At 49.5% G+C, this 63,040-nt stretch overlaps 1 protein-coding gene across 1 annotated transcript; it reads right to left on the bottom strand.

Annotated features, from left to right (window-relative positions):
• Nucleotides 1-2,446: 2,446 nt before the first annotated feature.
• On the bottom strand, nt 2,447-57,601 carry fgf11a (fibroblast growth factor 11a). Its single transcript, XM_072259466.1, is given in 6 exon segments — nt 2,447-2,568; nt 3,924-4,122; nt 8,385-8,488; nt 12,368-12,395; nt 12,398-12,480; nt 57,409-57,601. Coding segments are annotated over 6 exon segments (729 nt in total).
• Between the last annotated feature and the right edge of the window lie 5,439 nt (nt 57,602-63,040).

The following is a 63,040-nucleotide window of genomic DNA, read 5'->3' as shown; positions in this document are numbered from 1 at the left end:
CGCCCCCCCACCCAAAACCCCTGCCAAATCACGATGATGGGGCACAGAGTCTGATACCCACATCAGAGGGCCAGTAAACACTGACACACTTTCACCAGGGAGCCAGAGATGGGCCGAGCCTCCGGGCCACGGGCTGCATACTGTGGGGTCCAGGCGCAGAGAACCGACTCCGAGAGCAATGTGAGAACAGGAGAGGTGTCCCACTGAAACAGAGAGGTTTTCAGCGGATTGTGGAGCAAAGGGGTGGGCCTGTCTGGGACTACTTCAATGAGCCAGCCTATCCACGATGGGCTGAACAGGCCACTGCGCTTTGGAAAATCTTTCAAGCATTGGAAAATTGGGACTGAAACAGGCAGAGGTGGATAATCACACAGGGAGATAGGGAGTGTGTGGAGACAAAACTTCCTGTGGCTCAGGGGTTAGTGATGAGGTGATCGCTAACCTAACTTCATGGCATATGGGATTAGTTTGGTAACTAATACAGGACTGTGGGGAGAGAGTGGGACAGTGGGATTAGTTTGGGGACTGATACAGGTCTGTGGGGAGAGAGTGGGACAGTGGGATTAGTTTAGGGACTGATACAGGACTGTGGGGAGAGAGTGGGACAGTGGGATTAGTTTGGGGACTGATACAGGTCTGTGGGGAGAGAGTGGGACAGTGGGATTAGTTTGGGGACTGATACAGGACTGTGGGGAGAGAGTGGGACAGTGGGATTAGTTTAGGGACTGATACAGGACTGTGGGGAGAGAGTAGGACAGTGGGATTAGTTTGGGACTGATACAGGTCTGTGGGGAGAGAGTGGGACAGTGGGATTAGTTTGGGGACTGATACAGGACTGTGGGGAGAGAGTGGGACAGTGGGATTAGTTTAGGGACTGATACAGGACTGTGGGGAGAGAGTGGGACAGTGAGATTAGTTTGGGGACTGATACCAGTCTGGGGAGAGGGTGGGACAGTGGGATTAGTTTGGGGACTGATACAGGTCTGTTGGAGAGAGTGGGGCAGTGGGATTAGTTTGGGGACTGATACAGGTCTGTTGGGAGAGAGTGGGGCAGTGGGATTAGTTTGGGGACTGATACAGGACTGTGGGGAGAGAGTGGGAAAGTGGGATTAGTGTTTGGGGACTGATACAGGTCTGTTGGGAGAGAGTGGGACAGTGGGATTAGTTTGGGGACTGATACAGGTCTGTTGGAGAGAGTGGGACAGTGGGATTAGTTTGGGGACTGATACAGGGTTGTGGGGAGACAGTGGACAGTGGGATTAGTTTGGGGACTGATACAGGTCTGTGGGGAGAGAGTGGGACAGTGGGATTAGTTTGGAGACTGATACAGGTCTGTGGGGAGAGAGTGGGACAGTGGGATTAGTTTGGGGACTGATACAGGTCTGTGGGGAGAGAGTGGGACAGTGGGATTAGTCTGGGGACTGATACAGGTCTGTAGGGAGAGGGTGGACAGTGGGATTAATTTGGGGACTGATGCAGGTCTGTTGGGGAGAGAGTGGGACAGTGGGATTAGTTTGGGGACTGATGCAGGACTGTGGGGAGAGAGTGGGGCAGTGGGATTAGTTTGGGGACTGTTACAGGTCTGTGGGGAGAGAGTGGGACAGTGGGATTAGTTTGGGGACTGATACAGGTCTGTTGGGAGAGAGTGGGACAGTGGGATTAGTTTGGGGACTGATACAGGTCTGTGAGGAGAGAGTGGGAACAGTGGATTAGTTTGGGGACTGATACAGGTCTGTGGGGAGAGATTGGGACAGTGGGAATAGTTTGGGGGCTGATCCAGGACTGTGGGGAGAGAGTGAACAGTGGTATTAGTTTGGGGACTGATACAGGGCTGTGGGGAGAGAGTGGGGCAGTGGGATTAATTTGGGGACTGATACAGGGCTGTGGGGAGAGAGTGGGGCAGTGGGATTAATTTGGGGACTGACACAGGGCTGTGGGGAGAGAGTGGGGGCAGTGGGATTAATTTGGGGACTGATACAGGGCTGTGGGATGGTTGGGGTCTTCACTGTTAGTGCATCTAGCTGTCGCTGGGAACACTGCCTTCGGCGCAGTGTTCTGCAAGGGAGAACCAATCTTTGCAACTCCAGGTGCCCAAAATTTCACTGATAGTATGGGGTTAGGAATGGGTCACCCCCTCTTCCTCATACCACTGTTCTTTGCCCCCACCCTAGCACCCCTGGCCGATGTCTGCTGTCTGTCAAGAAGCCAATTGTAGACAATTTGGCACCCAAGTGTGATGGCGGAAAGTTCACTTAGACCTGGGTTTGTACAGTGGTTGATTGATTCCTCTTCTTGAAAGGAGTGTGGGGTGTGTGGAGTGACTAATGTGGCCAGGATTTGGCAGGAGCCGTAACGGACAAATGCCTTCCCCTCCCCACCTACAGCCTTCCCCTTGCCCGCCAGCAACAGTGTTGCCTCGTCACCCTCCAGGAGGGTGGGAGGAGGGCTACACCTCCGGCTTCAGTTTGGCCCCCTTCCCGCCGTTCATGGCTGCTGTCTTGACTCCCTTCTTTGCCTCCAGCTGATCCTCGCTCAGCTCATGTAGGGAGGGCTCCTGGTAGAGGGCAGCTGGAAGAGATGGGGTTAGGGAGGAGAAGTCTGTGAGAAATCTATTAGGACACTGCTCAACCATGCCACATCACAACAACGGCCAGATATCGCTGGCGCCCTGCCCCTTCCTGCGACCCAAGCACTGAGCTGGGCAGGTTGGGACGTTACTCACTGGAGAATCTGGTTTAATGTCATCGGCGAGTGTCACGGATAGGACACTAGTTCATGTTATGGTGTGTTTCTGCCTTCTAGATTCTTTTTTGCTGCTATTTTATGCAATTTTGATCGGGGAAGACTTGCACTGTGACCTGCAGTTAACGAGAGACATGGTGGCAGGTTGAACTGAACTGAGCTGAACCGCGTATGCCGGGCCTCTTTCGATGTCTCTGCGATTAGGTGTTTTGTATTCTGTATTTCCTGCTCATTTGTTTTCTTGGTGTTTGTGAGCTTTGTTCCTTTTTTACCTTGAATGTCTGGAGCTTTGAAATTTGTTGATTTGGAGAGAATTACATGAGGTATGAAGGGGTGTAGATAGGGTGAATGCACCCAGTCATCTTCCCAGGGGTCAAGGAATCAGGGCGGCAGGTTTATGGTGGGAGGGAAGAGATTTAAAAAGAATCTGAGTGGCAAAGAGCAGAGCCCAGCAGGTTACTGGGCGTTATTGATCGGTCAGTAAGGTGGGCAAAGCTGTGGCGGGTTACACAGTGTTATTGATCAATTGGTAAGATGGACAGAGCGGTGGCAGATTACAGGATGTCATCGATCAGTTGGAAAGATAGGCAGAGTGGCAGCAGGTTACAGGGTGTTATAATATATAGAGAGTAAATGCAAACACCCCTTTTCCACTGAGGTTGGGTGGGACTGCAACTAGAGGTCATGGGTTAAGGGTGAAATGTGAAAAATTTAAGAGGAACATGAGGGGAAACTTCTTCACTCAGAGGGTGGTGAGAGTGTGGAACGAGCTGCCAGAGCAAGTGGTGCATGTGAGCTCAATTTCAATGCTTAAGCCAAGTTTGATAGGTACGGAGGGTACGGTGACGGTGCAGGTTGATGGGAGTAGGTGGTTTAAATGGTTCGGCATGGACTAGATGGGCTGAAGGGCCTGTTTCTGTGCTGTACTTTTTGATGACTCTATGAATCTGAATGGGGAAACCAGAATGAGGTGTCAAACTCTGTCTGAGGGTCGGATCTTTCAGAACGCGACTGGTAGCTCTTGGAAAAACGGTGGCCGCCTGGAAAGGGAAGGGTGAAGGGGAAAGGGAAGGGTGAAGGGGAAGGGGAAGGGGAAGGGGAAGGGGAAGGGGAAGGGGGAAGGGGAAGGGAAGGGAAGGGAAGGGAAGGGAAGGGGAAGGGAAGGTCCCCCTGCACCGTACCTTCGACGAGCTTGGGCAGGAAATGTGCTGCTCTCTTGGTCTTCTTCACCCGGTTGCCCTTCATGGCCTGGCCGTCCTTGTTGATGCCGAGGTACCAGGAGCGCCCGGAGCCCTGCTGTCGGTACAGCATCGAGGAGTAGGTCACATAGTAGTTCTCGAAAACACACTCCTTGAACTTGCACTCTGGGGTGAAGTGTTCCTGTCGAGGGGGGTGGGGGGTGGCGAGAGTCACACAAAGTCCAGCAGCCTCCTGCCCCATCCCGGAATTCTGTGCCACAGCTCGATCCGGATGGGAGTCCTCCTCCCGATGGTGGGGTATTCCCTCAGTCCCTACCCTCCTCCATCGCTCCCACAGACTCCACTCTCTCCATTCACTCCCATAGTCCCTACCCTCCACCATCACCCACACCCTCCCCCATTACCCCACCCTCCTCCGTCACCCCCACAATCCCCACCATCACCACATTCCCCACCCTCCCCGTCACCTCCACAGTCCCCACCTTCCCCATCACCCCCCAGTCTCCCACCCTCCCCATCACCCCCTACTGTCCCCACCCTCCCAGTCACCCTCACCCACCCCCGATAGCCCCACAGTCCCCACCCTCCCCTGTCACCCCTCACCCACCCCGTCACGCCCACTGTCCCCACCCTCCCCGTTCACCCTCACCCACCCCGTCACACCCACCGTCCCCACCCTCCCCGTCACCCTCACCCTCTCCATCACCCCCACTGTCCCCACCCTCCCCGTCACCCTCACCCACCCCGTCATGCCCACCGAACCCACCCCTCCCTGTCACCCTCACCGTCCCCACCTTCCACCGTCACCCCCACCCTCCCCATCACCCCCACCGTCCCCACCCTCCTCCATCACCCCACAGTCTCCACCCTCACCGTCACCCCCACAGTCCCCCATCACCCTCCCCGACACCCCCCACAGTCCTCACCCTCCCCATCACCCCCACAGTCCCCACCCTCCCTCATCACCCCACTGTCCCCACCCTCCCCCGTCGCCCTCCACCGTCCCCGCCTTCCACTATCAGCCCCCACTGTCCCCACCCTCCCATATCACCCCCCATGGTCCCCACCCTCCCCCGTCACCCTCACCATCCCCACCTTCCACCGTCAGCCCCACCGTCCCTACCCTCCCCTGTCACCCTCACCGTCCCCACCTTCCACTGTCACCCTCCCCTGTCACCCACACCCTCCCCATCACCCTCCCCGTCACCCCCACAGTCCCCACCCTCTCCTGTCACCTCCACAGTCCCCACCCTCCCCATCACCCCATCACCTCCACAGTCCTCACCCTCCCCATCACCCCCACCCTCCCCGTCACTCCCAGTCTCCTACCTTTTGTCAACACTCCCACAATCCCCACCTATACTGTCACTCCCACACTCTGCAAAGACCCTCACTCCTGTACTTCCCACACAAAACTACCATGCGCACAGTCCCCCAACCTACACCATCAGTCCCACAATCCCCATACACCACTATCACTCCCACTCCCCTCATTGTCCACCATCACTACACACCCCTCGCCGTCACGCCTAAGCTCCCATCCCTCTCCGTAACTAACACACTCCCCGCCTCTAACTGTCCCCTCCCTCCACTGTCACTCCCATGTCTCTTCCCCCTACCACCTCTCCTACAGTCCCCACCCACACCATGACTCCCACATGCGCTGCCATTCTCCATCACTTACCCACCCATCTCCACCACCAAGTAGAAGGGTGGGGTTAGTAAGTTTGCAGATGATACAAAAGGTGAGGGTGTTGTGGGCAGTGTTGAACTGTTGTAGGTTACAATGAGACATTGATGAGATGCAGAGCTGGGCTGAGAAGCGGCAGATGGAGTTTAACCCAGTGAAGTGTGAAGTGATTCATTTTGGAAGGTTCAGTTTGAAGGCAGAGTACAGGGTTGCTAACAGTGTGGAGGAACAGAGGTCCATGCCCATAGTTCCCTCAAAATGGCTGTGCAAGCTGATAAGGTGGTTAAGATTATAAAACCATAAGACATAGGAGCAGAATTGGTCAGTTGGCCTATCAAGTCTGCTCCGCCATTGAACCAAGGCTAATTCTTTTCTCCCCTCCTCAACTCCATTCCCTGGCCTTCTCCCTGTAACCTTTGAAGCCGTGGCAATCAAGAACCTTTCAATCTCTGCCTTAAGTACACCCAATGACCTTGCCTCCACTGCCGCTTGTGGCAACAAATTCCATAAATTCACCACCCTCTGACTAAAGAAATTTCCCAGCATCCCTGTTTTAAATGGACACTCCTCTATTCTGAGGCTGTGCCCTCTTGTCCTAGACTCCCCCACCATGGAAACATCCTTTCCACACCTACTCTGTCTAGGCCTTTCAACATTGAAAAGGTTTCAATGAGAACCTCTCTCGTCCATCTAAATTCCAGCGAGTACAGACCCAGAACTATCAAGTGCTCCTCGTATGATAACCCTTTCATTCCCAGAATCATCCTTGTGAATTGCCTCTGGACCCTCTCCAATGCCAGCACAATTTTTCTTAGATGAGGAGCCCAAAACTGTTCACAATACTCAAGGTGAGGCTTCATCAGTATCTTATAAAGTCTCAGCATCACATCCTCGCTCTTGTATTCCAGACCTCTTGAAATGAATGCTAACATGGCATTTGCCTTCCTCACCACTGACTCCACCTGCAAGTTAATCTTTAAGGTGTTGTGTATGAGGACTCCCAAGCCCTTTGCTCTCAGATTTTTGGATTTTCTCTGCATTTAGGAAAATAGCCCACACATTTATTTCTACTACCAAAGTGCATCACCATGCATTTTCCAACATTGTATTTCATTTGATTATTTCTTGTCCATTCTCCTAATCTGTCTAAGTCCTTCTGCATCCTTCCTGTTTCCTCAACCACTTCCTGCTCCTCCACCAATCTTCGTATCATCTGCAAACTTGGCAACAAAGCCCCATCTATTCCATCATCTAAATCTTTGATATACAGCATAAAAAGAAAGTGGTCCCAACACTGACCCCTGCGGAACACCACTAGTCACTGGCAGCCAATCAGAAAAGGATCCTTTTATTCCTACTTGCTGTCTCCTACCAATCAGCCAATTCTCTAACCATATTAGTAACTTTCCTGTAATACCGTGGGCTCTTACCTTAGTATGCAGCCTCATGTGTGTCACCTTGTTAAAAGCCTTCTGAAAGTCCAACTAAACAACATCCACTACAATCCCTATGTCATCCTATTTGTAATCTCAAAGAATTCCGACAGGTTTGTCAGGCAAGATTTTCCCTTAAGGAAATCACGTTGACTTTGTCCTACCTTGTTCTGTGTCACCAAGTACTCCATCACCTCATCCTTAACAATTGACTCCAACATCTTCCCAACCACTGAGGTCAGGCTAACTGATCTATAATTTCCTTTTTGCTGCCTTCCTCCTTTCTTAAAGAGTGGAGTGACATTTACAATTTCCAGTCCTTTGGCACCAAGCCAGAGTCCAATGATTTTTTGAAAGATCGTTACTAATGCCTCCACAATCTCCACCGCTACCTCTTTCAGAACCCCAGGGTGTGGTTCATCTGGTCCATGTGACTTATGTACCCTTGGTCTTCAGCTTTTTAGCACCTTCTCCCTTGTAATAGTAACTGCATTCACTTCTTTTCCCTCACACCCTTCAACATCTGTCGCTCTGCTAGTGTCTTGCACAGTGAAGAAGGTATAAGTGTGTTAGCTTTCATTAGTTGGAGATTGAGCCCAAGAACTGTGAGGTAATGTTGCAGCTCCATAAGACTCTGGTTGCACCTCACTTGCAATATTGTCTTCACTTCTGGTCACCTCATTAAAGGAAGGATGTGGAAGCTTTAGAGAGGGTGCAGAGGAGGACTTACCTGGACGCCTGCCTGGATTCGAGAGCATGTCTTATGAGGATAGGCCTGAGTAAGCTGGGGCTTTTCTCTTCTGCAGCGAAGCAGGATGAGAGGAGATTTGATAGAGGTGTAAGAAACATCAATCAAATGGACGGCCAGAGACTTTTTCCCAGGGCAGATGAGAGGACATAATTTTAAGGTGATTGGAGGACAGTATAGGAGGGTTGTCAGAGGTAGGTGTTTGACACAAAGTGGTGGGAATATGAAACGCACTGCCAGGGTGGTGGTAGAGGCAGATACACAAAAGACTCTTAGTTAGGCACATGGAGGGAAGTAGGAGTGAAGCAAGTTTAAGGGTTGGCATAACATTGTGGGCTGAAGGGCCTACAATGTGCTGTAGAGTTCTGTGTTCTGTGTCTAGTCCTGCATCAACCCGAAGGTTTGGATGGGGTTAGACACATTACGAAGGCCCCCCTGCACCGTTCCAATGGGTTAGTAGAGCACAGCAAGGCACAGGTTTGCCATCTCTACGAGTACTGTGCCCAGTGTCTTCAGACGGGGACAGAGTGGAGAACCCCTTACCCCCACCCCCACCCCGCTGGGTCACCCACCGACGTGTAGAGGTATCCGTTGCAGTTCATGGCGATGTAGAGGCCGGTTTTCACTCCCTGGATCGCCACCACCCTCAGACCCACGGGAATGAGATTGAAGAGCGCTGCGGGAAAGGAACGGCGGAGAAGAAAGTGAGCGATTAGCTGCCCCCAGCTGTCAAGATTCCCCCTCACCCCTCCATCCGACGCTAATCATGCCCCCCACCATATACCACCCCCCCCCACTCTACGGCAGCTGAGTTATCGATTTCTACAGCACAGAAATAGGCCCATCGGCCCATCAGGTCAATGCTGACCACGATGGTGGCTCCAATGTGCAGGATCAAAAAAGGCACATTTACAGAAATCTTAGGCACATATGTATGTAGCCAGGATGCCTAAGGCTTTAGCACAGAGCTGTATTTGTCAATGTGGAGCCGGAGAGCGAGTTTGTAAATCTTGTGGGAGCACAGGATGTTGGGAATGTTGAGGGTGGAGTGCCACTGGTGGGGTGTGGGGCAGGTGGCAGGGAAGCAGTGCCAGAGGTGGGATGTGTGGTGAGGGGACAGACACACCCAGCCCTGAGACACCAGGCAAGGTAATTTGATTCTAAACTATTGACTTATTGATTGTTATAGAATGTACCTCTGTTCCCTCCCCGTCCCTTCCCGTTTTCCCAACCACGATTCCCCTCTCCCTGCCTCCCTGCCCACTCTCAGTCTGCAATAGAGACCCCTATCAGAACCAGGTTTATCATCACAAATGTCATGAAATTTGGTTTTGTTTTTGTCGCAGCAGAACAGCGCAATACATAAAATTACTTACAATACAAAAAGGCTTGGAATCCCTAGCTATATATATGTGCCAAAGGCTTTTGCACAGTATTGTAAATCAGTGACAGTAAACCAGATTCTGTTTCTGATGCCTGTCAAAGCCGATTTCATCTGACTGCGTTCGGCCAATATCCCTCTGAACCAGGGGTTCTGCAAGCTTCTTCAATGCCATGGACCAATACCATTAACCAAAGTTGGGAACCGCTGCTTTAAAGCTTTCGTTTCATGCACCAGTCCAACTGCTTTCTAAAGTATTGTTCATGTACCTGCCCCAATCACTTCCTCGGGCAGCTCGTTCTGTATGCGGACAAACGTCTGGGTGACAAAGTTCCTATTAAATCTCTCCCCCCCCCCCACCAAACTTTAAACCTGTGCCCCCCCTGTCTTGATTCCGCGACCTGGGGAAGTACTGAGTGGATTCAGCCTGTCTCTGTAAGGTCACCCCAAGGCCTCCTGTGGTCCAGTGAATAAAGCCCCAGCCTATCCAACTCCCCCTATGGGTCAGGCCCTCCAGTCCTGGCAATATTCTTGTCAATCTCTGCACTCTTTCCAGCTTAATTACTTCTTCTGGAGATGCACTCAGCATTTAACACCCTCATTCCCCACAATCCTGATTGAGAAGTTGCAGAACCTGGGCCTCTGTACCTCCCTCTGCAGTTGGATCCTCGACTTCCTAACCAGAAGACCACAGTCTGTGCGGATTGGTGATAACATCTCCTCCTCGCTGACGGTCAACACTGGTGCACCTCAGGGGTGTGTGCTTAACCCACTGCTCTACTCTCTGTATACACATGACTGTGTGATTGGGCATAGCTCAAATACCATTTGTAAATTCGCTGATGATACAACCATTGTCGGTAGAATCTCAGTGGTGACAAGAGGGCGTACAGGAGTGAGATATGCCAACTAGTGGAGTGGTGTCGCAGCAACAACCTGGCACTCAACGTCAGTAAGACGAAAGAGCTGATTGTGGACTTCAGGAAGGGTAAGACGAAGGAACACGTACCAATCCTCATAGAGAGATCAGAAGTGGATAGGGTGAGCCACTTCAAGTTCCTGGGTGTCAAGATCCCCTGAGGAACCTAACTTGGTCCCAACATATCGATGCAGTTATAAAGAAGGCAAGACAGCAGCAATACTTTATTAGGAGTTTGAAGAGATTTGGTATGTCAACAAATACACTCAAAAACTTCTATAGTTGCACTGTGAAGAGCATTCTGACAGGCTGCACCCATGTCTGGTATGGAGGGACTACTGCACCGGACCGAAAGAAGCTGCAGAAGGTTGTAAACCTAGTCAGCTCCATCTTGGTACTAGCCTACAAAGTACCCAGGACATCTTCAGGGAGTGATGTCTCAGAAAGGTAGCGTCCATTATTAAGGACCTCCAGCACCCAGGGCATGCCCTTTTCTCACTGTTACCATCAGGTAGGAGGTACAGAAGCCTAAAGGCACACACTCAGTGATTCAGGAACAGCTTCTTCCCCTCTGCCATCCAATTCCTAAATGGACATTGAACTCTTGGACACTACCTCACCTTTTTTTAATGTACAGTATTTCTGTTTTTGTATGTTTTTTTAAATCTATTCAATATATATATTGATTTACTTGTTTATTTATTACTATTTTAATTTTATTCTATTATTACATTTTTTCTCTTCTATATTATGTATTGCATTGTACTTCTGCTTCTAGGTTAATAAATTTCACGTCACATTCCGGTGATAATAAACTTGATTCTGATTCTAAGCATTCTAAGTTGTTTTTTTCTGCCATATTAATTGAGTTTAGTAGTTTAGAGTTAATTTCTATCTTTACTTTTCCTGGTGCCACAAAACAATATACTTCATGAAGAATGTCAGTGGTTATAGAGTCATAGAGCACCAGAGCCAGAAAGAGGCCCTTTGGCCCATCTAGTCTGTGATAGCCCCAGTATTCTGCCTAGCCTCACCTACCTGTACCTAGACCATAGCCCTTCGTACCTCTTGCCCACGTGCCTATCTAAATTTCTCTCAAAATTTACAATCGAAACCTTGTCCACCATCTCCACTGGCAGCTGGTTCCACACTCGCACTGCCCTCGAAGTGGAAAAGATTCCCCCCTCAGATCTTTCACCTTTCGCCTCTTTCACCCTAAACCTCTAGTTCTCGTCTCAGCAATCTGAGTGGAAAAAGCCTGCATGCACACTCACCCTATCTATCATCACCAGTATTATGCATCGTGTTATATGACGTGGGTGATCGTGGTCTTCTTTGAACCATGATTGTTCTTGGCAAATTTTTCTGCAGAAGTGGTTTGTCATTGCCTTCTTCTGGACAGTGTCTTTACAAAATGGGTGACCCCAGCCATTATCAATACTCTTCAGAGATTGTCTGCCTGTCGTCAGTGGATGCATAACCAGTACTTGTGATATGCACCGGCTGTTCATACAACCATCCACCACTTGATCCCATGGCTTCACATGACCCTGATCGAAGGGGTGAGGGGGCTGGTTAAAGAAGGGTGCTACACATTGCCCAACAAGCTAGTGGAGGGATGAAGCACCTTCCATCTCCTTTGGTAGAGATACATCTCCACACCTCCATCTATACCCCTTATAATTCTGTATACCTCTACAGTATAAGATTTCCCCTCATTCTCTGGCACTCCAGGGATAAGGTCCTAACATACTCCACCTTTCCCTATAACTTGGGGTCCTCAATCCTGGCAAAATCCTTGTAAATTTTCTCTGCCCTCTTTCAATCATATTGCTATCTCTATATTGACCAGAACTGCACACAATGCTCCAAATTCGGCCTCACCAACGTCTTATACAACTTCACCATAACATCCCATCTCCTGTACTCAGTGCCCTAAATAAATCTGATTCTGTCTGTTTGAAAATGTTCACGGTTCTTCTGATTGCATACCTGCCCTGTACTTGGTATATCTGACTGTACACACAACTATACAAAACAATTACGTATACAATCTTGGTGTCTGGGTAATATCCTCCCACGTTTCCCTTCCTTACTGCTCATACATTGCGACGGAGACACAACATAAACACTTTTACTCCCTCATGTTGTGAGATGGATGTAAGAAATAAGATAAATTGTAATTTTAACTCTGATTCTAATTCTTGACGTGGGGATGATATCGCTCCCCCGACCAGAGGCATTCCCTGACTTACCGTACATACTCATCTCATCCTCCGTCCCCATCCAGTGTCCCCCGCTGGCGTCAGGCGCAGGTAGTAACCAAGCTGGCAGAAGAGTTGGCTAACAATCCCCTTCAACAGGCCGTCTGGAAGGGCAGAGAGAAACAACGTTTGCTATGCTACGCTCCACGGGAGTCCTGTGCATTGACGCAAACACAAGGAGGACTCGTCAGCCTCTCAGAACGTTAAGGCGGTTCGGCTTATCACCGAGCACCCGGCCAAACTTCTACAGGTTGTACTGTTGCAAGTATCCTGACTGGTTGCCTCATGGTCTGCTATGCAATTCTAACGTAAGAAGTTGCAGATCTTCACGGTAGCATAGTGGTTAGCACAAATGCTTTACAGTGCAGGAGACCCGGGTTCATTCTTGTCACTGCTTGGAAGGAGTTTGTATGTTCTCCCCATGACTGTGTGGGTTTCCTCTGGGTACTCCAGTTTCCTCCCAAGGTCCAAGACCTACCAGTTGGTAGGTGAATTAGTCATTGTAAATTGTCGATTAAACCAGGGGTCTCTGGGTGGCATGACTCGAAGGCTGGAAGGGCCTATTCTGCCACTGTATCTTAATATTAAATAAATATTAGTGGACTTAGCCCAATACAGCACAGACACATCACCCCCCCCCCCCCCGCTCCCCCCCCCCCGGTAGTATCACAGAAGTGGTTTGCCATTTTCTTCTTCTGGGCAGTGTCTTTACAAGACGGGTGACCCCAGCCATTATCAATACTCTTCAGAGCTTGTCTGCCTGGTGTCAGTGGTCACGTAACCAGGACCTGTGACATGTACCGGCTGCTCGTACGACCATCCACCACCTGCTCCCATGTGACCCTGATCCGGGGGTGAGGGGTGCTAAGCAGGTGCGACACCTTGCCCGAGGGGTGACCTGCAGGCTAGCGGAGGGACGAAGCACCACTTTGGTAGAAATGTATCTCCACCCCGCCATCTCTTAATGATAGAGGAGTCAAGGGATATGGGGGAGAAGGCAGGAACGGGGTACTGATTGTGGATGATCAGCCATGATCACAGTGAATGGTGGTGCTGGCTTGAGGGGCTGAATGGCCTACTCCTGCACCTATTGCCTATTGTCTATTTGCACCACTTTGGTAGAGATGTATCTCCACCCACCATCTATACTCCTGACAATTCTGTATACTTGAATAAACATTGACTGTTTATTCATTTCCACAGATGTTGCCTGACCTGCTGAGTTCCTTCTATTTTCCCAAAACTACAAAAAGTTCACTTACACTGAAATAGACAAAATACAAACATCAAGCACTTGCAAGACAGTGAACAAATTCAAAATTAAAATATGATTCTTAATGTCTCTAAAAACAGTCAATTCCCTGGGGGGGGCTACTGTTGCAAAAATTCCCCACTGTACCCATGGTGACCGCATGCTCCCTCCCCAGGGACACACGTGCATGAGCAGGGCAGGCGGTCAGACCTGTCGGAGCCCTCGGCTGCCCCTGAATGACTATCCTGGTCAGGCACAGGAGCATGCCCCACCAGTAGATCCCCCGACTGACACCTCCACCCCCTCCACCGTACGGGTGCCCACATATTAGGTGCTCGTGGCTGAAGGACAGGCAAAAGCTGTGGGACATCCCCTTCAGATCCTATGCAACACACGCATAGTGATGGAGGAACTCAGCGGGTCAGGCCCCACCTGTGGAAAAGAGTACGCAGTCGGCATTTTGGCTGAGACACTTCTTCAGGGCTGCTGAGTCTCACCAGCATTTTGTGTGTGTGGCTCTGGATTTCCAGTGTCTGCAGACTTGCTCGTGTTTATCCAATACCAAAGATCCCCAGTATCTCGGCCATGCCTCAGCCACCATCGGGAAAGAAGTTCAGAAACCTGAAGTTCCATTCAAGAACAGTTAATCTGGTTAACTTCAGCCATTCGGTTCCTGAACCAACCAGCACAACTCTAATCACTACCGCAGCACAGCAACACTGTGACCACTTTGAACTACAATGAACTTCATTTGGTTTTAATTATGCTCCCTTTGTAAAAAATGTGAACAATCTTCTATAATTTCTGTTTCCTTTGTTGTTTTAGAACATAGAACAGCATAGGAACAGGCCATTCGGCCCACAGTGTTGTGCTGTACCAGCAAACACCCAAAACACTAAACCCTCCTACCTACACCATGTCAATATTCCTCCATCTTCCTCACATCCATGTGCTTGTCCAAACGTCTCTTAAAAACCTCTGATGTATTTGCCTCTCCCACCATACCAGGCAGCGCATTCCAGGCATACATCACTCTGAGTAAAAACTTACCCCTCATAAACCCTTTGAACCTACCCCCTCTCACTTTGAATGCATGCCCACTGGTATTAGACATTTCTACCCTGGGAAACAGATATCTCTGTCTACTCTCTCGACTCCTCTAATAATCTTGTAAACCTCTATCAGATCTTCACTCAGCCTCTGCCACTCCAAAAGAAACAACCCAAGTTTATCCAGCCTGTCATGACACACATGTCCTCTAATCCAGCCGGCATCCCGGTAAACCTCTTCTGCACCCTCTCCAAAGCCTCAAGTAGGGTGACCAGAAATGTATGCAATACTCCAGATGCGGCCGAACCAGAGTTTTATAAAGTTGCAACACAACCTCTTGGCTTTTGAACTCGATGCCTCAACTAATAAAAGGAAGCATTCCATCAGCTTTCTTCACCACCTGATCGACCACGTAGCCACTGTCAAGGAGCATTCTTGTGAATGTTGTGCCTCTGAAGCTCTGTGATTGTGATGCTACTGTAAGGAAGATTTTCATTGCACCTGTGCACACATGGACTTGTTTAAATGACCACAAACTCGACCTTGACTTTGACATTGACCCCCGGCCAATATATGGAAGGGTTCGCAGCTGCCTCAGTTCCTTGAAACTTTTCACAGCAGGAAGATGGCGCCAGCGGATAATGCGCCCAAGGGTGACGCCCCTACTGACGTTTCATGAAACTGCTTCCTTCACTTCATTTACACCTTCTTTTTCTTTCAAATGTTGTTCTGCTACTGCTGGAGCCTGTGATCTACATCTTGGTGGAGTGTTTTCGGCCAACTGAGCGATCTGGCGCTTTGCTGTCTTTGAGGGAGTTTGGTGAGGTTTCGAGTGAAGTGGGTGGGACTCGAGGCCAGGAAGCCTGGAGAGGAAGTGCCAGCCCACGATTGACTCCATTTCTCACTGATGTCATCAATTAAAGTGTCGAGGAAGATTGAAATCATCGAAGATGAGAACGGAAGGCAGGCTGGTGTTCAGCGCTGTTTACCTGCATGTATCCGGTCTCTCTCTCTCTCTCTCTCGCCTGCTGCTCGCGGAGGAAGGTTCCTGCATTTGAATGGTCTCTCTCTCCCTTTCTCTTGATGCTGCCAGAGGATGGTGCTGGAGTCCTGGGTCTCAGGCGAGGTTTAATCGGCACAGCTTGTGGATTGGACTCTGTGGTACATGTTATGATGTGTTTCTGGTTTCTGGTCACTCCTTTTTTGATCGGGGTAGACTGGCGCCGCGTGCTGAAGATAACGTTCGACTCAGCCCCAGATTGAACAGATCTGAGCTGAACTGGATATGCCTGGACCCCCTTGATGACTTTGTGGTTTGGTGTTTTATATTGTGTGTTTCTCTCTCATTCTTTGCTGTTTGCATGTTTTGTTTTTTTTTGCACGTGGGTGAGGTGGGGGAGAGTTGGTGACGATTTTTCTTTGAACGGGTTCTGTGGTGTTTCTTTGTTTCGTGGCTGTCTGTGGGAAGACAGATCTTAAGTCTGCACACACACTTTGATAATAAATGTACTTTGGATCTTTGGAAGATTGTGATGCAGAGACAGAACAGACACTGGAATCTGAAGCAGCAGTCTGTAGAAAACTCAGTGGGCTGAGCAGCCTCTCTGGTGGAAGGAATAGTCCTTGGCCAGGTCGAGATCCTGCATCCAGTGGCACTGAAGTCAAAGAGCAGCCACGGAGTGGAGACTGAATGGCTTCCAATCACCTCGTGTGTCGTTAGAACAGCAGAGAAGCTCCCAGCGCAGATCAGTCATACTGGTGGTGAAGCACAGGACAGGGTAGAGGGGCCGAGTGACCTACCCCCTCTCCTGTTCCTGGTCCCACTGCCATTCTACCCTGTCTCTGATAGCCAACCCTTTGCTAACAAAGGCCAGCACCTTACTCCCGACTGGCGTCTTACAGCTCTCCGCCCTCAGCACTGAGTTCAAGAAGCTACAGAGAGCCGTGAACACAGTTCGGGGGCATCACAGGAACCAGCCTCCCCTCCAGTCTACACTTCCTGCTTGCCTCGATAAAGCAGCCAGCATAACTAAAGACCCCCCCCCCCACCCCAAACCCGGACATCCTCTCCTCCTATCGGGCAGAAGACATGAAAGTCAGAAAGCACGTACCACCAGGCTCAAGACAGCTTCTATCTCACTGTTATAAGACTGAAAGGTCCCCTAAGATCACAAGATGAACTCTTGACCAAGAGCTACCTTGTTATGACCCTGCTCCTTGTTGTCTTCCTGTGCTGGACTTTCCCTGTAACTGTAACGCTTTATTCTGCGATCTGTTATTGTTCTACCTCAATGCACTGTGTAATGATCTGATCTGTATGAACAGTTGGCAAGACGAGCTTTCACTGTATCTCAGTACACGTGAAAATAATAAACCAATTTGCTGAAGGCAGGGGGAGGTGTCTTTTCTGCTTGAGTCCAAATTTAACAAATCTCTAATGTTTGCTCAATTGTTTTCCCTCCTCACCTGCTATGTTTCTGGATTTTATTTCAGGTTTCCAGCATCTGCAGGGTTAACTTACCCACGGTAATGCAGTGGTTAGCCCAATCACTTTATAGCAGCAGCTGTAAGGTCGAAGTTCGACTTCTGCTGCTGTCAGTATCCAACTCGTCATCCTCCGCAACCTCTGCCATCTTCAAAGGGATCCTTACTTACTGTCCACTACGCCGCTGGCGTTTAGGGCAGCAATGAAGGTCCTCCATCTCTGGTGGTGTTCAGGGCTTCCTTCATCATGCCAGTAGCTTCCTCCCAGTTCTCATAGAAACATAGAAAACCTACAGCACAATACAGGCCCTTCAGCCCACAAAGCTACGTCGAACATTCTGCCATCATATTTGACCTACCAAATTGAAGCACCTCACTCACACTTAACTGGATTGAACTCCAGCTGCCACTTCTCAGCCCAGTTTTGTATCCTATTGATGTCCCGCTGTAACCTCTGGCAGCCCTCCACACTATCCACAACACCTCCAACCTTTGTGTCATCAACAAATTTACTAACCCATCCCTCCACATCCTGGTTATTTATAAAAAATCACAAACAGATCCCTCAGACACACCACTGGTCACCGACCTCCATGCAGAATATGACCCATCTACAACCACTCTTTGCCTTCTGTGGGCAAGCCAGTTCTGGATCCACAAAGCAATGTCCCCTTGGATCCCATGCCTCCTTACCTTCTCAATAAGCCTTGCATGGGATACCTTATCAAATGTCTTGCTGAAATCCATATACACTACATCTACGGCTCTACCTTCATCAATGTGTTTAGTCACATACTCATTCTCAGTCATCTAAGTCCCAGGTGGAGACTCAGGAATACCATCACATGCAGAGGTAGAAGGAATTTTTATTGCTGTTTCCGTAACAATTTTGTTTTACCAGGCAGGATTGTTAGCCCTGAGCTGAACCCCCGAACCTGGAGGACTGGTGGACCACAATTAGTCTGGCCTCTACTCTTTGACCTGTTTGGCATGGGTGACCCTACCAAGAGCCAAAGCATAAAGCCCTGACTCCAGCCAACATAGTTCTCCAGGTAACTGAGGCACACCAAACCTATCTTTACCTCTTCTCCCCTCTGTCTGCTTTTTGCAGAGATTACTCCCTGTTTGATTCCATTGTCCATTTGTCTCTCCCCACTGATCTCCCTCCAGGAACTTATGACTGCACGTAGGTAAAGTTCCCATTCATCTCCTCCCTCACCTCCATTCGGGGCCCCAAACAGTCCTTCCAGGTGAGGCGACACTTCACCTACGAATCTTCTGGGGCCGTCTCCTCTACATTTGGGGGGACCGGTCGTAAATTGGTGGGGGGGGGCACTTCTTCGAGCACCTCCGCTGCATCTGCCACAAGTGGAACTTGCTGGCAGCCAAATGTTTTAATTCTGATTCCCATTCCCTTTCCCACATGTCAATCCATGGCCTCCTCTTGTGGTGTAAATCCTGAGGCTCCTGTACCCGTACCACCCTCAGGAAGCAGGAGCAACACCTTATATTCCGTCTGGGTAGCCTGCAACCTGATGGCATGAATATCGATTTCTCCTTCCGGTAAAAAAAATTGCCTCCCCCTCCCTTCTTCTTCTATTCCACACTCTGGCCTCTTATCTCTTCTCACCTGCCTATCACCTCCCTCTGGGTCTCCTTCTTCCCTTTCTCCTATGGTCCACTCTCCTCTCCTATCAGATTCCTTCCTCTCCAGCCCTTGACCTTTCCCACTCACCTGGCTTCACCTGTCACCTTCCAGCCAGCCTCTTCCCCTAACCCCCTCCTGTTTATTCTGGCGTCCTCTCCCTTCCTTTCTAATCCCGAAATGTTGACTGTTTATCCATCTCCATAGATGCTGCCTGACCTGTTGCGTTCCTCCAGCATTTTGTGTGCTACTCTGGATTTACAGCACCCACAGACTTTCTCGTGCTCTGCGTGAGAAGTTTGTACGTTGATCGCACGGGTTCCCTGCGGCTGCTCTGGTTTCCTCCCCCAGACCAAAAACGTACCGTTTAGGGTTAGAGTAAGTTGTGGGCGTGCAGTGATGGTGCCGGAAACATGGCGACTCGCGGGTTGCTCCCAGCACAATCCCCGCTGATTTCATTTGACGCAAATGACGCATCTCACTGTATGATTCATTGTACATGCGGCAAACAAAACTAATCTTTATCTTTTCTTTCACTCCCTTGAGGCTACATCCCCTAGTCTAGTCTCACCTTCTATAGATGTGTGGTGGAGAGTATATTGACTGGCTGGAGATGAAGGATTAACCACAGGGGTTGAAGCCAGGATTTACTTGTCAGGGTGCTGCCAGTTCCCAGAGGCACGAGTCGTTTCGAGGAAAGCTTTTACAGGAGCATGCAGGGTGTGATTCATGGGCATTCCTGACAGGTCAGTTCATCAACTGATGGTTGGCAAAACCTTAACTACCTCGTTATTTATCAGCTGCTGACAACTACGGTCAGCACTTTGGAGCCATAACTTTCCTGTTTATCCGAGGAGCCGACAGGGAGGGGGAGGGTTGGGGGAGTAAAGGGGAGGGTGGGGTGGGGTCAGATTCTGAGTATCAGGCTCAGTACCCCTTATCAGTCTCCTCCACTCCCTCTCCCTCTATTCCCCACTCTCTTTCCCTCTATTTCCCCTCTATCTCTCTCATTCTTTCTCTCTCACTCTCTTTCTCCATTTCATTCCCTTTATCCCTCTCTTGTTCTTCCTGCTTCCTCTCTTTTTCCCTCTCTCCTTCTCACTCTTGCTCCTTCTTTCTCCCTGCGTCCTCTTCTCCTTCTCTCTCCCTCTCATTTCCCCTCCTTCTTCTTCTTCCTGCCTCCTCTCTCTCCTCTCTATCTCTCACTCACTCTATCTTCCTTCTCACCTTTTCTTTCTCCCTCTGACTCACTTTCACTTGCTCTTTCTCTCTGCCTCATCTCTCTCCTGGTTCCTGAAGGTTGTTATAGCCGGGAGTGGTAATGGGGACAAGCTCCCACTGCCTATTAAATGTTCCCAATGGCGTGTAACTCAGATAGCCTCTGACAACCAAGATCAGCTCCTTCACGAGTGGCTTAGCTACCAAGCCCTGCGGAACCATTTCTACTGACAGGAGAAGGGGCAAAGGTGGGATACTGGCACCATAAAACCAGTTGCTTCGAGCAGATGGGGCTCGTCGGCCGTGGTTGGCAGCTCAACTAGAAAAAAAAACTCTGATCTCAAACTTCAGCTGCCTTGTGGCTATACCTATTCATGGGGAAGGCTTTGGAAGTAAACCCTGATGGAAAAATCTGGAGCCAGGTCCCTAAGGCAGTCCTACATTGAGTTCAACGCTGACTGGCAACTCCACTGGTACCAAACTGTATTGGTCTCTGCTGTTCCTTTGGGCTCATCAGATGTGTGGAGATGGGGAGCTTGCTACATGAGCAACAGCTTGCTCTCCATATTGTACTGCCCAGGCTTGAGAATCAAAACAGTTAAGACCCAACATCTATGGTTGACCCTGACCGACAGAGGTCCTCTCTCATTTCTCTCTTCTCTTTTATTCCCTCTCTCTTTCACTCTCTCCTCTCACCTTCTCTTCCCCCCACAACAGAGATTCAGCAACAACTCAAGAGGTTATAACGCTGCCTGGTTTAGAGGGCATGTGCTATCACGAGAGGCTGGATAAACTTGGGTTGTTTTTACTGGTGCGCCGGTGGCTGAGGGGAGACCTGATAGAGGTTTACACGATTATGAGAGGCACAGAGTAGACAGGGAGTAACTGGTTGGAATGTCTAATACCAGGGGCCATGCATTGGAGGTGAGAGGGGGTAAGTTCAAAAGGGATGTGATGGGGGAGTTTTTCACTCAGAATGGTGGATGCCCGGACTGCGTGCCTGGTACGGTGGTTTTTGGAGTACATTGGAGGCTTTAGATAGGCATATGGATGTGAGGAAGATGGAAGGATATGGACATGGTGTAGGTAGGAGGGATTAGTGTTAGCTGGTTCGGTAAAACATTGTGGGCCAAATGGCCCATTCCTGAGCTGTACTCTTCTATGTTCTTAGCTGTGTACAACCAGAACACCCTCCTGGTCACAGTGTTACAGGAAAGATGTGATCTACCCCCACCCCATTCCTTTAATCTCCGCAGTGATCCAGCCTCCACCACCCTCCAGAGCAGAGGGTTTCTGAGATCCCCCACCCTCACAGCTCAGTTTTAAATGACAGCCCCTCCTTAACCTTACAACTAAGCAGGAGAGTGTTGTCAAGCAAAGTCTACCTCGTTATGGTCTTGTGTCTTATTGTCTGGTGTGGGTGGTGGGGGTGGTGTGGGGGGGGGCTACTGCACAGAGTCAAATGAAATAAGCTGCAGAGGGTTGTAAACTCAGCTCCATCATGAGCACTACCCTCCCCAGCATCCAGGACATAGAGGAGTGATGCCTCAAAAAGGCGGCATCCATCATTAAGGACCCCCATCACCCAGGACATGCCCTGTTCTCATTGCTACCATCAGGAAGGAGGTACAGGAGCCTGAAGACACACACTCGATGATTCAGGAACAGCTTCTTCCCCTCTGACATCCGATTTCTGAATGGACATTGAACCCATGAACACTTTTGTTGAACACTTTCAACATTTTCAGCTTTTCACTGCTACGGGTGGAAGTTCCCACTTGCTTCAAAAAGGCAACAATTGTACCAGTGCCTAAGAAGAATAATGTGGGCTGCCTTAATGACTGTTGCCCGGTAGCACTCACATCAACAGTGATGAAATGGTTTGAGAGGTTTGTCATGACTAGACTGAGAACCTGGACCCATTGCAATTTGCCTATCACCACAATAGGTCAATGGCAGATGCAATTTCAATGGCTCTCCACACGGCTTTAGACCACCTGGACAACGCAAACACCTATGTCAGGATGCTGTTCATCGACTATAGCTCAGCATTTAATACCATCATTCCCACAATCCTGACTGAGGAGTTGCAGACCCTGGGCTTCTGTACCTCCCTCTGCAATTGGATTCTTGACTTCCTAAACGGAAGACCACAATCTGTGCAGATTGGTGATAACAAATCCCCCTCACTGACGATCAACACTGGCGCACCTCAGGGGTGTGTGTGCTTAGCCCACTGCTCTACTCTCTGTATACACATGACTGTGTGGCTAGGCATAGCTCAAATACCATCTATAAATTTGCTGATGATACAACCATTGTTGTTAGAATCTCAGGTGGTGACAAGAGGGTGTACAGGAGTGAGATATGCCAACTAGTGGAATGGTGCCGCAGCAACAACCTGGCACTCAACGTCAGTAAGACGAAAGAGCTGATTGTGGACTTCAGGAAGAGTAAGACGAAGGAACACATATCAATGCTCATAGAGGAATCAGAAGTGGAGAGAGTGAGCGACTTCAAGTTCCTGGGTGTCAAGATCTCTGAGGATCTAACCTGGTCCTAACATACTGATGTAGTTATAAAGAAGGCAAGACAGCGGCTATACTTCATTAGAAGTTTGAAGAGATTTGTCATGTCAACAAATACACTCAAAAACTTCTATAGATGTACTGTGGAGAGCATTCTGACAGTCTGCATCACTGTCTGGTATGGAGGGGCTGCTGCACAGGACCGAAAGAAGCTGCTGAAGGTTGTAAATTTAGTCAGCTCCATCTTGGGTACTAGCCTACAAAGTACCCAGGACACCTTCAGGGAGAGATGTCTCAGAAAGGCAGCGTCCTTTATTAAGGACCTCCAGTACCCAGGGCATGCCCAATTCTCGCTGTTACCATCAGGAAGGAGGTACAGGAGCCTGAAGGCACACCACTCAGCGATTCAGGAACAGCTTCTTCCCCTCTGCCATCCGATTCCTAAATGGACATTGAAGCTTTGGACACTACCTCACTTTTTTAAATACACAGTATTTCTGTTTTTTGCACATTTTTAAATCTATTCAATATATGCATATTGTAATTAATTGATTGATTTATCCCTCTGCTAGATTATGTATTGCATTGAACTGCTGCTGCTAAGTTAACAGATTTCACGTCACATGCTGTTGATAATAAACCTGATTCTGATTCTGATTCTACCTCACTACATTTTTTTCACTTCTTATTTAATTTAACTATTTAATATATGTACTTACTGTAATTCTTAGTTTTTGTGCTGATATCTTGCAATGTACTGCTGCCACATAAATAACAGATTTCGTGACATATGCCAATGATATTAAACCTGATTCTGATTTTCCTCCAAGAGGACCACAACCTTGTCGTAGGGTTTGGAGTGCTTGTGTGCCTCAATAACTCAGAGAGCGATGTTGGCTGAGTCAGGGGGTTATGCTTTGGCTCTTGGTAGAGTCACCCATGCCAAGCAGGTCAAAGGGTAGAGGCCAGACTAAGAGTGGTCCTCCAGTCCTCCAGGTTCGGGGTTTCAGCTCAAGGTTAACCCTGACTGGTCAAACAAAATTGTTATGGAAACAGCAATGAAGAATCCTTCTACATCTGAGTGTGACGGTATTCCTGAGTCTCCACCCGGGACTTGTGTGACTGACAGTAGTGAAAACTGAGAGGAAGCTACAGACACGATGAAGGAAGCCCTGAGCACCACCAGAGATGGAGGACCTTCCTTACTGTCCTAAACACCAGCGGTGTAATGGGCAGCAAGTAAATAAGTGATTCTGATTCTGACCTGCACTGCACTCTAAAGCTTTATTCTGCATTCTGTCATTGCTTTTCCCGTAACGTACTGATATGATGACACGATTTGTATGCACGGCAAGCAAAACAGAGCTTTGTATCGTACAACGGTACACGCGGGAAGAAAATCAATAACCAATTACCAAAACCAATCGGACTTTCCCTGCCTCTGGATCCAAACTGGTCCTTGTTATATCTTGTGACTTCAAGACATTAAACTCATTCAAAAGAAGATATGGGAGTCTGAAAAGTGGGTCTAATTTAGTGTTTACTTTAAGCCAGACGTGCACATATCATGTGGTAGCGTGATGACACGTACTTTTACATATAACCTGTAATGAAATATTTAAAGGAACAAGAATGTTTAACTAACATATATACAGGTTTACTCAAGTTATAGAGTCATAGAAAAGTACAGCACAGAAACAGGCCCTTTGGCCCATCTAGTCCATGTGGAACCATTTAGACTGCCTACTCTCATCGACCTGCACCAGGACCATCGCCCTCCATGTACCTATTGAAACTTCTCTTAAACATTGAAATCGAGCTCGCATGCACCACTTGCCCTGGCAGCTCGTTCCACACTCTCACCACCCTCTGAGTAAAGAAGTTTCCCCTCATGTTCCCCTTAAACTTTTCACCTTTCACCCTTAACCCATGACGTATGATTGTCAGCCCACTCAACGTCAGTGGTAAAAGCCTGCTTGCATTAGCCCTACTTAGACCCCTTCACAATTTTGTATACATCTATTGAATCTCTGCTCAGTCACCTACATTCCTAATGACTCAGGACCTCCAGCCTTTCCCTATGACTCAGGTCCTCCAGCCTCGGCAACATGCTTGTAAATTTTCTTTGTACTCTTTCAACCTTATTTACATCTTGCCTGTAGGTAGGTGACCAAAACTGCACACATTACTCCAAAGTATCATTGAAATATCAAACGCACGATGCTTCTTGCCGTCTGACCTGCGGCCAGAGCCTCCCTGGGTGGCCCTCATTTGTGAGACTGGCTCCGTCGGACCCTGGGAGAGTGCAGTGCATAAAATACGTCAAGCTTATCGTCACCTGCACGAGCGCATGTATGTGCAGGGGCAATGAAACCTTACTTGCAGCAGCCTCGCAGGCACGTAGTGTCAGAGACACAACATTCGCAAGAAAAAGGTGATTCAAACATAAATTATGGACGCAATGGTTCCTTAATGTTGTTATAGCCAGGGGTGGTGATGAAGCCAAGCTCCCTCTACTTATTAAATGCTCCCAATGACGTGCATCACAAACCAAGGACATTCACAGGGACGTTGATAGATAATTGGAGGGGGCAGCTCAGATACATTAGAGGCCCATTCGGCACAGAACTTCAGATGCCTCCACACCCCACCATGCCTGAGCAGCCTCCATCAAGAGATTACTGTGCAGAACCTGGGTAGATTTCTATCACTTCAGAGGAGAGATGCTTCTAAGTGCGCTGCTCCTGGCGTGATGAATTGCCAATTACCTCATAAAAGCACGCATTCAATTAGTTAGTAGTCATTACCTGACTATGCTGGCAGTGACCCAGTGATCAATGGTGCAGGGTGTGGAGAAGTTTCCGGAATGATCCGTCGGTGTCACATGGCATCTGAGGCGTAAGACAGAGTGAAGCTCCCTCTACACTGTCCTGTCACACACTCCCAGGGTCAGACACAGAGTGAAGCTCCCTCTACACTGACCTGTCACACACTCCCAGGGTCAGACACAGAGTGAAGCTCCCTCTACACTGTCCCATCACACACTCCCAGGGTCAGACACAGAGTGGAGCTCCCTCTACACTGTCCTGTCACACACTCCCAGGGTCAGACACAGAGTGAAGCTCCCTCTGCACTGACCCGTCACACACTCCCAGGGTCAGACACAGAGTGAAGCTCCCTCTACACTGTCCCATCACACACTCCCAGGGTCAGACACAGAGTGAAGCTCCCTCTACACTGTCCCATCACACACTCCCAGGGTCAGACACAGAGTGAGGCTCCCTCTACACTGTCCCATCACACACTCCCAGGGTCAGACACAGAGTGAAGCTCCCTCTACACTGTCCCATCACACACTCCCAGGGTCAGACACAGAGTGAAGCTCCCTCTACACTGTCCCATTAGACACTCCCAGGGTCAGACACAGAGTGAAGCTCCCTCTTGTACTATGGACATGTGGTCGATGTTTAGAGATCTCTTGCGGGATGTTAGGGATAAATTTGTCCCAGTGAGGAAGATAAAGAATGGTAGGGTAAAGGAACCATGGGTGACAAGTGAGGTGGAGAATCTAGTCAGGTGGAAGAAGGCAACATACATGAGGTTTAGGAAGCAAGGATCAGATGAGTATATAGAGGAATATAGGGAAGCAAGAAAGGAGCTTAAGAAGGGGCTGAGAAGAGCAAGAAGGGGGCATGAGAGGGCCTTGGCGAGTAGGGTAAAGGAAAACCCCAAGGCATTCTTCAATTATGTGAAGAAAAAAAGGATGACAGGAGTGAAGGTAGGACCCATTAGAGATAAAGGTGGGAAGATGTGCCTGGAGGCTGTGGAAGTGAACGAGGTCCTCAATAAATACTTTTCTTCGGTATTCACCAATGAGAGGGAACTTGGTGATGGTGAGGACAATATGAGTGAGGTTGATGTTCGGGAGCATGTTGATATTAAGGGAGAGGAGGTGTTGGAGTTGTTAAAATACATTAGGATGGGTAAATCCCCGGGGCCTGATGGAATATTCCCCAGGCTGCTCCATGAGGCGAGGGAAGAGATTGCTGAGCCTCTGGCTAGGATCTTTATGTCCTCATTGTCCACGGGAATGGTACCCGAGGATTGGAGGGAGGCGAATGTTGTCCCCTTGTTCAAAAAAGGTAGTAGGGATAGTCCGAGTAATTATAGACCAGTGAGCCTTACGTCTGTGGTGGGAAAACTGTTGGAAAAGATTCTTAGAGATAGGATCTCTGGGCATTTAGAGAATTATGATCTGATCAGGAACAGTCAGCATGGCTTTGTGAAGGGCAGATCATGTCTAACAAGCCCGATAGAGTTCTTTGAGGAGGTGACCAGGCATATAGATGAGGGTAGTGCAGTGGATGTGATCTATATGGATTTTAGTAGGGCATTTGACAAGGTTCCACACGGTAGGTTTATTCAGAAAGTCAGAAGGCATGGGATCCAGGGAAGTTTGGCCAGGTGGATTCAGAATTGGCTTGCCTGCAGAAGGCAGAGGGTGGTGGTGGAGGGAATACATTCAGATTGGAGGATTGTGACTAGTGGTGTCCCACAAGGATCTGTTCTGGGACCTCTACTTTTCCTGATTTTTATTAACGACCTGGATGTTGGGGTAGAAGGGTGGGTTGGCAAGTTTGCAGACGACACAAAGGTTGGTGGTGTTGTAAATAGTGTAGAGGATTGTCAAAGATTGCAGAGAGACATTGATAGGATGCAGAAGTGGGCTGAGAAGTGGCAGATGGAGTTCAACCCAGAGAAGTGTGAGGTGGTACACTTTGGAAGGACAAACTCCAAGGCAGAGTACAAAGTAAATGGCAGGATACTTGGTAGCGTGGGGGAGCAGAGGGATCTGGGGGTGCATGTCCACAGATCCCTGAAAGTTGCCTCGCAGGTGGATAGGATAGTTAAGAAAGCTTATGGAGTGTTAGCTTTCATAAGCTGAGGGATAGAGTTTAAGAGTTGTGATGTAATGATGCAGCTCTATAAAACTCTGGTTAGGCCACACTTGGAGTACTGTGTCCAGTTCTAGTCGCCTCACTATAGGAAGGATGTGGAAGCATTGGAAAGGGTACAGAGGAGATTTACCAGGATGCTGCCTGGTTTAGAAAGTATGCATTATGATCAGAGATTAAGGGAGCTAGGGCTTTACTCTTTGGAGAGAAGGAGGATGAGAGGAGACATGATAGAGGTGTACAAGATAATAAGAGGAATAGATAGAGTGGATAGCCAGCGCCTCTTCCCCAGGGCACCACTGCTCAATACAAGAGGACATGGCTTTAAGGTAAGGGGTGGGAAGTGCAAGGGGGATATTAGAGGAAGGATTTTTACTCAGAGAGTGGTTGGTGCGTGGAATACACTGCCTGAGTCAGTGGTGGAGGCAGATACACTAGTGAAGTTTAAGAGACTACTAGACAGGTATATGGAGGAATTTAAGTTGGGGGCTTATATGGGAGTCAGGGTTTGAGGGTCGGCACAACATTGTGGGCTGAAGGGCCTGTACGGTGCTGTACTTTTCTATGTTCTATGTTCTATGTTTTACACTGTCCCATCAGACACTCCCAGGGTCAGACACAGACCGAAACTCCCTCTTCACTGTCCCATCAGACACAAAGAGTGAAGCTCCCTCTACACTGTCCCATCACACACTCCCGGGGTCAGACACAGAGTGAAGCTCCCTCTACACTGTCCCATCACACACTCCCAGGGTCAGACACAGAGTGAACTTCTCTGTAGCGTCATAGCTCCCTGAATCCATGCACAGTTTTAGAATGTGACTTTGGGTAGAGGGACTGTGGTGTTCACTGGGATGGGTGAGGTGAGCTACCGGCCTGATCAGGCACATTGGATGAGGTCAGCTGTGCGTTCAGTGGATGGGACAGAGTGTGGCTGTAAAGGTGGAGGCATTCCCCTGCCCTGCTGCCCCGCTGCCCTTGTCCTGTTCTGGTGGCAGAGCCGATGCGTTTGGGAGTGGCTATCAGTGCAGCCTGGTTGAGGGACAGTGCTGAGTTTTGCAGGTGCCATGCTGGAGGGTGGGAGTGTTTCAGAGGTGGATGGGGTGCCGATCGAGGTGAGTGCTTTGTTCTGGGTGGTGCTGAGTATTTTATTTATTTATTGAGATACAGCGTGGAATAGACCCTTCTGGCCCTTCGAGCTGCTCCGACCAGCAACCCAGCCTCATCACGGGACAATTTACAATCACCAACACACAGGTCTTTGGACTGTGGGAGGAAACCGGAGCACCCGGAGGAAACCCACACGCACACGGGAAGGAACGTACAAACTTGCTTTCAGAGGACTTCGCGGTTGAACTCTGAACTCTGACGCCCCGGGCTGTGAGAGCATCGCTCAGTTTCTCGAGTGTTGTTGGAGTTGCACTCACTCAGTGGAGAGTCACACTCCTGACTCGTGTCTTGTAGATGGGGGAGAGGCCTCGGGGCGTCAGGAGGAGAGTCACCCACCACAGGAAGCACTTTTACTTCTCACACGTACGTGTTACAGAAACAGCAAAGAAGAATCCTTCTACATTGCAGAAGAGGTTTACCAGGAGGGCACGAGAGGCTGGATAAACTCGGGTTGTTTATACTGGAGTGCCGGAGGCTGAGGGGAGATCTGACAGAGGTTTACAAGATTATGAGAGGCACAGATAAAGTGGACAGAGAGTGTCTGTTTCCCAGGGTTGAAATGTCTAATACCAGAGGGCATTGAAGGTGAGAGGGGGGGTAGGTTCAAAGGGGATGTGAGGGGTAAGTTTTTTTACTCAGAGAGGGGTGGATGCCTGGAAAGTGCAGCCTGGTATGGTGGTAGAGGGCAAATACATTAGAGGCTTTTAAGAGACTTTTGGATAGGCACATGGATGTGAGGAAGATGGAGGGATATGGACAATGTGTAGGTAGAAGGGTTTAATGTTTGGGTGTTTTTGACTTGCTTTTTAGCTGGTTCGGTACAACATTATGGGCCGAATGGCCTGCTCCCGTGTGGAACTCTTCTCTGTTCTATGTTCTCTCTCAGTGAGTCTCCATCTGGGACTTGTGTGACTGACAGTAGTGAAAACTGAGAGGAAGCTGCTGACATGATGAAGGAAGCCACCAGAGATGGAGAATCTCCATTGCTGCCCTAAACACCAGTGGTGTAACGGGCAATAAGTAAGAGATTGAAATGTACAGTGAAACACATCATTTGTGTTAACATCCGACACAACATAAAGCTGTGCTGGGGGCAGCCCACAAGTGTTGCCTCACTTTCTGGCTCCACAACACAAAACAAAACCACCGAACCAACCCCCTTTGCCCACGCTTTACCTACACCCACTCTCTCACCCGCACCCACTCTCCCCCCGACACCCAGTCTCCCCACCACACCCACTCTCCCCCCACACCCACTCTCCCCACCACACCCACTCTCCCCCCACACCCACTCTCTCCACCACACCCACTCTCTCACCCGCACCCACTCTCCCACCCACACCCACTCTCCCCCCACACCCACTCTCCCCATCACACCCACTCTCCCCACCACACCCACTCTCCCCCCACACCCACTCTCCCCACCACACCCACTCTCCCCACCCTCACCCACTCTCCCACCCACACCCACTCTCCCCACCACACCCACTCTCCCCCGACACCCACTCTCCCCCTGACACCCACTCTCCCCCGACACCCACTCTCCCCCTGACACCCACTCTCCCCCCACACCCACTCTCCCCACCACACCCACTCTCCCACCCACACCCACTCTCCCCACCACACCCACTCTCCCCCGACACCCACTCTCCCCCTGACACCCACTCTCCCCCGACACCCACTCTCCCCCTGACACCCACTCTCCCCCCACACCCACTCTCCCCCCACACCCACTCTCCCCACCACACCCACTCTCCCCACCCTCACCCACTCTCCCACCCACACCCACTCTCCCCACCACACCCACTCTCCCCCGACACCCACTCTCCCCCTGACACCCACTGTCCCCCCGACACCCACTCTCCCCACCACACCCACTCTCCCCACCCTCACCCACTCTCCCACCCACACCCACTCTCCCCACCACACCCACTCTCCCACCCACACCCACTCTCCCCCGACACCCACTCTCCCCACCACACCCACTCTCCCCCCACACCCACTCTCCCCCCGACACCCACTCTCCCCATCACACCCACTCTCCCCACCACACCCACTCTCCTCCCACACCCACTCTCCCACCCACACCCACTCTCCCTCCACACCCACTCTCCCACCCACACCCACTCTCCCCACCCTCACCCGCTCTCCCACCCACACCCACTCTCCCCACCACACCCACTCTCCCTCTGACACCCACTCTCCCCCCACACCCACTCTCCCCACCACACCCACTCTCCCCACCCTCACCCACTCTCCCACCCACACCCACTCTCCCCACCACACCCACTCTCCCCCGACACCCACTCTCCCCCTGACACCCACTGTCCCCCCGACACCCACTCTCCCCACCACACCCACTCTCCCCCTGACACCCACTCTCCCCACACTCACTCTCCCCACCCTCACTCACTCTCCCCTGACACCCACTCTCCCCCCACACTCACTCTCCCCCTGACACCCACTCTCCCCCCACACTCACTCTCCCCCACACCCACTCTCCCCCCACACCCACTCCCACCCACACCCACTCTCCCCACCACAGCCACTCTCCCCCCACACCCACTCTCCCCATCACACCCACTCTCCCCACCACACCCACTCTCCCCCCACACCCACTCTCCCACCCACACCCACTCTCCCCCCACACCCACTCTCCCCCCGACACCCACTCTCCCCACCACACCCACTCTCCCCCGACACTCACTCTCCCCATCCTCACTCACTCTCCCCTGACACCCACTCTCCCCCCACACTCACTCTCCCCCTGACACCCACTCTCCCCCCACACTCACTCTCCCCCACACCCACTCTCCCCCCACACCCACTCCCACCCACACCCACTCTCCCCACCACAGCCACTCTCCCCCCACACCCACTCTCCCCCACACCCAATCTCCCACCCACACCCACTCTCCCCCCACACCCACTCTCCCCCCGACACCCACTCTCCCCATCACACCCACTCTCCCCACCACACCCACTCTCCCCCGACACCCACTCTCCCCACCACACCCACTCTCCCCCGACACCCACTCTCCCCCCGACACCCACTCTCCCCACCACACCCACTCTCCCACCCACACCCACTCTCCCCCCACACCCACTCTCCCCCCGACACCCACTCTCCCCATCACACCCACTCTCCCCCCACACCCACTCTCCCCCCACACCCACTCTCCCACCCACACCCACTCTCCCCACCACACCCACTCTCCCCACCCTCACCCACTCTCCCACCCACACCCACTCTCCCCATCACACCCACTCTCCCCCGACACCCACTCTCCCCCTGACACCCACTCTCCCCCGACACCCACTCTCCCCCTGACACCCACTCTCCCCCCACACCCACTCTCCCCCCACACCCACTCTCCCCACCACACCCACTCTCCCCACCCTCACCCACTCTCCCACCCACACCCACTCTCCCCACCACACCCACTCTCCCCCGACACCCACTCTCCCCCTGACACCCACAGTCCCCCCGACACCCACTCTCCCACCCACACCCACTCTCCCACCCACACCCACTCTCCCCACACTCACTCTCCCCACCCTCACTCACTCTCCCCTGACACCCACTCTCCCCCCACACTCATTCTCCCCCTGACACCCACTCTCCCACCCACACCCACTCTCCCCCCACACTCACTCTCCCCACCCTCACTCACTTTCCCCTGACACCCACTCTCCCCCCACACTCACTCTCCCCCTGACACCCACTCTCCCACCCACACCCACTCTCCCCCACACTCACTCTCCCCACCCTCACTCACTCTCCCCTGACACCCACTCTCCCCCCACACTCACTCTCCCCCCCTCTCCCCCCACACCCACTCCCACCCACACCCACTCTCCCCACCACAGCCACTCTCCCCCCACACCCACTCTCCCCCACACCCACTCTCCCACCCACACCCACTCTCCCCCCACACCCACTCTCCCCACCACACCCACTCTCCCCCGACACCCACTCTCCCCATCACACCCACTCTCCCCACCACACCCACTCTCCCCCTGACACCCACTCTCCCCCGACACCCACTCTCCCCACCACACCCACTCTCCCCCCACACCCACTCTCCCCACCACACCCTCTCCCCACCCTCACCCACTCTCCCACCCACACCCACTCTCCCCACCACACCCACTCTCCCCCGACACCCACTCTCCCCCTGACACCCACTGTCCCCCCGACACCTACTCTCCCCACCACACCCACTCTCCCCCTGACACCCACTCTCCCACCCACACCCACTCTCCCCACACTCACTCTCCCCTGACACCCACTCTCCCCCCACACTCACTCTCCCCCTGACACCCACTCTCCCACCCACACCCACTCTCCCCCACACCCACTCTCTCCCCACACCCACTCCCACCCACACCCACTCTCCCCACCACAGCCACTCTCCCCCCACACCCACTCTCCCCCACACCCACTCTCCCCACCACACCCACTCTCCCCGACACCCACTCTCCCCCTGACACCCACTCTCCCCCGACACCCACTCTCCCCCTGACACCCACTTTCCCCATCACACCCACTCTCCCCACCACACCCACTCTCCCCACACTCACTCTCCCCACCCTCACTCACTCTCCCCTGACACCCACTCTCCCCCCACACTCACTCTCCCCCACACCCACTCTCCCCCCGACACACACTCCCACCCACACCCACTCTCCCCACCACACCCACTCTCCCCCGACACCCACTCTCCCCCGACACCCACTCTCCCCATCACACCCACTCTCCCCCCACACCCACTCTCCCACCCACACCCACTCTCCCCCCACACTCACTCTCCCGCACACCCACTCTCCCCCCACACCCACTCCCACCCACACCCACTCTCCCCACCACAGCCACTCTCCCCCCACACCCACTCTCCCCCACACCCTCCCCACCCTGGGACCTGATCTTCTAGCCACTGTGCTGGGCTGAGCTTCTGCTTGCCGATGTCTGTGGAGCTCAGTGACCTGGAACATCGACCGTTTACTCTTTTCCATGGATGCTGCCTGAGCGGCTGAGTTCCCTGCGGCATTTTGTGTGTGTTTGTCTTACTCTGCATTTCCAGCATCAGCAGAGTCTCTGTGCAAGGAGCATAGTTCCAGAGCAACACACACAAAATGCTGGAGGAAACCAGCTGGTCAGGTATGGTCGATGGAGGGGAATAAACGGTCAACGTTTCGGCCGAGACCCTTCCTCAGGAAAGGAAGGGGGGAGATGCCAGAATAAAAAAGGTGGTGGTGGGGGGGAAGGAGAACGAGCTAGAAGGTGAAAGGTGAAGCCAGGTGGGTGGGAAAGGGGGGCATAAAGTAAGAAGCTGGGAGGTGATGGGTGGAAAAGGCAAAGGGCTGAAGAAGAAAGAATCTGATAGGAGTGGAGAGCGGACCATGGGAGAAAGGGAAGGAGGGGAGGCACCGGGGGAGGTGATAGGCAGGTGAGGATTCAGAGGGAAGGGGAGGGAAAAAACTGCCAGAAGGAAAAATTGATACTCATTCCATCAGATTGGAGAGCTGGGTGGGGGTGGGGGAGGGGGTCACTTCAGAAACAGAACAGGAACAGGCCCATTAGCCCATGATGTTGTGCTGATGTAGTTCAAATTCAAAGACTCAAAGTACATTTACTTTATCAAAGTACATATCCAGTATCCATCACTGAGATCTGTCTTCCCACAGACAGCCATGAATCAAAGAAACACCATGGAGTCTGTTCAAAGAAAATATCAAACATCCAACGCACAAAAAAAGAACAACTCACACAAAAAGGCAAAAAACGAACAAAAAACACAGAGTATAAAAGATGAAACCACAGGGTCACTGAGGCAGTCCAAGGATGTTCAGTAGTTCAATTTAACGCCGTGTTGTTCATTGACTGCAGGCCCCAGAGCTGGTGCCCCGATCAAAATCACACAAAACAGCAGTGGAAACAGGAGTGATCAGAAACCAGAAACACATTGTAACATGTACAGAGTCCAGTTCACAAACTGCACAATCAAACCTTGCCAACTAAAAGAGCCTAACTAAAACTAATCCCTTCTGCCAACACAATGCCCATAACCCTTCCATTCTCTGCACACTCACGTGCTTATCTAAAAAACTCTATCATATTTGCCTCCACTACTCTGCCACAGTCCAAGTATCCGTCACTCTCTGTGTAAAAAAAATCTCCTTTGAACTTACCCCTTCTCACCTTAAATGCTTGCCCATTACTACTAGTCATTTCAACCTTGGCCATCTACCCTATCTAGTGAAGCCTCCATTGGTCAGGGTCAACCATGAATGTTGGATCCTCGCTGTCTGGATACGCAAGCCTGGGCGGTACAATATGGAGAGCAAGCTGTTGCCCATGTAGCAAGCTCCCCCTCTCCACCCAGCTGATGAATCCAAAGGAACGGCAGAGGCCGATACAGTTTGGCACCAGGAGCATCACAAGAGTTGCCAGTCAATGTTGAACTCAGTGTAGGACTGCTTTGGGGATGCCAGCTCCAGATTTTTCCCTCGGGGTTTACTCCTGAAGCCTTCCCCATGAGTGCGTATAGCGGAGGTTTGGGAAGTTTTCCTTCTCTTGCATGAGTGGCCAACCGCAGCTGCTGTGCCCCATCTGCCCAAAGCGGCTGGTTTTAAGGCCCCAGTAACCTGCCTTTGCCCCTTCTCTAGTCAATATGAAAGGTTCCGCTGGAATTGGTTGTCTGAGGCTATTTGAGTTGCACACCACATTTAATAGATAGTGGGAGCTTGTCCCCATTACCACCCCCAGCTGTAACAGCGTTAAGGAACCCCACAATATCTATGCCTCTCATAATCTTATAAGCCTCCTTCACATCTCCCCTCAGTCTCTGATGTTCCAGATCAAACAACCTAACGCCCTCTAATCCAGTGACCATCCTGGTGAACCTCTTCTGCATGCTCTCCAAAGCTAGAGTGTCCACGCACCCTCAGAGATCTTCTGTGCTGAGGGATCTCCGTCAGGGACCCTTGGAATTGAGGGGAGGCCCTGCGCCAGGGAGTCTGCTCCATCAGGGATCCTTGACGTTAGGGATGGCCCCATCATGACTGGAACTGAAAGCAATATTCCACATGCAGCCTACCCAAACTTTTTTATCCAACTTAAACACAACTTCCCAACTCTTGAACTCGAAAGCAGCTGACCTGATGATATGCCATAGTTGATGGATGGTAGCTGATGGGAGCTGATGGATGTGTCATAGTCTCAGACAGCACTGAAACCAGGCCCTTCGGCCCTCCCAATCTGTGCTGACCCCCAGTCACTCACATTCCCATCAATTCCCCCCCCCCCCCAGATTCTACCCCTCACTCATACACGAGGGGGCAATTTACAGTGGCTGATTAGCATCACCCCCCCCCCCAACCTCACATATCACTGGATATGGGAGGAAATGGGAGCACCCAGGGGGAATCCACGTGGTCAGAGAGGGAAGCTGCTCGCCCGAGAGGTTTAAATCTCCTCTGTGCGCCTTGCGTTTTCATCACCAGGCCTTCCTGATAAGGCAGTGGCACTGCTGGCTGATCTGTAACCTCTCTGCAGGACAATTGCCGCCCTGGCCTCCGCCACAGCTCCGAGCTCTCACCACGATCGGGAGGTGTGGACGTTACCGAGTCTGTCCTTTGTCCCAGCCTCGCATCACCCAGCACAGAAACAGGTCCTTCGGACCGCGGACTGCATCACCACCCAGTGGACAGTGACCCCCTTTTATTGTGTTATAGTGGGGGCACAGTGGGGTAGAGGCATTGTCTCTCAGCTCCAATTTCATCCTGCTCTCGGGTGTGTGTGTGTGTGTGTGTGTGTGTGTGTAAGAGAAAGAGAGAGTGGGTGTGAGAGAGAGTGTGAGTGTGAGAGAGTGTGTTTGTGTAAGAGAGTGTGTGTGCTCGAGAGAAAGAGTGCATGTACGTGAGATTGTGTGTGTTAGAGAGAGAAAGTGTGTGTGTGTGTGTGTGTGTGTGTGTGTGTGTGTTTGTGTGTGTGTGTGTGTGTGTGTGTGTGTGTGTGTGTGTGTGTGTTTGTGTGAGAGTGTGTGTGTGTCTGTGTGAGATGTGTGTGTGTAGTGAGAGGGTGTTAACAGCTGCTGTGTGTCCACTGGGTGTTTTGGGAGTGTGGTCTTTCCGGTCACCCTAACGCCACCTGCAGGCCGACGGACTGTGGAAGCCTCCACACCACCGTGGAATGGGGGGGTGGTGAGGCTCAGCATCACCTCACAGACATCACCCCCCCCAACCCCGACAGCAGGAGACTGAGGGATCTGCAGAGTGGCCCTGTGACAAGGGGTCTGCTTGGTCAGGGATCCTGGGTACTGAGGGATGGTCCTGCAATGAGGGATCCATGGGCCACCATGGTAGTGCAGCAGTTAGCGTTCAGAGTTCAATCCTGGCGTCCTCTGAAATCCTTGTGGAATGCATGGGTTTCCTCCGGGTGCTCTGGTGTCCTCCAACAATCCAAAGACATACCAGTTAGTAGGTTAATTGGTCAGCGTAAATTGTCCTGTGATTGGGCAGAAAATTGGGGGATTGCTGGGGTGGTGTAGCTATTCCACCCTGAGATAGATTGATAGACAGTGAGATCGATAGATTGATAGATCAGTAGATAAATAAATAAACCTGCTCCCTCAAGGACTGAGTACGGAGGGAAGCCTACTCTACCAGGTTCAGGAGTGGCTCCTTCCCATCAATCATTCGGTTCTTGAGCTGACCTGCACAACCCTAATCCCAAGCTCACGAATGCTACAGACCACCTCTTGCACTGCTAGGGACTTGTGTCTATGCCATTTTTTGCACCAGTGTTGTGTTTTGCACAGTCTTTTTTTTCTTGAGTGTCTTGTACACCTTTTGTGTAAGTTATGTGTTCTCTGTATATACAGTATTGAGCAAAAATCTTAGACACGTATTTATAGCCAGGGTGCCAGGGTGCCTAAGACTTTTGCACAGTACTGTACTTGTCAACGTGAAGCGGAGAGCCAGTTTGTAAATCAGGTGGGACTGGTGAGGGTGGAGCACTGCGGGAGGGGTGTGGGACTGGTGGCAGAGAAGGAGTGCCAAGGGTGGGGGTGGGGGGGTAGTGGCATGGGTGCAGACACCCCCCAGCCCTGGGACACCAGGCAAGGTCACTGGATTCCAAACAACTGGTTTATTGATCATTACAGAATATCTCTCCGGTGCTTCCTGCTCCCTCCCCTCTCTCTTCCTCTCTTTCCAACTATGATCCCCTTCTCCCTGCAAAAAATGAATCTCAGGGTGGAAGATGGTGACATGCTCCCAATGGCTACACCTCAGATAGCCTCTGACAACTAAGTCCAGCTCCTGGCGTTCACGCGTGGTTTACCTCCTAGGCCTGGCGGAACCGTTTCTACTGACAGGAGACGAGGCAAGGGCAGGTTATAGGCACCTTAAAACCAATCACTTCGGGCAGTTGCTCATCAGCTGAGGTTGGCAGCTCATCCAGGAGAAGCAAAACTCTGATTTCAAACCTCCACTGCCTTGCAGCTAGACCCACTCATGGGGAAGGTTTGGGGTGTAAACCCCGAGGGAAAAATCCAGAATTGCAGTCCCTAAGGTAGAACTACATTGAATTCAAAGCTGAATGGCAACTCATATGACAGAGCTGGTGCCAAATTTTATCAGTCCCTACTGTTCCTTTGGATTCGTCTGTTGCGTGGAGAGAGGGAGCCTGCTACATGGGCAAAAGCTTGCACTCAATATCATGCTGCCCTGGTTTGCGTGTCATGTGGACAGTTAGGATCAACGTTCCAACTAATCTTTCTCACAGCTGCACAGACCAACCAGTGCTCTGAGTAGGGAATTTTTACGCAGCCTGAAAGCATTGTGGCACATTGATAAAATGTTATATTATAAAATTCCAGTTGCGTGGCAACGAAGGCTATGTGCATGGGAGCATTTCAGTTACTGTGCGGCCGCGCACTAAGCTTAGAGGGGATAGTGGCTAGGACACAATATCCGTGGTCAACCCTTGATATGCACTTTGATAGTAAGTTTACTGTGATTTTGCCTTGGAAGGGTGCATTTCTCTGCTGTTGGTGAGGGTTCAGGAACCCTTTCTGCTCTCCGGCACTGGGGCCAGAGATGGATTACCGTGACCGATGGCCCTTGAGGCAACCATGGATATACGAGAGACGGCATGGAGCTGGCAGCACACACAATCTCCTGGAGGAATTCAGCCGCTTGAGCAGCATCCGTGGGGGTGGGAGGGACGGGTGGGGATCGCGATTGCTGATGTTTCGGGTTGGAACCCCACATCGCTATTCTGCTCGAATGGCAGGTTGGTGGAGGTAACTCTAACTTAGTCAGCCTCCCCCGTATTGCTGGGAATCTCAGTGAATGCAATAGAGTCACAGTGCAACACGGTCGGAGGCTCTACCACCATGTCAGTCTGTGCTGACCATAGCGTCCACCCAGCTGGCCCAAATTTCCTCCATTTGCCCCACATCCCTTTAATGACCTGACCAAGTGCCACTCAGATGATACTGTTGCTTTGGTCTTGGCACATGTACCCAGATGCAGTGAAAAGTTTGTCTTACAGATCAGAACGATCCACAGTGCATTGAGGTAGAACGAGGTAAATCAATAGCAGAATGCAGAAAAAGTGTCACACTACAGAGAAAGTGCACTGCAGGCAGACAATATCACCATGACGTAGATTGGGAGATCAAGAGTCAACTTATTGAAATTTCCTCAACCACTTCCTCTGGCAGCTCGTTCCATATACACACCATTCTTTGAATGGATACACTCACACACACACACACACACACTCACACTCACACTGACTCACACACACTCACCACTTGCACACACTCATACACTCTTATACACACACACACACACACACACACACAAACACACTCACATACACGAACACTGACCGCTCACTCACACACACACAGTCACCACTCACTCACACACATAGATACACACACAGAGACACACACACACACACACACACACACACACACACACTTTGATAATACATTTACTTTGAACGTGCACACTGCTTTCACTCTCTGCCAAGTGTTTAGAAAGGGAATCCCGTTCTCCGAGAAAGCCAACACCTAGCGGAACTCAGTGGGTCAGGCAGCATCTGTGGGGGAAGGAGACAGTCGACATTCTGGGGGCTGTCCACTCCTCACAGTGGTCACAGCGAGACAGAGGTTAGCTTTGTGCGGGTCTTTCCTCTTCCCTTTGCTAATTACGCCACAGAGTGGGTCTGCTATCTGAACGTGTCTCCACTCCTGAGGAATTGACAGTGGAGTTCAGCAAGGGGAAGTCAGGAGAACACACACTAGTCCTCATTGAGGGGACAGCGGTGAAAAGGGTGAGCAGCTTCAAATTCCTCGGAGTCAACACCCAACACAGAGAAGGCTGGCAGCCCCACTTCACGAGGAGTTTGAGGAGTTTTACTACGTCACCAAAGGGTTACAGGTTTGTAAAGACGGACAGTGGAGATCATTCTGACAGGCTGCATCATCGCCTGGCATGTGGGCTCCACTGCACAGGACTGTGAGAGGCTGCAGAGGGCTGTCGACTCAACCAGTCCATCACGGGCACAACCCGCCCCACCCTCCAGATCTTCAAGAGGCCGTGCCTCAGGGAGGAGACACAGGAGACTGAAGATCCACACTCAGGTGTTCTAGGAACAGCTTCTTCCCCTCTGACATCAGATTTCTAACCAAACCTATGAACACCACCTCACTATTCCCCCTTTTGCCCCACTTATTGTAGCTGACAGTGATTTTCTTCTGTCTTACACTGTACTGCGGTCATAGCTCTTTTTAATCCTTAGACCTCCCCCTGAACCTAGACACACACACACACACACACACACACACACACACACACACACACACACACACATAGACCCACACAGACAGACAGACACACACACAGACCCACACAGACAGACAGACAAACACACACACACACACACACACACACACACACACATAGACACACAGACAGACAGACACACACACACAAACCCACACAGACACACACACACACATAGACACACACACACACACACACACACACACAGACACACACACACACACACACACACACACACACACACACACAGACCCACACAGATAGACACACAGACAGACAGACACACACACACACACACACACACAGAGCTGTACCACTGAAACTGATATGAATTCTCTGAGATCTAGTATAGTCTAAATGGGCCAAATGGACTCCTGATGAGCTGTGAGGAATCGTGAGATCAGTAAACAAAAATCCATACCTCGACAAAAGTACATATGATTGCCTTGTGAGAAGGGATCACTGCCTGAACCCTGGGGATACCTTGGCTGCTCCTCTCTGAGAGAGAGCGAAACAGGACTTGGGATCCCTAAGGTCCACCTACCCCCATCCTGAGCCCTCCTCAGTTTAATGTACCGACTTAGAAGCATCTCCCTGCCCCGCTCTCAGCCAGACGCACATGGTCACAAAGGACAGCACTTCACACGCGCACACACACAGCAAGTCTTTGATTAATTACATTGATCAATGTAACTGTGTCTTTAGCAAGCTTTTCCAATTAACATTTGCCGGCTGTACCCTGAGGAAGCAGTACTGGTCAGGGAAATACCAGCTTGCTTTCAACCTCGGCGAGCAGGAACCACTGTCCCACTCCTCAGAAATGTAGCAGAAAACACCCAAACTCTGGAGGGGGTGGCGTGTCCATGGTTTGGGGATTGTCATATGAGGAGCGTTGGACGGCTCTGGGCTTCTACTCACTGGAATTTAGAAGAATGAAGGGTGACCTCATTGAAACCTATCGAACAATGAAAGGCCTCAACAGAGTGAATGTAGAAAGGATGGGAGAGTCTGAGACCAAGGGACACAGCCTCAGAAAAGAGAGGCATCCTTTTCGAATGGAGATGAGGAGGAATTTCTTTAGCCAGAGAGTGCTGAATCTGTGGAATTTGTTGCCACAGGCAACTGTGGAGGCCTAGTTACTGGTTGTATTTAAGGCAGAGGTTCGTAGGATGTGAAGGGGTACAGGGAGTAGGCAGGAGATTGGGGCTGAGGGGGAAAATTAGATCAGCCATGATGAAATGGCAAAGCAGACTCGATGGGCCAAATGGCCTAATTCTGCTCCTATACCTTATGGTGTCCTTAAGGTCCAATGATAACTCCAACAGCATGCACAGAAGACGAGACTGTTATCCTGTCCCATGACTGGCCCCCTGGTAGATGGTGTTGGCGCATGGCTAAGTGGTTAAGGCGTCGGTCTAGAGATCTGAAGGTCGCTAGTTTGAGCCTCAACTGAGGCAGCGTGTGTGTTATTGAGCAAGGCACTTAATCACACATTGCTCTGCGATGACACCGGTGTACCAGCCTAGACCCCCCCCTTGGACAACATCGGTGGCGTGGAGAGGGGAGACTTGCAGCATAGGCAACTGCCGATCTTCCATACAACCTTGCCCAGGCCTCAGTCAACATTGAAATCGATGGACAGCCGAAGAAGAAAGATAGTGTTGGGGGTGAGTGGGAGTGGAGAAGGCACTTGGCACCTTGGCCTCCACCGGTGGCGGCACTGTGTGGTATCTGTGCAAGGTGTCAGAGAGACTGCACTTGGAGAATGGCGTGCAGTCCTGTTCACCCAGCTATAGGAAGGGTAACATGAAGCAGAGAAGAATTCAGGAAAGATTCACCAACATGCTTCCAGGACTGGAGGACTTGAGTCATGAGGAGAGGCTGGTGATTTGCTCCCCTGGAGGCCAACCGGTGACCTTTATCCCAATAGCCTGCTGCGTTCCAGCCATGGCCTAGAAAGCTCATCCTCACCTCCGCTTCCTCGGGAGCCTAAACAAATTCGGCATGTCCCCTTTGACCTTTGCCAGTTTTTATCGATGCACCGTAGAAAGCATTCCATCTGGACGCATCGCAGCTTGGAACGGAAACTGCTCCGCACGTGGCCGCAGGTAACCGCAGAAAGTCATGGACACAGATCAGCCCATCAAGGAAACCGGACTCCCCCCACAGACCCTATCAAAAGCAGCCAATATACTGAAAGGTGGCGGGGTGGAGAAACGTCTTTACCAAAGGTGATGTCAGGCTTCCCTTCCTTCTGCTAGTCTGCAGGTCACTCCCGTCTCCCGATCAGGGTGACGTGAAGCCATGGGAGCAGGTGGTGGATGGTCATATGAGCAGCTGGTGCAGACTACAACTCCTGGTTGTGTGACCACTGACACCAGGCAGACAATCTCTGAAGAGTATTGATAATGACTGGGGTCACCAGTCTGGTAAAGACACTGTCCAGAAGAAGGCAAAGGCAAACCACTTCTGTGGAAACATTTGCCAAGAACAATCATGGTCGTGGAAAGACCGTGACTGCCTACGTCATACAACACGGCACATAATGATAATGATGATCAAACCCCAACCCACCTTGGACATACCCTTGTTTTCCCTCTGCTATTAGGCAGAAGATAGAAAAGCCTGAAACCACATAGAACCAGGCTGAAGGACAGCTTCTACCCCACTGTTATAAGCCTATTGAATGGTCCCTTAACAGGATAGGATGGACTCGACCTCACATTCAATCTCATTACGATCTTGCACCTTACTGCCTTCCTGCACTGTCCTTTCTCTGTAACTGCAACACCTCACTTGCAGTCTTGTGTTCAGGTCCAGTCATCTCGCTGAGGAAGGATGTGGAAGCTTTAGAAAAGTTGCAGTGGAGATTTACCAAGATGGGTGCTGAATTACAGAGCATGTCTTACAAGGAAAGGTTGAACGAGCTGGGACTTTTCTCTTTTTAGCGAAGGAGGACGAGGGGCGATTTGTTAGAGCTGTACAAGATGATATGAAGCATAATGTGGACAACCAGAAATTGTTTTCCCAGGGTGGAAATGGCCATTTATGAGAAGGCATAAGTTTAAGGTGATTGGAGGAAAGTTTGGGGGAGCAGGTCAGAGGAAAGTTTTTACACAGGGAGTGGTGGTTGGGTGGAACACGCTGTCAGGGGTGGTGATACTCCTAGATAGGCACATGGATGAAAGGGGAGGGCTATGTGTGAGGGAAGGGTTAGAGTGATTTTAGGGTAGGTTAAAGGGCTATCATAACATTGTGGGTCAAAGGACCTGTACTGTGCTGTGCTTTCGATGTCCTTTACCTATTCTGCATTCTGTTATTGCTTTACCTTGTTCCACCTCGATGCACTGTGTAATGATTTGAACTGTACGAGCATTTTGCAAGACAAGCTTTTCACTGTATGACAATAATAATCTAATTCCAATTCCAGTCTCAGATGTTTATCGAATCACGGGGGGATAGTTAAGGCAGACAATCACAGCCTTTTTCCCATGGTTCGGGAATCAAAATCTAGGGGCCTTGGGTTTAAGGTGAGAGGAGAGAATAGCTCAATTCAAGAATAGCCTCTGCCATCAGATTTCAGAATGGACGTTGAACCTTGAACACTACCTCTACTTTTTTTTTCTCTTTTTGTCCTACTTATTTAATTTAACTTTTTAATTATATATATACTTCTGACAGGGTGGTGGGGTGGAGATACATTTTCTTCCAAAGGCCAGCCTGCAGGTCACCCTTGGGCAGTGTGCAGCACCTGCTTTGACCCTCCCCACCCCCACCAAGCAGGGTGACGTGAAGCCATGGGGAGCGGGTGGTGGATGGTCCTATGAGCAACTGGTGCATATCACAAATCCTGGTTGTGTGACCACTGACGCCAGGCAGACAATCTCTGAAGAGTATTGATAATGGCTGGGGTCACCCACCTTGTAAAGGCACTGCCCAGAAGAAGGCAATGGCAAACCACTCCTGTAAAAATATTTGCCAAGAACAATCATGGTCGTGGAAAGTCCACGACTGCACACATCATACGACATGCACATAATGAATGAACAATAGTTCTTACTGTAATTCACATATATTTTCTATTATTCTGTATTTCATTGTACTGCTGCCACAAAGACAACAAATTTCACATTGTATGCTGGTGATTTTAAACCTGATTCTGATTCTGATAAAGGGGCTTGAGGGGTAAGCTTTTCACACAGAGGCTGGTAGGTATATGGAACAAGTTGCCTGAGGAGGTGGTAGAGGCAAGCACAATAAAATGATAAAAGGACATTTTGACAGGTATATAGATATTACTGAACATCCTACACATTATTTACGACAGTGCCAGTAGCATTGTATATTAAACTGTATGAGCTTTATGTTAACTTGCACACTTACAAAATATGTTTTTATTATCTGTGAATATTATTGTGTTAATATTATTTTATGTGCACTGTGTGGGACAAAGCCCTTGCAACCACTGAGCACATCTACATGAAGTGTTCTGTTAAGAAAGCAGCATCCATCATCAGGGACCCCCAGCACCCAGACCATGCTCTCTTCTCACTGCTGCCATCAGGTAGAAGGCACAGGAGCCTCAGGACTCACACCACCAGGTTCAGGAATAGTTATTACCCTTCAACCACCAGGCTGTTGAACAAAAGGGGATAACTACACTCAACTTCACTTGCTCCATCTTTGATATGTTCCCACAACCTATGGATTAATTTTCAAGGGCTCTTCATCTCATGTTCTTAATATTTATTGTTTACTTATTTATTATTATTATTTATTTCTTTTTGTATTTGCACAGTTTGTTGTCTTTTGCACATTGGTTGAACATCAAAGTTGGGTGGACTTTCATTGATTCTGTTATGGTTATTATTCGATAGATTTATTGAACATGGCTGCAAGAAAATGAATCATGATGGCATATAAGTACTTTGATAATAAATTTACTTTGAACTTTGATATATGTACTGTGTATTGCACTTTGGCCCCAGAGGAACGTTGTTTGGTTTAACTAAACATGAGTGCAGTTGAATGACAATAAACGTGACTTTGAAAGGTTTAGAAGGTTCTAGAATGGACTTTTTTTTCATTCTGATTGTGTTCTTGCATGCCTCCCAACACATCGCCCTGATATGGCATTGATTAACTGGTCTCGAACTAAGATCCTGTGTTTCGTTAGGAAGGATCTCAGAATGCTCCTGTCACCAATTCCCTTGCCACCTTTTCTTTCCTTGTGACTAATTTAAAAATTAGCACTTTTTATGGGAAGGAGGGAGGGGAAAAAGTGGTTCCATATTGTGTCCACCCTCTGGGGGCTGTTGGAATTCATTCCTGACACAATAAGTTGCTGGAGGAACTCAGTGGGTCAGGGCAATTGACGTCTCAGGTTGAGATCCTGAGTCTGGACTGAGCTCTGTGTTCCACTGAGTTCCTCCACAGCTTGCTCCACAGATTTCACTCTCTCTTGTGCCTTCACTCCACTGTTCCCTCTAAGCTATATGGGTGCACAACCACGCAGTAACTGAAATGCTACATGCACATAGCCTTTGTTGCCGCGCAGCTGGGATTTTTTTTGTATAATGTTAACATAATTTTGAGATTATGTTAAAATGATTTTGAAATCTATGTTAATATAATTGTGAAATACCCTGTGATTATGTGTAAATGAATATAATCCACAAATTTTCTAAATAAGAAGCGAACCACAGCGTTCACTTTGAAACATTTTAGAGCTTCAACGTATCTACAAGTTTCAAGTTACAACTCTGTTACAAATTGTAACAATAAACACAGAATGGAAGTCGGTAGCTCATTGTTAATAAATCACTGGCCTGCTGAGCGCCAATACCATCTAGTCAAAACATTTTACTTTTGCCATTGTGCCTGTCAGTTTGTTTGACTGCCTGACATCATTTACTTGTGTTGTGAATACACAGTCTTTTCCCCCAGGGTTGGGGAATTTAAATCTATAGACCATAGTGTTTAATGTCAGAGGGGAGAAATTTCGAAGGGATCTGAAGGGTAAGTTTTTCACCCAGCCTCCAGAGGAAATGGTTAGCAACATTTAAATGGTACAACTTGGGCAAGAATGATACTGTGCACCAGAGAGATATTCAGAAATGATCAATACACCAATTGTTTGGAATCAAATGACCTTGCCTGGTGTCTCAGGGATGGGTGTGTCTGTACCTATGCCAGCCCCTGCCTTTCTGTGCTCCACCCTCGCCATTCCAAACGTCCTTTGTTCCAGCCGGATTTACAAACTCACTCTTCACCCCATGTTGGCAATTACAATACTTTTGCACAGCACTGTAAGTGACAAACAGCAATGAGCAAGGCACTGACCCCTGCGGCACACCATTAGTTACAGGCCTCTACACAGAGAGGCAAACATCTACTACCACTCTCTTGCTCCTCCCGCACAGCCAATTTTGAATGCAATTGACTACTTCATCCTGAATGCCAAGAGATTGCCTTCCATGCAGGACGCTGTCACGTCTTGCTAAAGTCCATGTAGACAACATCCACTGCCTTGCCTTCATCAACTTTCTTGGTAGCTTCCTCAAAAAACTCTATAAGATTGGTTAGACATGACCCACCACAGGCAAAGCCATGCTAGCTATCCCTAATTAGTCCCTGTCTATCCTAATACTTATATACAGTGTCTATAAAAAATATTCACACCCCCCCCCCGGGAAGTTTTCATGTTTTATTGCTTTACAACATTGAATCATAGTGGATTTAATTTGGCTTTTTTGACACTGATCAACAGAAAAAGACTTTCATGTCAAAGTGAAAACAGATCTCTACAAAGTGATCTAAATTAATTACAAATATAAAACACAAAATAATCGATTGCATAAGTATTCACCTCCTTTAATATGACACACCAAATCATCACTGGTGCAGCCAATTGGTTTTAGAGATCACATAATTAGTTAAATGGAGATCACCATGTGCAGTCAAGGTGTTTCAGTTGATTGTAGTAAAAATGCACCTGTATCAGGAAGGTCCAGCTGCTGGTGAGTCAGTAACCTGGCAAAGGCTACACCATGAAGACAAAAGAAAACTCCAAGCAACTCCATGAAAAGGTTGTTGAAAAGCACAAGTCAGGAGATGGATACAAGAAAATCTCCAAGTCACTGAATATCCCCGGTGTCCAGTTAAGTCAATCATCAAGAAATGGAAAGAATATGGCACAGCTGTAAATCTGCCTAGAGCAGGCTGTCCTCAAAAACTGAGTAACTGTGCAAGAAGGGGACTAGTGAGGGAGGCCACCAAGAGACCTATGACAGTTCTGGAGGAGTTACAAGCTCCAGTGGCTGAGATGGGAGAGACTGTGCATACAACAACTGTTGCCTGGATGCTTCACCAGTCACAGCTTTATGACAGAGTGGAAAAGAGAAAGCCACTGTTAAAAAAAACTCACATTAAATCTCAGCTAGAGTTTGCCAGAAGGCATGTGGGAGACTCTGAAGTCAGCTGGAATAAGGTTCTATGGTCTGATGAAACAAAAATTGAGTTTTTTGGACATCAGACTGAACACTATGTTTGACATAAGCCAACAGCACACATCATCAAAAACACACCATCCCTACCGTGAAGCATGGTGGTGGCTGCATCATGCTGTGGGGATGCTTCACTGCAGCAGGCCCTGGAAGGCTTGTGAAGGTAGAGGGTAAAATGAATGCAGCGAAATATGGGGAAATCCTGGAGGAAAACCTGACGCAGTCTGCAAGAGAAATGCGACTTGGGAGATTTGTTTTCCAGCAAGACAATGACCCCAAGCATAAAGCCAAAGCTACACAGGAATGGGTTAAAAACAATGAAGTTAATGTCCTGGAGTGGCCAAGTCAGAGTCCAGACCTCAATCCAATTGAGCATTTGTGGCTGGACTTGAAAAGGGCTGTTCACTCACGATCCCCATGCAATCTGACAGAGCTTGAGCAGTTTTGTGAAGAAGAATGGTGAAAAATTGCAGTGGTCCAGATGTGCAAAGCTGATAGAGACCTATCCACACAGACTCAAGGCTGTAATTGCTGCCAAAGGTGCATCTACTAAATACTGACTTGAAGGGGGTGAGTAGTTATGTAATCAATTATTTTGTGTTTAATAATTATAATAAATTTGGATCACTTTGTAGAGATCTGTTTTCACTTTGATCAGTGCCAAAACAATAAAACATGAAAACTTCCCGGGGGGGGGGGTAGTGGAATGGTGAATACTTTTTATAGGCACTGTATCCAGTCCCTTGGAATACCTTCCATTAACTTCCCCACTATGATGTCAAGCTCACTGGCCTATAACTTCCTGGCTTGTTCTTAGAGCCTTTCTTAAACAATGGAACCATATTAGCGATGCTCCAGTCCTCTGGCACTTCACCTGTGGCAAAGGACATTTTAAATGCCTCTGCAAGGGCCCATCCAATTTCTGCAATAGGGTGAATATATCGACAGGGGACACCTTGTCAGGCCCTGGGACTTGTATAGCTCCATTTGCTCAAGACAGCGAGCACCTCCTTTTCTATAATCCATACACGGTCCATGACTGCTGCTTTGCCTCACGTCTACAGACTCTGCGTCCGTCTCCCAAGTAAATACTGATGCAAAAACGTCCATTTAAGATCTCCCCCCATCTCTTTTGGCTCCATGCATAGGTGACCACTCTGGTCTTCAAGTGGACAGATTTTGTCCCTTGCAATCCTTTTGCTCTTAATATATATTTGTAGACACCCTCCGGATTCACTTTCACCTTGTCTACCAGAGCCATCTCATGCCTTCTTTTAGCCCTCCTGATTTCCCTCACTAGTCTTCACTTGCAATTCATCTACTCCTCAAGCACCTCATTTATTCCTTGCTGCCTCTGCATGCAAGGCACCTCTTTCTTCTTAACCAGGGTCTCAACATCCATCGAAAACCACGATTCCCTGAAACCTGTTATCCTTACCTTTTATTCTAACAGGAACATACAAATTCCATACCCTCAACACTTCACTTTTGAAGGCCTCCCACTCATCGAGCATCCCTTTGCCAGCAAACAACCCGTTCCAATACACTCTTGCCAGATCCTTTCTGATGCCATCAGAATTGTCCTTCCTCCAATTTAGATTCTCAATCCAAGGACATGACCTCTCCTTCTGCATAATTGTCTTGAAACTAATGGAATTATGACTACTAGATCCAAATTGTTCCCCTACACACACTTTTGTCACCTGCCCTGTCTTGTTTCCTAATAGGAGATATAGTATTGCATTCTCTCCAGCTGGAACGTCTACATATTGATTAAGGAAACTTCCCTGAACACATTTGACGACCTTTATCCCACCCAGTCCTTTCATACAATGGGTGTCCCAGTCAATTTATGGGAAATTAAAATCACAACCTTATTTTTCTTGCAACTGCTTGTAACCTCTCCATAGATTTGCTACTCTTGATCCTGCTATTGGGAGATTATGTAATATAATCCTTGATTCCAGCCATATAGCCTGAGTAGATGATCCCTCTCACCTGTCCTGCATGAGCACTGCCGAGACATTTTCCCTGACAAGTAATGCCACCCCTTCCCACTTTAAAACACCCCCCTCTCTCAATGGAAGCCTGGAGCGCTGAGCTGCCAGTCCTACAATGAAGATGGCTACAAGGTCATAATCCCAGGTGTTGTTCCATGCCCTGAGCTCAATGATGTTTCTTACAATACTCCTTGCATTGAAATAGATGCAACTCAGAACATTAGTCCTATCATGCTCAACCTCTCGGTCCCTGACTTTGTACGTAAGCTTAATTTCTACTCACTCCACTATCTGCCCTGGCACTCTGGTTCCCACTCCCCTGAAACTCTAGTTTACCACCCACCCCCACCTCTGAGCAGCACTAGCAAACCTTCGCACAAGGATATTAGTCCTCCTCCCGCCCAGGTCATACAGTCCCATTTGTGCAGGTCTCACCTTCTCTGGAAGAGTGCCCAATGATAAGACATAGAAGCTGAATTAGGTCACTCGCCCATCCAGCCTGCTCCGCCATTCCATCATGGCTGATTTATTGTCCCTCTCAACTCCATTCTCCTGCCTAATCCCTCGAACCTTTGATGCCCTTACTAGTCAAGAACCTATCAACCTTTGCTTTAAATATACCCAGTGACTAGTCCTCCACAGCCATCCGTGGCCATGATTTCCACAGATTCACCACTCTCTGGCTAAAGAAATTCCTTCTCATTTGTCTTCTAAACGAACATCCCTCTATTCTGAAGCTGTGCCCTCTGGTCCGAGGAAACATCCTCTCCATGTCCACTCTGTCTAGGCCTTTCAATATTCGATGGGTTTCAATGAGATCCTCCCTTATTCTTCTGAACTCAGCAAGTACAGACCCAGCGCTATCAAACGCTCCTCATACATTAACCCCTTCAAACCTGGAATAATTTTCATGAACCTTCTTTGAACTCTCTCCAATGCCAGCATATTTGTTCTTAGATAAGGAGGCCGAAACAACTCACAATATTCCAAGTTCGGTCTGATGTCCTATAAAGCCTCAGCATTATATCCTTGCTCTTATATTCTTTTCTTCTTGAAATGAATACTAACATTGCATTTTCCTTCCTTACCTCCAACTGAACCTGCAAGTTAACCTTTAGGGAATCCTGCACAAGGACTTCCAAGTCCCTTTGCATCTCAGATTTCTGAATGTCTCTTCATTTAGCAAATAATCTATGCTTTTATTTCTTCTACCAAAGTGCATGACCACACACTTCCTGGTTGCTTTCCATCTGCCTCGTCTTTGCCCATTCTCCTCATCTGTTGAAGTCTTACTGTAGCCTCTCTATCTCCTCAAAACTACTTGCCTCTCCGCCTGTCTTCATATCATCCACAAATTTGGCCACTAAACCATCAACTCCATCATCCAAATCATTGACACGTGCATGAAAAGAATTGGTCTCAACACCAACCCCTGTGGAGCACCACTAGTCACTGGCAGACAACCAGACACTCTTTGCCTCCTGCCAGTCAGCCAGTCCTCCATCCATACTAGCATCTCTCCTGCAATTTCATGGACTCTTATCTTATTAAGCAACCTTGTTCGGCACCTTGTCAAGGGCCTTCTGAAAATCCAAGTAAACAACATTCACTGACTATTTTGTCACTACCCTGCTTGATATTTCCTCAAAGAATTCCAACAGATTTGCCAGGCAAGATTTTCTCTTGAGAAAACCATCCTGACTTTGGCCAACTTTATCATGTGCCTCCCAGCACCCTGAAACTTCATCCTTAACAATTGACTCTAACATCTTCCCAACCACTGAGGTCAGGCTAACTGGCCAATAATTTCCTTTCATCTGCTTCCCTTCTTTCTTAAACAGTGGAGTAGCCTCCAGAACCATTCCAGAATCTAGTGATTCTTGATAGATCATTACCATTGCCTCCACAATCTCTTCTGCTCCCCTGCGAGTAGTCCATCTGGTCCAGGTTATTTATCTACCTTCAGACTTCTCAGCTTCCCAAGCACCTTCTCCTTCTCCTTGCAACTGCACTCACTTCTGCCTCCTGACACTCTCAAATTCCTGGCAATTTACCTAAGGGTTCCTTTGCCTTAAGCTCTATAATCAATTCTGGTTCAGAATAACTGATCCCCTAGTGTGCTCAACCGTGAGCTGCTCTAAAAAGACATCTCACAGGCACTTTACAAATTCCCTCTCTTGGGATCCAGCTTTTCCCAATCTACCTGCATATTGAAATCACCCTTGACTATCGTAACATTGCCCTTTTGACGTGCCTTTTCTATCTCCCATTGTAATTTGTACCCCATATCCTGGCTACTGTTCAGGGGCCTGTATATAACTCCCATCAGGGTGTTTTCACCCTTGCAGTTTCTTTACTATACCCACAAGGATTCTATATCTTTTGATCCTATGTCGCCATTTTCCAAGGATTTGATTTAATTTTTTTTTACCAACAGAGGCACCCCACCCCCTCTGCCGAGCTACCTGTCCTATCGATACAGGTTCCCATCTATGAGCTTCTTTCAGCTATGCCGCAATGACGTCCACAACATCACACCCATCAATCTCCACCTGGGCTACAAGATCATCTATTTGTTCCATAGACTGCCTACATTCAAATACAACACTTTAAGTCCTCTATTTATCACCTTTATCTATTTTGCCCCCATGTTACACTTCAACTCGTCCCACTGACTGCCATTTTGCCCTATCATCAGCCTGTCCTTCCTCACAGTCTCACTACACACCGCATCGACTTGTATTAAGTTGATCCTCAGTCTTATCACTTGGTTTCCCATTCCCTACCCAACAGCTCTAGCTAACCTGCCTGCAAAGATATCGGGCCCTCTTGGTTTTAGGTGTAACATGTCCTTTTTGTAAAGATCATACCTTTTCTCGAAGATATCCCAATGATCCAGGAATCTGAAACCTTACCCCCAGCACTAGTTCCTCAGCCAGGCATTCATTTGTACTTCATCCTATTCCTGTGCTGACTAGCGTGTGGTGCTGGGAGTAATCTAGAGATTACTACCTTCAAGTCTTACTCTTCAGCCTCTTCCTTAACTCCTTATAGTCACTGCATAAGGCCTTCTCTCCCTTTCTGTCTATGACCACGACGACAGGTGGCTGTGGAGGTCAAGCCAGTGGGTATATGCAACACGCACAACACACTGGAGGAACTCAGCAGGTCGGGCAGCATCCGTGGAAACAAACAGTCAACGTTTCAGGCCGAGACCCTTGGTCAGGACCCTTTCCCATATATCCATTGGATATATTTACGGCAGAGGTTGAGCGATTCTTGATTGGACATTGAAGTGAACACAGAAGATCGGGCCTGAGAGGGAAATGGATCAGCCATGATGAAATGCAGGAGCAGACTCAATGGGCCAAATGGCCTCATTCTTCTCCTACGCCTGATGGTCTTATGGACCTTTGTCTGTTCACCCTTCCTCCTGAGGATCTTCTGCAGCTGTTCTGAGACATCCTGGGTCTGGCACCTGTGAAACAACATACCATCCTGGCTTCTCTTTCGCAGCCATGGAATCTCCTGTCCGTTTCTCATGTATCGAGTATCTTATCACTGCCACTCTGCCTGACTTTACCCTTTCCTGCTGATCCTCAGAACCGACCACAGTGTCACTAGCCTGGCTGCTGCTGCTGTCCCCTGAGGGATATAGTTGTTGCTGAGGGGAATGACCATCGGGGAATGACAATTCTCCTTATTTCTCCTGGTGGTCACCCATCTACCATCTGAAGCCTGCACTCTGGGCCGGACCGCCTCCATAAAAGACTCATCTACGAGGCTTTCAGTTCCCGGATGTTCCTGAATACGTCAAAGTTCAGCTCCCATTCCTTGACCTTGTCAGCCTGAAGTGGAATTGTGTGCACTTCCTGCAGATTTAGTCATCAGGGAATTCCCACATCTCACAGGAGGAGCATCCGCTCCCTGCACTGCCTCCCTGCTTACTCGTGATATGCCTCTCACTTCTCAAACTTAAGTTCTAACCTGCACATTCTCGCTCAAGCCTGCTGAGCCAAAGCCTGACCACTCTAACAGTGGCCCACACCAACAATGGCCACTCCACTTAAAGCTTGCTAATTAACCCTTGTTACTATTAACCCAAGCAATCTCCCACTCCGCAGACAAGCTCTGTCAGGCTCTGCTTGCTTTTAAAACTGGCGCATAAAGTCCACAAGGGACTATCTCCAACTCACTCCACGATCTCCCCCTCCGCAGACCAAAATCCGATGATCCAAAAATCTGAAGCATCTCCTCCTGCACCATCTCCTTAGCCACATGTTAAACTGCATTTTCTTCCTATTTCTGGCCTCACTAGCATGTGGCAGGGGTAGCAATCCTGAGATCACAACCCTGGAGGTCCTGACCTTTGACTTAGCTCCTAACACCCTGAACTCACTTTTTAGGACCTCGTCACCTTTTCTGGCTGCTCACCCTCCTCCTTAAGAATGCATTGGATTCAATTCAAGATATCCCTGACCCTAGCACCTGGGAAGCAACCTGCCATCCAGGAATTTCGTTCTCATCCACGGAGCCTCCTGTTTGTTCCCCTAACCAATGAATCCCCTATCATTACTGCTTGACTCTTTACAAATGAAAGAAAATCTGCAGCTGCTGGAAATCTGAGCAACACACACAAAATGCTGGAGGAACTCAGCAGGCCAGGCAGCGACTGTGGAGAAGTGTCCTGCCGAAGGATCTTGGCTTGAAACCTCGACTGTGCTGCGTTGCTGAGTTCCTCCTGCATTTTGTGTGTGTTGCTTGACTCTTCGACCCACCCCCCCGTTCGGTTTGGACTCACAGAGACCAGGTCACAGAGGCTTTTCCCTGACAGGTCTCACATTACCCCACTACCTCAACAGTATCCAAAGTGGTATACATATTTTGAGGGGAACGGCCACAGGGGTACTCTGCATTTCCTGCCTGTTCCTCTTCCCTCTCCTGACAGTCACTCAGCTATCTGCTTCCTGAAACTTAGGTGCATCTTTCTCCCTGTAGCTCTCATCTATCACCTCCTCATTCCTCAGAATGATCCAAATATCATCCAGTTCCAGCTCCCTAATGTGGTCCGTAAGGAACTGCAGATGGATGCACCTCTTGCAGGTGTAGTCATCGGTTCTGCTGGAGGTCTCTCTGCCATCCCTCCTCCCACAAGAGGAGCATTCTTCTGTAATTATCATTCCTGCTATTTAACTGTCTTATAAGAAAGAAGGAGACCTTTAACAAAAACCTCAGTCTAGTCTCAGCATCTTTGTGTAGAAGCCTCTTGAGCCAAAGCCTCTGTTCTCCACTCGAACCCTGTTGATTCCAACAATAGCCATTCCAGCAAGGCCGCTCTCTTTAAACCTAACTTCTTCGCATTGGTCCTTGCTGAGTACAATACTGTGCAAAGGTCTTAGCTAACTTTTGCACAGTACTGTAGTAATCTTATGTATTGCACTGTACTGTTGCAAAAAAAACAAAACCAAACTTCATTCATATGTGATTGATGATAAACCTGATTCTGATATGGGTCTCTATAGTGGTCTGAGAGTAGGAAGGAGGCCGGGAGAGGGGAATCATAGTTGAGAAAAGGGGAAAGGAGCAGAATGCACCAGAGAGACATTCTGTAATGATCAGTAAACCAATTGTTTGGAATCACATGACCTTGCCTGGCCTCTCAGGGCTGGGTGTGTCTGTACCCGCACCCCTCGTGTGGTGCTCCCCCTCACCATTCCCAACATCCTTTGCTCCCGCCAGATTTAAAAACTTGTTCTCCACTCCATGTTGACAAATACAGTACTGTGCTAAAGTCCTAGGTATATATATGTGCCTAAGACTTGCACAGTATTGTGCCTAATAAACTGAACCATCTCAAGTGTCACAGGAAGTCACAAGTTTAACAGCCATTACAAAAAGGTTTACTTGTTACAATGGTGGGTAAACTGCACAAGTAACTGCCTCCATCAGTTTCTGTGATCACCAACGCCACACTGAGACATGAAAGGCCCCACTCCTTTCTTAAAATGGGTCGTCGGGACTTTTTGAGGGATGGAGGACTCTGGATCAGTGTCACACTGTGCCCCCACCGGTGATAAAGGAGATGCAGCAGCCTCACACACCGGGAGATCGAATCCCTTCCTGGTTAATGAATTCATCAGTGTGAGATGTCACACTACATCTGTGTGAGTTCACTCAGAGCAGGGCTCATACACACACACACACACACACACACACACACACACACACAGAGTTTCGAAGTTCAAAATTCAAAGTAATATTTTTATCGAAGTTCATAATTGTCACCATATACTACCTTGAGATTCATTTTCTTGCAGGCATTCACAGTAGAACAAAGAAATACAACAGTATCACTGAAAGGCTACACACAAAGACTGACAAATAATCAATGTGCAAAAGAAGACAAAATGCACCGATACAAAAAAGTCAAATGATAATAATAATAATAATAAGTACTTAGTAAATAAATAATCTGACTGAGAACGTAACTTGTAGAGTCTGTGAAAGTGCGTCTGTAGGTTGTGGAATCGGTTCAGGGTTAAGCTGAGTGACGTTATTCAGACTGGTTCAAGAGCCTGAAGGTTGAAGGTTGAACTGTTTGTGAATCCAGTGGAACACACACAAAATGTTGGATGAAGAGCCTCGGCCCAAAGCATCGTCTGTTTATTCGTTTCGGTAGATGCTACCTGAGCGGCTGAGCTCCTCCAGCATTTGGTGTGTGTTACTCTGGATTTCCAGCATTTTCTCCTGTTCCTGAACCCAGTGGTGAGGGACCCAAGGCTCCTGTACCTCCTGCCCACTGGCAGCAGCCAGATGAGAGAGGTTTGCACTCACAGTCAATCACCAAGGCGTTTGAACACCTACACACACAGCCACACATTACACCTATCAACAACCCACCACACACATACACACATGCACCACATACATACACACGCATACAGACACACACAAACACACACATACATACACACGCATACAGACACACACACACACAAACACAAAGAGTCCAGGTCCATCCCTGCATCAAAATGACCCCTGACTCCTTGTACCACACACCCTCCCTGTAACACACACCTTGCAGCATATTCCCCCGTGTGACCCCTCACACCTCTCCCCCTGCAGACACTGCCAAACACCAAGCCCCACCTCCAGCCCCTCGGTGGGTGTGAGGGGTCTCTCTCTCTGACACACACCCACCCGCCCCTTCCTTTTAATACTAGATCCATCTAGCCCATCCCACCCTCCGTTGTGGGTGGGGGAGCCCCTGAGCTCAGCAATGACAGGCACCCATACCCCCTCCAGGACAGTAACCCCCACCCCCATGTGTGCTCCCCCCCACCCCCGCATCAGCACTTACCACTGCTCCTCTCCAGTCTCCTGTTCCAGCCACCACACAGCTGCACCTTGCCGATAAAGAGGAGCAGGGGTTTCTGACACAGCGAGCTCTTCTTCCGAGGGCTGGGTTTCCTTCTGACCGGCGCCGGGTGCGAGTGGTTCTGTTCCTTCAGCTCCCGCTTATGACGGATGAGAGAACTGGCCAGGGCAGCCATCTATCTGCCCGCCTCCCCGCGACCCCCCCACTCACGCCTCCAACTTGCCCGCTCCGCCGTCCCCAAAGCTGCAGTCCGCCAGGCGGGCTCCAGCCGGGTCCCTGCCACCGCCTTTATCGGTGAGCTCCTCTCTCACGGGCACTCCATATCGTCGGCCCCTCTACCTCAGCCTCCTCTCCCCCACCACGCTCTGCCCTGCAAGCAGTGCGGAGAGAGATCAGAGAGAGAGAGAGAAAAAGACGGTTTAATCAGTTTAACACCAGCACTGCACCTTGTATCCCCCTGTGTCTGCTGTTCCAGTCAGAAACCTTCAATTAAATCCTCTTCTGTCTGAAAGCCTCGTACAGAAACAGGGTAAGAGGGTATGTGTGTGTCCGTGCGTGTGTGAAGGAGGATTTGAGCAACTATCTCTCTCTCTCCTTAAAGTAACCCATTCATCTCCACAAATGTCCCTGCCTTTCAACGCCCAGCTGTGAATTAAAAGTCATCGTCTTCTTAAAGGGGTAGATACATCTTTTGGCAGTGAAGCACTCAAGCCTCCAATTCCCAGGCACCTGAAAGGGTCCACATCCTCACCTGCTCTGCCCCGGACCCCAGTCCAGCACCAGGAGGGGTGAGACCTCCAAGGCAATTACCCCAGGGGACACACGAGCAGCAACAGAGTAATGAGTTAACAATACTGAATGTGTTGATGGTGGATGTGAAAAGTTTTGCACTGTGCTTACGCTGTTATTATGAATGAAGTTTATTTCTGACACAAAAGCCCTTGAACTTCAGGCTGAAGTACATAAATGGGGCCTGGTGATTCATTTTCCAATTAGATTTGTCATCAATTCTCCAGGGTCTAATAATGTGCGGCAGGGCGAGTGTGTGTGTGTGTGTGTGTGTGTGTGTGTGTGTGTGTGGGCACATAGAACGTAGTGCACCTCAGCACAGAAACAGGCCTATCGGCCCAGAATGTCTGTGCTGACCAGGATGTCAGATAAAAACAAATCGCTACATATTCCAGTATATTGGTTAATTATTGTCACATGTGCTGAGGTAAAGTGCAAACTATTGTTTTGCACATGGCCCATACAGATCATTTCATCACTGTGGTGCAATGTGTAAGAGGACCACAACCTCATTGTAGGTTTTAGAGGGAGTGACCCTCCAGGAGGACTATAACCTTGTTGTAGGGTTTGGAGGCTTGCGTGCCTCAATGACCTGGAGAGCTATGTTGGCTGGAGTCAGGGCTTTGTGGTTTGGCTCTTGGTAAGGTCACCCATGTCAAACCGGTCAAAGGGTAGAGGCCAGACTAAGAGTGGTCCACCAGTCCCCCAGGTTCGAGGGTTAAAAACCCTGACTAGTAAAACCAAACTATTACAGAAACAACAAAGAAGAATCCTTCTACTCCTGAGTGTAAGGGTTTCTCCTGAGTCTCCACCTGGGACTTGCATGACTGACAGGAGTGAAAACCGAGAGGAAGCTACTGGCAGGATGAAGGAAGCCCTGAGATGGAGGGGTAGGGAGAAGGGAATCTTGGTTTGGAAAAGGGGAAGGGAGAGGGGAGGGAGCGGGAAGCACCAGAGAGGCATTCTGTAATGATCAATAAACCAATTGTTTGGAAACAAATGAGCTGCCTGGTGACTCAGGGCTGGACGTGCTTGAACCCGTGCCACTCCCTCACCCCGGCACTCCTTCTCTACAGCCTGTCCCACATCCCTCCCGCGGAGCTCCACCCTCGCCGTTCCCAAAACCCTTTGCTCTCTGCTCTACGTCAACAAATGCAGTACTGTGCTAAAGTCTCAGGCACCCTGGCTGTATGTGTATGTCTAAGACTTTTGCACAGCGCTGTATGTCTGCGATAATAGACCTGATTGTGATTGTGATGGCTCGGCACAGTGCGCTGTGGGGCCAGAGGATGTTGTGGGGCCCACGTTCAGCCAGTTAAGGGGAGACCCTGACCAGAACAACAAAAGAAGTTGAGGCTTTTGAGAAAGTAGCAGAATCATCTTCCTACAGTCATAGAGAATGGAAGCTGGCCCTTCAGTCCATCTGGTGCATGCTATCCCAATCCCCTCTAAGCCAGCCCCATTTGCCCACATTTCTCTCGTATCTCCCTAAACCTGAATCTAAGACAATAATTCTCAAGGCTGTATATGGTGACATACATGTAATTTGGTAATAAATTTACTTTGAGCCTTTCTTCCCTGTCTGAATGTCTTTTTAACAATGTTATCGTACCCACCTCGGCCACTACCTCTGGTAGCTCATTCCACCCACCCACCTCCCTCTGTGTGGAAAACGTTACCTCTCAGCTCCTCTTTAAACCTCACCTTCAACTCATGCCCTCTTGTTTCAGACTCCCCAATCCTGGGGGAAAGAAGAGTGTGAACATCTAACCTACTTTCCACCACATTGAATTTTTAAGTCTCTATAAGGTCACCTCCTCAGCCGATCAATCAGTAGAAGTGTTCACCTCACTATTAATACCATTTAGCTGAGGAATAGAACAGATGAAGAGATCTATTTCCTGTGGGTGCTAGGGTTCAATTTACAGTGGAAGAAATTTGGGATGTTCGTGACTGGGAGAAAGGGCCTGTTATGCTGACTGCGACCAGCAGAGGGGGCTACTCCTGCATTTTTCATTGCTTCCTTTATTCACCACCCTATTGGAGATACATCTTTACCGAAGGAGGAGTAAGGAGCTGCTTCCCTCTGCTAGCCTGCAGGTCTCCCTTGGGCAAGGTGTAGCACCTGCTCCCCCCACCCACCCACCCACCCACCCCCCCCACCGATCGGGGGTCACATGAAGCTATGGAGGCAGGTGGTGGATGGTTGTATGAGCAGCCAGTGTATATCATAACTCCTGGTTATGTGACCACTGACGCCAGGAGACAATCTCTGAGGGGTATTGATAATGGCTGTGGCCACCCGTCTTGTAAAGCACTGCCCAGAAGAAGGGAATGGCAAACAACTTCTTCAGAAAAATTTGCTGAGAACAATCATGATCGCCTATGTCATTAAACACGGCGCATATCAAACGAGTGGTGAATGTTGGCCAATCAGGCTTTTGAAGGACTGGGGGCCGGTGCAGGGTTGATGGGTAAAGGATTATTTAAGAATGACCTAAATACACACTTGAACCACCAAGACATAGAAGGCTGCTGAGCAGATGTTGGTAAATGGCAACTAACATGGAGGGGCTGAATGGCCTGTTTCATTGCTGGATAACTCCATGATGGCGTTACCACTGATGTGAGAATATAGATCAGGAGGGTGGGTAGGTGTGGGTGTGGAACTGAGATCTCCAATCGACATCTCAATTGTTTGGATCACGGACACAACACTCCCCACCGTTGAAGACATCTTCAAAAGGTGCCTTAGGAAGGTAACATCTACGGTTAAGGACATTCAACACCCGAGACATGCCCTCTTCTCAATACTACCATCAGGGAGCCAGTATAGGCGCCTGAAGACACATTTAGGAACAGATTTCTAAATGGACCATGAACCCACGAACGCTAGCTCCCTACTCCATTTAGCATTATGTATTTATATTGTAGCATAATAATTTTTATGTATTGCACTGTTCCGCTGCCACAACGCAACAAATTTCATGACACGTGTCAGTGATAATTAACCTGATTCTGATTCTGAAACAAGAAGACAGCCATTGGAGTTGGGCAGGTGGAGGAAACTCTTCTCCCAAAGGGTTCTGAACCTTGGGAATTTTCTTCTCCACAAATGGAAGTCCTGAACCTAACAAAGAGTGAGATTGATATGGCTTTGGACTTTTAGGGCTGTGTGTTATGGCCTGTTACACCGCTGGCATTTAGGGCAGCAATGAAGGTCCTCCATCTCTGGTGGTGTTCGGAGCTTCCTTCATCATGTCAGTAACTTCCCCTCGGTTTTCACTACTGTCAGCCATGCCAGTCCCAGGTGGAGACTCAGGAATACCATCACACTCAGATGTAGAAGGATTCCTCATTGTTGTTTCCATAACAATTTTGTTTTACCAGTCAGTGTTGCTAACCCTGAGCTGAACCCCCGAACCTGGAGGACCGGTGGACCACTCTTAGTCTGACCTCTAACCTTTGACCTGTTTGGCAAGGATGACCCTACTGAGAGCCAAAGCATAAAGGCCTGACTCCAGCCAACATAGCTCTCCAGGTCACTGAGGCACACAAACCTTGAACCCCAATGACAAGGTTGTGGTCCTCTTGGAGGCCTTTAGGAGGTGGTGTGAAGGATTATGGGGAACGTGGAGCATTGTGGGTATGCTTTGTCGGTGCCGGACTGTGTAACAAGACTTGCGGCCCCCCCCCCCAGCACATCCTTAACGCAAACGACGTACTTCAGTGTACGTTTCAATGTGTATGTGATCAATAAATCTGAACCTGATTCTGAGACGAGACTGAGACGAGAAGAGCTACTCAGTTCCCCGTGAGTGCTCCATTTCCCTCCCACATCCCAACAATGCACAGAGTTGGTGGGTTAATTGGCTGCTGTAATTTTCCCCCTAGCGTGTGGGTTACGGGTGGTGTTGATGGCAATGTTGCGAGTAGCAATGGATGGGAATAAGAGGGGGATTGAAGTTATACGGAGACCCAGGAGAGGCAGGGGACCTTGAAATCTGGGGGAAAATGCAACACCAAGGGGAATCTGTGGAGGCGCAGGGATGGCTGACATTTTGGGTCGAGACCCTGCATCAGGGATGAGGGTGTGGAGGGGATACAGCCAGCTTCAAAAGGTGAAAAAGAGGGGCAAGAAGGGCCACAGGCGATGGGTGGAGCCAGGTGAGGAGGAGAGATGGACAGATGGCGCGGGGGGAGAGTGGGAATAGTAACCGAGGCTGGGAGGTGATGGGTGGATCCGAGTGAGGAGGGGAGATGGACAGATGGAGGAAGGGAGAGTGGGAATAGTGACCGAGGCTGGGAGGTGATGGGTGGATCCAGGTGAGGAGGGGAGATGAACAGATGGAGGGGGGGAGAGTGGGAATAGTTACAGAGGCTGGGAGGTGATGGGTGGATCCAGGTGAGGAGGAGTGATAGGCAGATGGAGGAGGAGAGAGTGGGAATAGTGACAGTGCTGGGAGGTAATGGGTGGATCTGGGTGAGGAAGGGAGATGGACAGATGGAGGAGGGGAGAGTGGGAATAGTGACCGAGGCTGGGAGGTGATGGGTGGATCCAGGTGAGGAGGGGAGATGAACAGATGGAGGAAGGGAGAGTGGGAATAGTTACAGAGGCTGGGAGGTGATGGGTGGATCCAGGTGAGGAGGGGTGATAGGCAGATGGAGGAGGAGAGAGTGGGAATAGTGACAGTGCTGGGAGGTGATGGGTTGATCCGGGTGAGGAGGGGAGATGGACAGATGGAGGAGGGGAGAGTGGGAATAGTGATCGAGGCTGGGAGGTGATGGGTGGATCCAGGTGAGGAGGGGAGATGGACAGATGGAG

The sequence above is a fragment of the Mobula birostris genome, chromosome 5 (genome assembly GCF_030028105.1).
Source record: "Mobula birostris isolate sMobBir1 chromosome 5, sMobBir1.hap1, whole genome shotgun sequence".
In the NCBI taxonomy this organism is placed as follows: domain Eukaryota; kingdom Metazoa; phylum Chordata; class Chondrichthyes; order Myliobatiformes; family Myliobatidae; genus Mobula; species Mobula birostris.
This window is presented reverse-complemented; position numbering and strand designations above follow the sequence as displayed.